The sequence below is a fragment of the Gymnoscopelus braueri genome (genome assembly GCF_963280865.1).
Source record: "Gymnoscopelus braueri genome assembly, chromosome: 6".
Lineage (NCBI taxonomy): Eukaryota > Metazoa > Chordata > Actinopteri > Myctophiformes > Myctophidae > Gymnoscopelus > Gymnoscopelus braueri.
This window is the reverse complement of record NC_137607.1, coordinates 6,024,601-6,096,689: the sequence shown is the minus strand read 5'-3', so window position 1 is coordinate 6,096,689 and position 72,089 is coordinate 6,024,601. Positions and strand designations below refer to the sequence as shown.

The following is a 72,089-nucleotide window of genomic DNA, read 5'->3' as shown; positions in this document are numbered from 1 at the left end:
GCATTTCGACCTATATGGGAGAGTCAGCCAAGGACATTTGTTTCCACAATTTCTAAGCTTTTAAATGACTGCAAACGATGCAGTGAAACGGAGACAGTCGAGAAGTCCAATATCTCCGGTTTATATTCTAACTGTAAGTAGGTGGATACTATCAACAGAGTCACCAGTACCGGTCACTCTCTCTCCCATACAGTATGATGGTCAGAAAGGTGACAAGGGCCAATGCAGTGAGTGACCACCACCTCACCACCACTTCACCTTCTATGTATAAGCCTCCGTTTAGTCAATCGCTCTGGAAAACTTTGAGGTTGGTAGAATGTACCATGTACTGCCATTCCTACACTCCTCTTAACGGCTTTTGGTCCCATGGAGATGATGGCTGGGGTGGTGAAGGATAAGAACCGCCGGTCAACCTCAAACTATTGTGGCTCTGCCCTACCTGACCATCAATACCACGGGAAGGGACTGTAATATTATCCCACTGCCTGCCCAGATACACACACAAGAAATAAAAAGGCACTGATGATTTAACCTCATTCACTAATGAAAAACATGCTGGAATATGAATGCCAGAAAATACTAAATCTAAAGAAAACGACGCTCACAGAATGATTCATTGATCAAAATGGAAAGGCTGTCAGCTTCTGGATTTACATACTTAACTCGAGTTTAAATCCCCTTTTAGTCACAAGGAAATGTCTAGCCATCTTGATTTTTGGCCCCATGTTCCTATATTTAATTAGGCCTATTTCCATCTCCGGCAGTACATCTATGATCTGATTAAATACAGTGGCTGACTTAAATCAATAAACTCACTTCCATCAAATCACTTGTGCATTAAAACAAATGTAACCTCTCTAGTTAACTTAAGACTCAAAGGCAACCCCTCCATCAAAAAAAAGCAGGAAACAGCATGAATTCACTCATCAGTCATTCTCAAAGCCTGCTGACGGAGATGTCATAATGATTCAATGACACTGCCATTGAATCCTTTCAAGACATTCACTCCCTGAGGCCAGACTCATGAGCTGTAACATTGATGCACTAGTAAAAAAATGTACCCCCCGTGTAGGGAAATCTTCAATGCTGCCTTCCTGTACCATCCTGAGACGGATTGACAAATCATAGTGCTCATCAATCCAGATAAATATGCCAACATCCAAAATGTGGAAATCCAACACCCAACACAATTGGTCAGAGACAGATCATGTAAGCCTGGCCGCTTTTTATGACTGCAATTTCGTTCAGGTTTCCATAAATCAGTGGCATTGATGATGAGTCAGGCCATCTTTGCTTCGTGGACCTAGATTACTGGGTGGTGGGCAGGCAGGCAGGGTGGATCACAGGGGCCTCTCCTCTCCTCTCCGCCGGGAGGAACTCACCCGACCCAAATAATAATAATAATGCCTTCTTCCACCGCAGCGAAGTTATATCAGCAAAACGCCTCAATCCTGCGCCGGCAACCCACTCCCAGCCAGGTTTAGAATCCAGATGTGCAACGTGGTGCTGCTGAGCGGCCAGGCCAGGCTGCATCGCCTTTAACACACTTTCGGTTTGCGCCGATTCGCCATCACATACACACACACGCTCATTTAGCTCTCATCGCGACCACAGCAGCAGACTGGCTAACCCAGCTAACGCCGTTCGCGATCGGCGTTAGCTGTGTTAGCCCAGTCGCAATGAGAGCTAAATGAGTGTGTGTGTGTGTGTGTGTGTGAGTGTGTGTGTGTGTGTGTCATGGGCATTTTACACCAAAGAAAAATCATGCACAGAACTCATTACATTACAACATCTCCTGGCGTGCCAATAACCCACCTGCAGCCGCCGGGTCCCTTCTTTTATTTGTCCTCTTGTGTCTTCTATTGGCATGGGACAAGAATTCCGTCTGAATTTTGGCCTGGTTTTAGTCGTTTAAACAGTGTGTGTGTGTGTGTGTGTGTGTGTGTGTGTGTGTGTGTGTGTGTGTGTGTGTGTGTGTGTGTGTGTGAGTGTGTCTGGCCGGCGGATTACAAAAGCTGTTGGCTAGCCTGCTAGCCTGGCTCAGGCTAACGATGGTTAGCTCGTTGAGCTCGCGCTGCTGTGTGTGTGTGTGTGCCACACAACCAGCCCAAAAGCTGCTCGTCAGAGTCCTCGTCCCGTTTAGGTTCTTCTCGTTATAACGTCCCTTCAGACCGTTAGTTCCGTCTTGTTTCTTCGTTGAGACGTTGACGGGGGGAATGGGGTACGGGTTTAGTCCCGTCGTTCCTCTTGTCTTGCCTCCTTTCACCCCGTTATTCTTCTCTCTCGTGTGAGACGGTGTCTTTCTGTGTGAGGCCCCCGCTGCTCAGCGCCCAGGCCTGTCTGTCTCACTATCAAAGATGGCAGACTGAGGGTTGCCAGGTTTGTTCGACTGTTATCCACCTTTTTCTGTGACGCCAAATCCCCAATGCGGTTCGGTCTTTTTTTTTATTAATTTTTAATTTGAACGCCTGATTGTTTTTTTTTTGTTTTACGCATCATTATGTTTGTGTTTTTACTTAACATCAGTAGTGGAAAAAGTACTTTTCCCCCCTTTTTTTCTCAAGTAAAAAGTATCAATACTGCAATGTAAATACTATTTTTTACTTGGTAATTTTTCAAATCTTTTGATAATAGCAGATCTACAATGCATCACATCGCCAGTCGCAAAGCATTGTGAGCTTGTAGATCCTATCTTCAAATGGCCAAAATGTATATAGGGCTGAAGTGGTTCTATGTTTTGTAATAATAATCAAAATCTAAAAGTAACTAATAACTAAAGTTTTAGAATATTAGTTGAGTAAAAGTACAATATTTGAGGATGTAGTGGAGTAGAAGTAAAGGTACTGAAAATTGGAACTACTACAGTAAAGTAAAAAGTACCTAAAAATTGTACTTATTAGTACAATACTTGAGTAAATGTACTTAGTTACTTTACACCACTGATTATATTTGTGTTTTTACTTTACATGTTTCTGTCTGGAAAATGGTGACACACAAGCTACGAGAAATTCTGATGACACTATAAATTCCTATAAATTACAGATCAGTGATACATATAAAGACACATTCATGACAATTTTGTCTTACATAGAAAATGCCAGAAAAACTTTATCCATCCATGCAAGCAAACAGTTTGACAGACTGACAAAAACTGTTGCATTGAAAGAAGCCCAAATCTCAAATCACTGAATACCTTTTCAGATTGCTACTATGTTTTAAGTGTTTAGACTATATCGTAACCGAGACGCTAGATTATATTTAATTATAATATTGGATAAATTAATCAAATGTGTTGGTGGCTAAACATAACATAAGCCTTTTAAGTAGTTAAAAATTTCTGGTCTCACTCTCACCACAAAAGCAGAACAATAACGGCCACGCTTATTCATCCAATACATACATTTTTGAATCACATAACATAAACATTTGTAAAACACAAGCGCACTTTGAAAGACCCCAAAACCTGTTTTGCAGGACCTGGCAACCCTACTGCCGACAAGTTATGCGTGGACGATTCCTTTTCCGGGGTCCTTGGGTCCTGCTCAGGGTTGCCATGTCCGCTTATTGTAAGTGACTTTTGGCTTTGTCTGTAAAGTTGCTTGTAATTTGTAAATATTAGCTGCGGGTTGCGATTTTTTTTAGGCTTTTTTCTAAAGTGTCGTTTCACTTATTTGGGCTTGTTTCCAAATTTTGCAATTATTATCAAATATTTTCATGTCATGGACCCCCAAATTAGTAGCCTAGCTATTTGTGTTAGAATGTTTAAAAAAATATTCCACATTTTATTTAAAGATTTTTTTCGCGACGCGTTGTGAGCTTGTAGATCGGCTATTTTCAAATAGCCAATGCATATAGGTTTAAAGTGCTCATGTCATGTCTCTTCTTTTGGGCTTGTTTTCATGGACCTGGTTGCTTGTTTCTCTCGCACAACCTGGCAACACTAGTTCTGCTTTGTGCGGCGGTTCATTTGAAATCAGTTCCACGCTCTCAGCCTCTTGGCCTGATTACCTAACAAACCCATTCATTAATTTAATCAATCAAAAAGAGTTTTCTGAAAAACTCATGTTTTCTATATCAGTGGTGCTCAAACTTTTTCATGTCAAGGACCTCCCAAAATAATGTATTTGGCCACCGACCCCCATCTCAAAATATTTTGTAATAGGGACCCCCCAGAAGCAAAGGTTTGAGTCCAAAATGTTTCCTTAATTTTTTTTGATTTATTTGCACAAAATATTCAAGATTTTTCGAAAATAGCAGATCTACAAGTTGGTAGTGACGCGCTATGAGCTTGTATATCTGCTATTTTTGAATAGCCAAAGTATAAAATATGGATAAAGCGGTCACACAGATGCTTTCCCTGTTTGAATGGGTTAAAAGGAATAGGCCTACAAAGGAATATTAAAGCCTCACTATGTAACTTTTTTTTAATGAATACAATTTAATTTTGTCCAATCTGTATGGTGGAGTATGTTAATACAATATAACTTATACAATTGGGGTGGTTGTATAATGAAAAATACAACTTGTATTTAAAAAAAAAAAAGTAAATAGAAGCAGCAAAATGTTCCTAAGGTATTAAATAAAAATATATATATATTGAGATTGATTGTGACTGATTATACATCAGTGAGCATGTTACTGTTGTAGATGCTTAAGATATGAATCCGTTTGTTTACACTACTGTTTTGGGGTATTTTCTCTCATCTTTGTTTGTGAAATATTGGATTATTTTAACATTTATATTTGTTGGAACAACTCAGACATCTGAAATGTGACCTGTACTACACTGCTTTTTGTACCTGTGTCATAAGACAAAAAAGTTGGAAATGTAGTGGAGTAGAAAGTACAATATTTCCCTCTGAAATGTAAGGGAATGGAAGTATAATGTAGCGTGCAATGGAAATACTCAGGTAATAATAATTAAGTATTGTACAAGACAAGTACCTCAAATTTTTACACACATACTAGAGTAAATGTTAGTTACTTCCACCAAACGTGACAAAAAATCTAACACAATAATAATACACAACAGTAGGCCAGTCATGGAAGAAGTAGCCTGTAGGCTACTCAGATATTTTACTTAAGTAAAAGTAGCAATACTACAAAATACATTGTTATTCCGTTACAATTAAAAGTCCTGTATTACTAATTTGACTTGAGTAAATCAAATGTACAATGGTGTTGGCATAAATATATGCTTACAGTACAAAATGTAAAAGTATAGGACTCATCATGCAGAATGGCCCATTTCAGTAATGCATTCATGTTTTCATCACTTTAATGTTGCAATTGATAAATGTGAGGCTGATTTGAATTACTTAATGTACTGCTGGGTAGCTTAGCCTAAAATAATTGTGACAGCCTTCCTACTCTGCCTGTTTTGGGCTGACACTTTCCCATCAGGAGAATCAAACATCACTTATCCCTTCATTTATGTTTTGATTAATCATCTGAATTGGCAGAGTAACTAGTAACTAAAGTTGTCAAATAATTACAATGTTGTAAAAAGTACAATATTTGCCTGAGATTTAGTGGATATTTGCGATGCGATGCAACTATCCCTTGTGCTATTTCAGGATAAATAGAGAAGACATTAAAAGGAAATCAGATATGATTATTAAATGAAAAACCCCACTTTTTATTTAGTTCCTTCTAAATGTTTTCTAGAACCTGTGATACTAGGGCTGTGGCTGAAAACATCCAGGATTGGCTATATTACAATTCAGGCATTTAGCAGATGCTCAGTGCAACTTACACTTACAAAGTGGAAGATCGGTGTAAATGTAATTAACCCTAGTCAACAAATGACAGGGTATGCTGGATACCTTTGGGACAAGACACCCTGAATATTATTTTTCATATAATTGGTTCTGAATTATATGTGACTATGACCTGTAATGAGGACATTGTCTGCTTAGTGATTTCTTTGTGAATTAATAGTTATATAGTCAATATTGAAATCCGAGTCAAAATGTTGTTTTTTGCCTCTAAATGTCAGATTAGGACAAAAGAAAAATCACAACACAATGTGTCACAACAAACAGAGAATTTAAATTTGCCTTCCATATGACACAGACAGATACACATTTTGTGAACCTAAATTATTTATTGCATATAACATTTTCAATCTGTACGGAGCAAGTTATGCAGAGTTCGATGTCACACAAAACCATACACAAGACGGACGTTCCCCTTAGAATATTTTATTTATTAAGCTAGAAAGTTCACTGTAGCCATATGCTAAACAATGAAGACAAACGCATAAGATACTGTATGCACGCATAGCATCGATCAGACAGCACAGTTGATCCGATCTATGTTTGAATAGGACTCCCCATTACAGATACATTCTTCCCTTAAGTTATTATGTACATTAGCCACTTTTCTTAAATGCTCTTTACTGTACTTCTACTCTCTATTATTCTATCTATCTTTTAACTGCATTAAAGAATTTCACCCATATTACTTGTAATGTGACGTGACAGTAAAGTTTGATTCTGATTCTCTGCAGTTGCCATTAGATGGCGACATTTCCTTATGCATAATGATTTTTACAGCACGTTCAGGCAGATGGGTGTAATGTTAAAGAGAACATAAGTCAGTTAATTATTAAACAAGTTAGAGCTGTCAAGAAGGTGAGCCATGTTAATGATCATCTGGGTTCATCTGAGTCAAGCAGGTTAATTAATTGCAGGTTACTGTCCAGGCAGATAGACCTTTATCCTGTCCAGCAGAGCAGCTGGATCTTGTAGGAAAGTCGGGAGGCTGTTACTGTAGTAATATGCAGCCAGCCCAAGGGCAGTGGCTGACAGAACCAACGGAAGCATAACAGAGCGCTTAGGCTCATGATAGTGATCACTTGGTCTCGTATTCATGGGTTGAGCGACCCTCTCCCACTGAGTAAGGATGGCCTGACGGGCCCCAGCCCACTTTCCTGGCCCTCTGAGTCGGTACTGGTACGGGGTGCAAGCACCCAGCAACATACTCAGGCCCAGCCTGGGATCCATCAGTAGCGACCCAAGAATATTTGGTCGAACCCCTAAGAGGTCTGCTAACTCATCCATGTAGGAGATGTAGTCAACCTGGATGGTGTGCCTGTTACTAGTGAAGTACCTGGAATAAAGTTCAGAGGTAAACCCAGGTTAGACGGGACCATTTGACATCTTTTCAGTCCTAAATAGAAACTGAATTCAGTAAATGCACTGTAGTACCTTTTAGCCATGACCTCCTGCTTGCATTTCACATCCTTAAGCATGGCAGCCATTGAAGGAAGCTTATTGCAGCCTGTGTGTGGTGGAGTCAGAATTTACAGAATTAACTTCCCCATTACCCCTGAAGCATTTTTTGAAGCATAGTGTGATATAAAAGAGGTACATCCTGCATCACCTTTAAAGACACGAGTGGCCAATCTGGCTTGCATCTCAGAGATGGGCATGATGGCTCCCAGCGGCTGTACCAGGCCAATAACAGCCAGTGTAGGGCGATCCAACTCAGGGGCGAATACATACTTGTACAGAGATGCCTTGTTTCCAGACACTGGGAGCACATGTGATTCCAGGAACGGAAAAGAGAAGCTGTAACCTGTGGCAAATACCTGCAAGACAGAAGGTACAGTACATCAATTAACAGCAGTATCACAGGAGGTCGACGTGGTTGTCAGGGAATTGGAAGGTTCCGGTTCAAGTCACGTCAAAGTGTCCTTGAGAAAGACACGGAACGCCTAACTGCCCCCGCTGAACAGGTTGGTACCTTGCATGGCTGTCACTGCCATTGGTGTGTGAATGTAATGAATACATTGTTGTGAGACACACACACACACACACACACACACACACACACACACACACACACACACACACACACACACACACACACACACACACACACACACACACACACACACACACACACACACACACACACACACACACACACACACACACACACACACACACACACACACACACACAGTTGATGTTGCTGCTGTTTGAAGGAGACAGAAAGAGAGAAATTATCTGTGTTTATGATATTATTACACTCACCACCAAGTCAACGTCTTCCACCACACTCCCATCCTCAAATTCCACACTGGATCCCTGAATTTGGCGGATGTTAGGTTTCACCTGAGCAGTTCCAGATAGAATGCGGTTGGGCAGCTCATCGTTCACCGTGGGATGCTGACTGAACAATCTGATATTTGTAGTCAGATGTGTGTTATATAAGATACTGAAGTCTGATCAATGACACATACTCTGAAAACAATTATCTGTGGTACTAAAGCGCTTTGTTTTCACAAGCTTTGTTGTAGTTGTATGCAATACATAAAAGCATGCATAGATTTAAAAAACAAATAAGAAAAACCTGTGTTTCGGCTTCAGGTTGTACAAACTGTGGCAGAATCTTTGGTTGAGTCTGTTCTCTACTATGCTGCAGAAAAAGCCAAAGGGGAGGAGAAGCCTCAAATATTCTGCCAGCCTGGAGAACTGCATATCTAGGGGGATCCCGTAATCTCCCACTCGGTTTAAAATCCAGGCACCCCTCCGAGTGCTCAGGTAAAGCTGGGAAAAGAAGATAAGTGGGGTCAACCAGAATTGTCAAAAATACCTGATTGAATTTAATCAGATTAACATCACATTATTAGTACGCATGCCTGGGGAATCATCTATATTTTATAAACTGACACACCTGCTTGGTAACTCTGCTTAGCTCAACGGCAATGTCTCCTCCAGAGTTTCCAATTCCAATCACCACAACCTTTTGGTGACAGGTAACACAAAGTACAATTCACAATTAGCGACGCTGCTCCAGAGCGACTTACAGTAAGCAATGTAAACACGATGTAATACATCAAATGCATAGAGATAGTAATCTAGGATCATAGGTAAACCAAGAACCTATCATCAGACTTAACAGTATAATACAAAAAGAAAATCTGTACATTGAAACTATGCAAACAATAGGATGCCAGGTCAACAGATGAACCTGGCATCTGTCTACATAACCTTTGCATAAGTCTGCAAGGTCGTCAAGGCTAGGACAAGTGCTTCGGCAAGTGCTACGGACTAAGGTGGAGTCTGAAGAGGTGAGTCTGAAGAGGTGAGTCTTCAGATTACGGCGGAAAGTACATCAAGAAATAGAACACAAGACTCAACAGAAATCTAGGGGGAAACAACCTTTTTATTCCTCCATTCCTCTGAAGTCTTGTAGTCCCGGCTGTGAAAGTACTTCCCTTTGAATGTGTCAATTCCTGAAAGATAAAAGCATAGTTGATATTAAATTTTCATTATTCATTATTAGTATTAGTGTTAGTAGTCATAGTACATTTGTATTAGTATAGTAGCACTGCCCCTCTGCTCCTTTTAAGCTTAATTTATACTCTGTCGTACAACGGTTTCACACAACAAAAATAGCAGATCTACAAGCTCACAACGCTTCAGAAGAGCTCATCGTGTTAGAGTGGAACGAGGGGCATGAGTAAGAGTTGACCTGAATCTGAGAGTTTATCTATCAGAATTATAAGTCAGTTACCACACTTGGATTTCAGTCCTAGGTGGCTGACAAATAATACACCTACTGTAACTACACACTCTCCCCATCCCAAACAAGGAAATCATTGACTATTACAGGGTGAGATTTCACACAGGATCCCAATTGTTAAGTGATTTCATAACAGCCTTGTAGTCTTTCATGTTAGTGTTGTCATGATAAAGGTACACCTATTAGTTAGATAAAGGCACACCTATTAGTTAGATAAAGGTACACATATTAGTTAGATAAAGGCACACCTATTAGTTTCAGCTGATATCGTTTGTATTTAGGTTGTGAACTTGTGACCCACCCCACCCATTCCCCTTACTGCTAATATTACATCACATGGACCCAAACATAGCACACTCAAAACAAATAATAAAAACACATTTTAATTTACCCATTTATGTGTTGAACTATTGAATCGTGTTTTTATATTTTACCTTTCATTTTATGTACATAATGTTTTTCAGCTTTGTAAACCGCTGAGTATGAAATCTACAACAGTGTTGTGTTGAGAATCTTACAAACAGTGACTTACTGTATGTTGATTCCCAAATTATATTTAAGTCTTATATATTTCCCCGGCCTTAGCCAAACAATGATTTGTAGGATAATTCTTGTATGGTGTATGAATGTTGTATGCACATCCCATGAAGCATACCCAGTTTCCATTTGTATGACATGCAGTATACAAACACACTTTGGACTTGATGTTATCAACAAAACTCTGTGTTTGTTTTTTATTTTGAACGGTTTATATCAGTGTTTCCCAAACACTAATTTTATGGGTTGCGAGTAAATATCCCCTTTTTTACGTAAAGAATAATAATGAATACAAATAAATTACAGGAGAAAAAAATGACTTAGAAGCTCACAACGTGTTGCATTGCGACGCGTTGTGAGCTTGTAAATCGGCTATTTTCAGTATTTTTTAAATGGGGCTTAACGTTATTAATTCATAATGTACTTTTCTAAGTGTGGGTTAGTGTGGGAAGTGTGGGTTAGTGTGGGAAGACAACAAAATTATCTTTTGGGTCTCGACTGAAAACGTTTGGGAACTGGTTTATATTGCCAGTGAGTGATACCAGGGAAGTCTTGGAGAGGCATGTTGGGGTGACAGTGGTGTCCAATGCAGACCATCACAGCGTCATAGATGTGCTTCTCCTTCTTTCCATCATGGCTCTCTGTCTCAACGTCCCACTGGCCTGACCGAGAGAAATCAGGTCTCTGCTTCACCTGTAGGACTTTGGTCTGACAACAGAGAGGCAGAATAAAGAACACTCAGACTTTTGCTGGTTATACAACAGTGATTCTCAACCTTTTTCATTTCAAGGACCCCCAGTTCGATATGCATTGAGGGCAGTAGAATAATTTTTTTTGTTGTTGTTGCGTTTTTATATCTGGGAGTCCCAGAGATAAAAATGTAATCAAAATGGGGGTCCCAGACCCCAATCTACACTGTAAAATCTTCAGTGTTAATTTAGGGTCCATTTGGTTCCATTTGTACACTCTCTGAGTTACAGATCCATAATGGTATTAGATTCCTAATAGACCTTTAAGATAAAATATTACACAGGAAAATACAGTATTTGAATCTGTGTAGAATTGCATCTGTTTCTTACACATATTCAGCCATGTTCAACTTGTGCAACATTGTTTAGTTGGTTGCTGTTTTTTTTCTTCTTATGTGAGGTTTGGATATTTGCACACCAAATCCTGCGCTGTGATTGGCCAAGAATGTACCCCCCTAACCCTGCACCGTGATTGGCCAATCACAGTTTATTCAGGACTGTGATTGGCTAGTGTCACATGACACATGTGCATAGCCCTATATAAGAAACCATAACTTTAAAAAAAACCATACATTGTTTTTTTTTAAGTTATGCTTTCTTCACTTCTTCCATCACTGTGATGACCACTGTGACCACACCGCCCACTTCACACTGGGTGTGATTTTTTGTTAAAAAAACACTTTTATACACCTAGATTAAAAGACTATAAGCAGGTGCGTAGGCAAAACAGTGAACATCAACAATAAAAACAAGACCAGGAGACCTGGTTCTGCCAGACCCAGACTTCACATGACGTGTCAGCCTGTGTCTATGCCCATGTATGGACGAAAGGGGGACAGACTTTTATGGCTGGGGCCTAAGGACAAAGTGACCAAAACCAGTTTTTTACCCATGTATGGAGAAAACAGGTACAAAACATGCCCATGTATGGACGAAAGGGGGACAGACTTTTATAGCTGGGGCCTAAGGACAAAGTGACCAAAACCAGTTTTTTGCCCATGTATGGGGAAAAGAGGTACAAAACATGCCCATGTATGGACGAAAGGGGGACAGACTTTTATGGCTGGGGCCTAAGGACAAAGTGACCATGCCCATGTATGGACGAAACAGGTACAAAGCCTCATGTAAGCCGACCCCTTGGGTCTGGCAAAAATCACACCCAGTGTGAAGTGAGCGGTGCCTTTGATGAGTTAATTTCATTGGAGGAACAATGTTAAATCACTGTCCATTCATTTCAAGGCTGCTCAACAGCACCGCTGGGTGGCTGCAGCTGTTGTTCCCGTGCTCATACAGCCGTGCTCATACAGACATAATGGACAAACACATGCGGTCACTTGTTGGCGCGGCTGGCGCCCTAAAAAATGACCTGCATTATACTGCCAGCTTGCACGGTACATGAAGCAATGTATTAGATTAGAAGCAATGTTTTGGTCCCGTACAGGGGTATAACCTGTACACAGAGTAAATGTCCCTTTTATTTGAAAGCAATCAAGTCCAGCCTTCGATGTCTGAGGAAGGTCGTGTGGGACTGAAACGTTGCTTCTAATAAATGTACTGTGCAAGCTGGCAGTGTGCGGGTAATTCTTTTGTTGTTCATACTTCATATCGTACTTTAATCCATTAAGACCGGAGACGCATCTGTGTCATTTTTTAGATTTCTTTGGCTATTCAAAAAGTAGCAGATACACAAGCTCATAAGCTCAAAGCGAACATTTGTAACTCCAATCTTTGCTTCTGGGGGATTCTACAAATGTCTTCTAAATCCTAACTTATGTTGCTATATATCAGTGGTTCTCAAACTTTTTTTTCCATGTCAAGGACCCCCAAAAATGATATGTATTTGTCCGTGGACCCCCCCCCCCCCCTCCCCATCTCAAAATATTTTGTTCCAGGGACCCCCAGAAGCAAAGATTTGTGTCAAGATTTGCACAAATCTTCCACAATTTTTCAAAATAAATTGCAGATGTACAAGCCCATAGTGCAGCACTCTGTGCCGCGCTATAAGCTTGTATATCTCCTATTTTTTAGTAGCCAAAGAAATCTTAAAATGACACAGATGCGTTTCCCGGTCTTAATGGGTCAAAATAAAGCGATCTATATACCGGTACTATTGGAGAAATCAATGCACTGCGTGGCTGCTGGCACCTACAAGTATTTCAAGGGTATAAACATAGCTCTATAGTCAAACTTAATACTGAAAGGTATTCCACGTGGCCTCCTCACCTTAAAGCGTATGTACTTGGTGAGCTGGAAGTGATCGGCGTACATCCGGAAGTAGTCCATGATGAGGGAGTTGTGCATGTAGTTGGGGTAGTGTGCGGGGATGGGATAGTCACTGAAACACATCATCTCCTTGGAGGTGTTGATGATGACAGAGTGGTAGATGCTGGCCCTGTCCGCCTCAGGGTTCTCCTGCAGTAGGACAGAGAGAGGATTCAATTGCAAAGAGAGATCACGGTACAAAAGTCTTCTAATTCCCAACAGTATTCTGAAAAAAAAACGTATGTTTCTATATCAGTGGTGCTCAAACTTTTTCATGTCAAGGACCCCCAAAATTATATGTATTTGGCCGCCGAACCCCATCTCAAAATGTTTTGTTCCAGGGACCCCCAGAAGCAAAGAATAGAGTTACAAATGTTCGCTTTAAAACAATATATATTCAAAGATTTGCACAAATTTTCACGATCTTTCAAAAATAGCAGATCTACAAGCTCATAGCGCGGCACTCTGTGCCGCGCTATGAGCTTGTAGATCTGCTAGTTTTGAATAGCCGAAGAGTAAAATCATGCTTTTTAGCTCAAATCAAAAAAATTACACGGATGCGTTCCAGGTCTTAATGGGTTAACCAATTTAACCCTATACATCGGCTATTTTAAAATAGGCAATCTACATGCTCACAACGCGCCACAATGTGACACGTTGTGAGCATTACCTATTATCAAAAATCTTGAAAACAATATATATTTCTGAAACATTTTAAGAACACACATCTTGTAAGGGGGTCCCTGGCATAAAGTATTTTCTGACTGATGTCATTTTTTGTATTGGCAAATTATAACTGTACGCTATATGATCTTATTAACTGCATACAACATTAATTTACAACCTAAGTGCTGAACTTTAATTGCAGTATCAATTATTTCAAGTAACAGGCCATTACAAATTAAATTAACATGTGGTATAGTGTACATCACTGGTTCTCATCATGGTGTCCAAGGACCCCCAGGGGTTAGTGTACTGTACATAATCATAATAATTATCATCAGTTATCTGGAGGAACAAGAAACATAAGATAAAGTAAGTGGGTCGAGGGTCAAGAGACATTTTCACTATGCCATTGACTAGAACAGTGGTTCTCAAAGGTTCTCAAATGTGAAAATGTGTTAATATAGCGTCAAAATGAGTTTAATCACTTTAACCCTCTACATTGGCTATTTGAAAATACCCAATCTACAAGCTCAAAACACACACACTTGCCATTACAATAAATCTTTTTTGGAAATTTGGAATATTTCTTCTATATTTTAGCTATGTAAAGGAAGTATTTGCACATCCAGTTCATTCGGATGCAGGTGTGTTGGACAATGAAAACTGAAGCGAACATGAAAAAAATATTTTCATGAACAAAAGGTCCCACTGGACCTTCATCAAGAGCGTCTTATGTAAGACACTCTTGATGAAGGTCCAGTGAGACCGAAACGTCTGTCAATTTAAATAAAAGCAGAGGCTGCTGAGCAAGAGCAATGTGCAGGACTTTTTATTCATGAAAATATTTTTTTCATGTTTGCTTCTGAAATATTTCAGCAACACAAATCTTGTATGAGGGTCCCTGGCACAACATATTTTCAGATGGGGGTCATATAAATTTAGGGGATTGAGAACCACTGGACTAGAAACAACCTAAACAGAGGACACTGCATTTTGCAGGGCACTTGTTGTGACTCACCTTAAACCTCCACAGACCACCGATGTCATCACTGCTCTCAAAGCAGACAGGTTCCAATCCCTCATCCAGACATGCCTTGATGCAGGTCAGACCTGAGCTGCCGCCTCCGATTATCGCTACACGCCGGGCCATAGTGGACCTGTTAGGGGTTCAAGCAAGGTGAAGGTGGTCGTACATGAGAGTTTCACCACAAGTCAAACTTTTCTGGTTTTGGACAGCGTTTTGGTATATGGGTTATATCCTTAAAGGAATAGTTCACCCAAAAAATGACTTATTTTCTATCAATTGCCCGCCCCATGAAGCACTGAATTCATGGAGATTTTTTTGTTTTTGTCCCATTCCTGAGCCAATAATTTGATGACCGGCGGGCGGCGGTCTCTCCGGTAGGAGACTCAAAAAGTCTCCTTTGAGTCTCCTACCAGATACATTAACAAATTATTGGCTTAGGAGTGCGACAAAAACAAAAAAATCTCCATGAATTCAGTGCTTCATGGGGTGTGCAATTGATAGAAAATAAGAAATTTTTTGGGTGAACTGCTTCTTTGATTATTTTGAGGCTTTATTTGTATTATCTTTTATTTGACAACAAAATTACTTCGGTCTCTGCATAAGTCCATTGTAGAGTAGTGGGCAGTGGTGTAAAGTAACTAAGTACATTTACTCACGTACTGTAATTAAGTACAATTTTGAGGTATTTTTACTTTACTGGAGTATTTATATGTGTAGATTTGGATTAAGTAACACATTTGAGTACTTCTTCCATCAGTGGTCATTTGACAACAACATAATAGGACCTCTGCAAGTCCATTATTGTAGAGTAGTGGGCGTGGTCAAACTGTGTGGATGTTTACAAATAGGAGAAAGCGCTACCAAACAGACTCATGCTAATAACAACAATCATTTAATAATTAGACACCGATGGCAGGCAGTAGCCTACTCAAGTTGAGTACATGTACTTAGTTACTTAACACCACTGGTGGGTGTGGTCAAACTATGTGGATATTTACAAATAGATAGGAGAAAGCGCTACCAAACAGACAGACTCAAGCGAATAACAACAATCACACTTACTAAAGGAATTGCAAATATCGAGATTGATAACAGGCCTGCTGACAGTTTGATTCGCGATGTATTTTCAAACACGATCGCCCTATATTTGAATGTTTTGTTTTCTAATAGGATCTTGACCGTGTATAACCCAGTAGAGTAACAAAGAGTATTTCCAATTTTCTGTACTTTTACTTCTACTCTAGCTGTAGTATACAACTCTCGTAGACTATGATTCTGACGTTTAAAATCTACGAGAGTTGTAGGGTTCACCCCCCATGGACACAGGGACTTTCAGCACTATACCCCGTAGACACTCCAAACATGTACAAATTGAAAATTAGATGCTTACCCCACGCCCCAAATGTTAACTCTCGCTACGGGGTAGTAGTTTAATGTAATAATCCATATATTTCAATAAAGAAGTGTTTTAATGCCGTCTGTGGCCGATTCTGTCGGAAGTTCCCAATGGGCGGTAGTGACGCGCCCATCTGGTGAAACCCGGAATTACACTCAATGTAAACAGGAAGTAAACGAGGGTGAAAAAATGGCATTCGGCCGCAGACGGCATTAAAACACTTCTTTATTGAAATATATGGATTATTACATTAAACTACTACCCCGTAGCGACAGTTAACATTTGGGGCGTGGGGGTAAGCACCTTTATTTTTAATTTGTACATGATTGGAATGTCTACGGGGTATAGTGCTGAAAGTCCCTGTGTCCATGGGGGGGTGAACCCTACAACTCTCGTAGATTGAAAACGTCAGAATCATAAATACGTCCACGAGAGTTGTATTCTACAGCTACTTCTACTCCACTACATCTCAGAGGCAAATATTATAATTTGACTCCACTACAATTATTTGAAAACTTAAGTTACTAGTTGATTTGTAGATTATGATTATTACAAAACATAACTTGAACCAGTACTTGAAGAACCACATATTTTCGAATCAAATGGCCGAAATGTATATAGGGCTAGCACTATATACATTTCGGCCGTTTGAAAATATAGCCGATCTACAATTGCTCAGCTTGAGCTTGTGGAATGGGGCATTCTGCACAACGACTACTTTCTACTTTTACTCAAGTGCATTTTGAATTCCGGACTTTTACTTGTAAACAGAGTATGTCTTTATTGCATATATATATATAAGTAGGCTATAGGATACTTTTACAAGTAAAAAAAAAGTGAGAGTAATTTTTCCACCAGCTATACGTCGACCGCTCGATGCATATTCTAATCTAATGATAAGAACACAGATCCTACACTGGATCTTTAGCCTAAAGGTGTATTATTCTGCACATAGGTGACACTGAGATAGGACGATATCATTGTCTTAAGTAAAGTTACATACCTGTTGCAACCCGAAGAAAAGTATGTTCCTTCCACACACAGTGTTGTGTCAGTGTTGACAGATGGTGGGCGGAATGAAGGCAAAACTTGGGAGGCTGGACTTATATTGGCTCCACTTTTCCAGTGGGGGAAAAAGTACTCACATTTTTTAATATAGCTTAGGTCAGGGGTCTTCAACAGGGGGTCCGGGACCCCAAAGGGGGTCCTCAGAGTTACAACAGGGGGTCCGCCAAATCTTTGTGTGATATGATTTTTTGTTTTACCTTAACCACTTGAACCCTAGCATCCCTTTTCTGAGGAGAACTTTAGCCAAAAATAGCAGATCTACAAGCTCACAACGCCTCGCACTGCGAGGCCGTGTGAGCTTGTAGATCTGCTATTTTTGGCAAAGAGGTATAGGTGTAGAGGGAAAAAAAGAGCAGACCAAGTAAACAAAAAAGTTGAATCTGAAACACAATTTAATACAATATGGAGGTCCCTGCTTCATCCCTGTCTCAGCTAGGGGGTCCTTGGCCTGAAAACGTTGAAGACCCCTGGCTTAGGTAAAAGTATCAGATACTGCAATAATGTAGAAATACTCTGTTACAAGTAAAGGTCCGGAATTCAAAATGTTATTTGAGTAAAAGTACAAAGATATTTGTATCAACATAGGCCTACTTAAAGTACCATAAGTACAAAGTGCTCATTATGCAGAATGTCCCATTTCACAAGTGTTCAAATGTATAAAAACATATTTTGAAAATAGCCGATCTACAAGCTCACAATGCATTGCATTGTGACACGCATTGTGAGCTTGTTGTAGATCGGCTATTTTCAAATGGACGAAATGTAAATAGGGTTGAAGTGGTTAATGTATGTTTTGTAATAATACTCAAAATCTACAAAATAACTAGTAACTAAAGTTTTCTAATAGTAGTGGAGTAAAAGTACAATATTTGCCTCTGAGATGTAGTGGAGTAGAAGTAAAAGTATTACAAAATTGGAAATACTCAAGTGAAGTAAAACAATATCTCAAAAGTACTTGAGTACATACTTCGTTACTTTCCACCACTGCTATTCGGCTGTGACAGTCAACACAATCACGTTCATATCAAGTGACGTCCCAGTAATTAGTTACTCATCTACGAACAGCGTCTCACCAGGTCAGACGTATTACATTTTGTAGGGAGGGAGTCTCTGTGACAAGAACACATCCGAAGACAGCAGCCAAACGTGTACATTTACTTAAGTACAGTACTTGAGTACTTAAGTATCTGTACATCTGCTATTTTCAAACATTTCAGTACTTTTACTTTTGGTACTTTAAGTATATTTTGATGCCAATACTTTTGTACTTTTAGTCAAGTAACATTTTTGAACATGTATGCCTTTTATTTGTAACAGCGTATTTTTATATTGTGGTGCTGCTACTTTTGCTTAAGTAAAAAATATATCTGAGTACTTCTTCCACCATGCACTGACGCGTGATTTGGGAACGTACGGGAGTCGGGACCTGTTGGCAAACCCCGCCCCCGACGGTCTCCACTGGTTGAATCGCGTTATGCCACGCCCACGCAGTTAGTGACAGGAGCAAGCCCCCAGAACCCAGTGGTTTCATTGAAGCCAATTGAACATGCTGGCCATTTGAGGTATTGCAGGTGTGGCCAATGTATGTGAACGAGGCCATGGGGCTTCGAGAATCTTCAGTGACGCGTTCGAGGCCCCAAATAGGCCTCGCCCATCACATTTTCCAATACGTTTCCAACCCGGAAGAAGGGTTCAAATAGGCACATGCGCTGGGCATAGAGCACCGAAGTCCTGACGTGACTCGTTCATCCCCAGGTTTGCGGAAGTAATTTCTCTATGGAGAATAACATTGGGTCATCTTAGAATCGTCTCATATAAGAATTGTGGTCCAAAAATAAACACCGCGTGTCGGCGTTATTGTCAGGGAGGGGGTTCTGTATCGTTTATGATAGTCAGTCACTTATATTTGATACAGTCTGTTTCTGGCGAAAATGTAACTAATTCGGCGGAAGTAACATTAGCGTTTTCTCACCGTCAGTTGATGCTTCATATCCATAAGAGTCAACACGCCGGGGTCATTTGTTTATTTTTGGAACACAGTTCTTATTTGACGCGATATTAAATACGTCTATGGGATTCAGAACGGGGGTGGAAAACTGCGAACCAGGTAGACAAACAAAGGATGTGTAAATGACGTCAGACTTCGGCGGTCTATAGAGGTATAATATAACTAGAGGGCGGATTGCCCCGCCCCCAGCTATCATTTCAATGAATGTGCTCAGTGGCGTTTTGAAGCACCCGGAAACCTGCCGGAAGTAGAATTATTGGTTTGATTTTGTACCCCCATAGAGTTATGAGCATGCGCACTAGTATCCTTTTTGCGTTCTACGGCAGCCCGTGTGTCAAGGATTGAACGCGATATATTTATTAAATACACTCGAGATGCCTATGTATAACTAAATGCATATGTGTTTATGTATAATATGTTTACATATTTATATCTATATATATAAATATCTCTCATCATGTTTTGCGCGTGCATGTATTTCTCCCCGCCTGCAGTTCCAGCTTTGGCCACTGGGGTGGCAGCTTCAATGTTTCTCATCAACTCTGGGGGCTTGGAGCAACTCAATGCAAGTGGATGGGAGGCGATATCCGGTGCCCTCTCTATTATTTTAAACTCTATGGACAGGAGTCACAGGACATTGTTACTAAAAAACACAATATAAAAAACAGCTTTTGTGCAGTGCAATAGGACAGTGGTTCTCAAACTTTTTCATGTGAAGGACCCCCAAATTGACACTTATTAGCCCGCGGACCCCCATTTGAAAAATGTATGCCAGGGACCCCCATAAGAGAAGATTTTTTACAGCTCTAGCAGTGATTCTCAACCATTTTAATTTCAAGGACCCCCAGTTTGACATGCATTAGGCTACGCCTACGGACCCCCATTTAATGGCATTTCTATCCCTGGGACCCCAATTTACATTCTAAAATCAATGTTAATTTAACTCTGAGAGTGAACAAATGGAACCAAATGGACCCGTTCCATTTGTACACTCTCAGAGTTACAGACCCATAAGGGTCCATTTGGTCCTAGTCTACCCATCATTTAGCTGGCCTGGGGACCCCCTGGAACCCCCTCAAGTACCCCTGGGGGTCCCCGGACCCCACTTTGAGAACCAATGTGTTATGCCACGAAGTTATAGTGACAGGAGAGGACACTGTTACTAAAAAAAACACAATATAAAAGACAGCTTTTGTGCATTTGTGCAGTAGGAGAGGCGTTCTCACATGCCCTATTTTCCTGTACAGTTTGTACCGTTCTAATTTTTGGCGGAATAGTCGAGTACAGTACTAATTGCTAACTCACGTGAGATATATGACAGTACAAACTACTGAGACAAGGCATTTGGTGATGAGAATTATCAATTTAGCATCCGTGACCGTGATCCATCTATCCATCTACACTCACTGACAGCAGCAAACACTGCACTGTTAGGTCAATGTCCAAAACTCTACACACAATATAGACGATGTCCTGCACGACAGCGACATCTTGAGGCCGTACAAACAACAACAGGAGTTGCCGAGTTGGCCTAAAGTGCTTTCCAATCGAGGATGGCCAACAGCAACATAGCAGTGGTGTAAAGTAACGAAGTACATTTACTCAAGTACTGTACTTAAGTACAATTTTGAGGTATTTTTACTTTACTGGAGTATTTCCATTTTTCAATACTTTTGCTTCTACTCCACTCCACTACATCTCAGTGGCAAATATTGTACTTTAACTCCACTACAATTATTTGAAAACGTTAATTTACTGGTCACTTTGCAGATATAAATTATTATCGTTGCTGTCCGGCAGAAACCAGGTAACTCAATTTTGATGCTTTTGCATTCCCCCCCCCCCCCCATAATCAGTGCTATTGAACACCCTTTACGTCTGTGTGTTGGTAAAAAAAAATATTGAACCACTGAAAAAAGCATTAACCTTTTTTAATGACTCCAGGCTCCACCCCCTTTTGACCTCCAACCTCATTGTGAGTGTAAGCTATATATCTATGAGTGTAAGCCCCTTATTTTTAACTCTATGGTGTAAGCACACGCACCTTCCTGTATCTTTTATGTTATTGTCGCACAATCGAGACGCATTGTGAGCTTGTAGATGGCTATTTTCAAAATATTTCTGTACATTTGAAAACTTGTTAAATGGGACATGCTACATAATGAGTACTTTCTACTTTTGACGCCAATACTTTTGTACTTTTACTCAACCAAATTTTGAATTTACTTGTATTGGAGTATTTCTACATTGCAGTATTGACTTTTACTTAAGAAAATGAAAATGTGAGTACTGTTTCCACCACTGATTAATGGACCACTAGCGTAGCCAGATAAAAAACAGAAACTGGGTATGCTTCATGATCTAATGTTGTCCACAACAGGACAGGGGTTCCCAAAGTTGGGGTATAATAATATAATAATCATTTTGTGACCCCACCGTCAGTGTCCCACGACCCCACTTGGGGTCGCGCGACACTGACGGTGGGGTCACAAATTATTATTATTATTATTATTATTATTATTATTATTATTATTATTATTATTATTATTATTATTATTATTCTGTGATAGACATCATGGATTTAGTGTGCCTTGAGATGTTCGGATAAAGGAAATGATGACTTCAAATTGATTGATATTTCTTCACTAGACATAAACTTGTACATTTACTCTGTCTAAAAGGTGTTTGTGTCAAGTGTCAGCATTGATTCTCTCTACTGACCTAAAGACAAAGAATATCAGACAATGTAAAAGATGCATCTTGTTAAAGGTCTTCTTTCACTGAGAATGTCTGTTTCTTCAATAATCCAGATAGTTTTCTTACAAAACTGAATATTATGTGAAACAGTGTTGTTTTTCTCATATACTGCATGTGCCATATATGGACAAAACACATCACTCACCCTCTAGATGTATTACAGTCGCTAAAATAATCTGTAAAACATACAATAGACTGACAACAGTGCTTTTGAATATGTGTTTATTGACGGGATGAATATGAGCCATATGGAGGCCAACAAACACTCATCTCTATAATGTAATGGTACCAGTGTTACATAGTATAGAGCAGAAAACCACTGAATATCATGTGGTTGTCTGAGTTATCAAAGAGCCTGTTCCCACTAGGTAAACGCATGTAAACTACGTCTCCCACCTCCAGCTCTATGATCATTCCATTAGACATATATTCATAACCCCCAGCATTGTATCCAACGTTATGAAAGAGTTTCTGCTCATTTTTATACATATCAATACGGAAAAACTCTGATGAAGCAATATTAAATGCAGTGAATCTGAAGAGATAGGCTCCTTTCTTTGGTGATGTGAAGATACCTGCATGTGAGAGAACACGCATGCACGCACACACACACACACACACACACACACACACACACACACACACACACACACACACACACACACACACACACACACACACACACACACACACACACACACACACACACACACACACACACACACACACTATATTGTGGAAAACAAGACGGTGCTTTTCACTTTTAAAACAGTGGTTCTCAATGTGGGGTCTGGGGACCCCTAACGGTCCTTGAGGGGGTTCCAGGGTCCCCAGAAAAATGTGTTAATATAGCGTCAAAATCAGTTTAACCACCGTAACCCTATTTTATACTTAGGCTATGAGGAATAGCACATCTACAAGCTCACAACACATTGTGATGATGAGACACTTTGTGAGCTTGTAGATCTGCTATTTTAAAAATCTAAAAAAAAATCTTGAAGAATTGTTTAACATTTTGAATGATCTTCAGATCCACGGTCCACGGTCAATTTGGAGGTCCTTGACATGAAAATGATTGAGAACCATTGTTTTATAACATTGTTAATTAAAACCTAAACTTTTCTCATCTCATCCTGTCTATTGGTTTAAATAGGAAACACACCTTGAAGTTGTACATGTACTGTAATATTTATTTTAATGTCTGGTAGTCTGGTATATGTACAGTAAGTTGTGGAAACAAATAGATTTTTTAAAGTTAATTCACATGAAATAATCACCACCTACCTGTAACTGGATTGTAAGCGTTGCCGATGTTAGTGAAGACCTTGGTGTAGACCAGAGTGGTGTCAACATTAAATGGTCCAACTGTTCCAGAATCAGTCAAACCAACAGAGAAGGCCACCTTTGGTTTGTCTGTAACACAGGAGCATTATCATATTGTTTATAATATTATAACATATATACTATTAAGCAAATATAACAATCAAATGTATTAAAACTGTTGTCTTACACTATAGCAGCTTACATCCAACTAGCAATTTCAACAAGACAAAGTAGTCAAATGAAACAGTTGCTACAGTACTCAATAGAACATTATTGTTTCTAGTTGTATTCTTGTGAGTTTGTGAATAAGTCTACAGTAGGATCTTAGTTGACTAAGTTCAGTAAGAGTGTGACTGCTAGGCATTCTGAGATACAGGAGGGGGCTAGAACATTCAAAGCTGCATTGAAGTAGGAGGTCTTTGAATATTTTTTTGTTTAAATAAAAAGGAAGCCAGTGTAGTGTTAAAAGAGGGATCTGATCTCTCTTTCTTTCTAAAGGTCTAACTGCAACAACTCAAAGTCATTATCTCTCAACTGTCATTATAGGAAGATCAGTATACAGATCATTGTATCCCTTGATACCTTGAAAAAAACAAAACATACATTTTACTTTCAATGTGTTTAGCCTCTACTCCCTCCTGTTGTGACTAAATGAAAATGTGACTGAGTTCTTGTTATCCTATAGTCCAGTCTTCTTGTTTTTCTCTTTCTTCGGACTGCGCCCCAGGCCAGTGGAGTAACTGGACGGGGGCGCACTACAAATACAGAACCTATACTACCTACCTACCTACCTACCTACCTACCTACCTACCTACCTACCTACCTACCTACCTACCTACCTACCTACCTACCTACCTACCTACCTACCTACCTACCTACCTACCTACCTACCTACCGACCTACCTAATAAAACATCAGGTGCTTTCATTCACCTACATTAATTGGTCAGACCCTCATTTTAATAGTGTAGTAAGGTAAAGTCACTACTTTGGTTCAGACCAGCTAAGTGCAATATACCGTGAGAGTGACAGTATCATTAATAGCCACTATACTGTTTGGGTTTGCTATGCTAGTAATTCCCTCTACAACAAATCTCTTTGCCAAAAATAGCAGAACTGCAAGCTCACAACATGTCACATTGAGGCGCGTTGTGAGCTTGTAGATCTGCTATTGTTTGTCAGAGAATTGGGATGCTAAGGTTCTGTTTAACTATGGACACTTAAATTCACTAGATTTGTAGTTTCAAATATAAATATGTCTTCTATGCATTTTTGTGGAATAACATTTTCAGTATTCAGTCTTCATTGTAGAACATAATGTTTGTATATACTTACTCCACAGTTCCTCTACTTGGCTCTCAGTTGCAGTTAGCTCTGTTGTTATGGTAGACAGCTGAGCACCATGGGCTGAAATCAACACAATATTAGTATTAGTCAATCATAAATACTCATGCCGTAACATTTGAGTGGATAAACTTTCCCATGTGGATTATATGGATCAAATATACAGTAAATGACATGATCAAAACATGTAACAACATTTGTAACATCATGTTTCAACACTGCCTGCTTCTATACCCATGCTCCCACTGTTCAAATTACCTTCACTTTCCTTCTTCAAGTCCAACACCTGGTCTACCAAGTCCAACACCTGGTCTACCAAGTCCAACACCTGGCCCTCACTGACTCCCAGTCTTGTCGTAAGGGCTTCCACCTTGCTTTCACTGGCACCCAATTTCACAGCCATTTCTGAAACATATCACAGATAAATGTATGTTAAACATTCTAAACACATTTCAGCCTGGACCTCTACAACTCCTTCAAGCTCCATTTATAAATCACATTTTGCATAACAAGCATATATTGCCTCTTAACCATCCTAACCTGCATTTTCTTTTGCCATTCCTTCCATCTCCTTTTTGGTGACACTCAGCTCCACCCGAAGATCGGTCACCAAGTTCCTCTGCTCGTTGGCTTCTCCCTCGCTGGCTGCCACCCTGGCCTCCATGCTCCTCAGCTTCTCACTCTGTTCGACCACGGTAGCGTCCAGACGATGCACCATGTCTCTCTGCTCGTTGGCTTCTTCCTCGCTGGCTGCCACCCTGGCCTCCATGTTCCTCAGCTTCTCTCTCTGTTCAACCACGGTGGCTCCCAGGCTATGCACCATGTCTCTCTGCTCGTTGGCTTCTCCCTCCATGCTCCTCAGCTTCTCTCTCTGTTCGACCACGGTGGCTCCCAGGCTATGCACCATGTCTCTCACCGCTTTCAGCTCAGCCCAGAGGTCCGGTTGCAAGAGGGTACCTGGTTCAACATGGCTCTCTATCTCCTTGACCCATCCACTCTCTCCCTGAGCCCCAGCCTCAGACAGGCAGAACAGTAAAACAAGCACAGCCCCACAGCCCTTCATTCTGAAACAGAGTCTCTCAGAATATTGGTCAAATTCATGTCCTTATATACCCACAAACCTGATAAACCAACATTGGTTTACCCAGTGGAAAGTTAATGTACAAGCGGGACATTAAATAAAGTCAAGGACCATCTGAGAGTTTCAACATGTGGTACAAGATAAGATGACCTGGTTCTGAAAAGAGCGGGTGTGAATTTATTTAATGTAATCAGCTGCTGACCCTTATGGGTCCATTTGGTTCCATTTAGTTCACTCACAGAGTTATGGGGGGTCCTTGAAATTAAAACGTTTAAGAACTACTGTCCTAGTGGGAGGTAGTGAAGCAGCATCTCTAAGTTTGCTGTCACCTTATGATTTGAGTCAGTGATGGAGGACAGATGGTTTTACCCTAAAATAAAATAAAAATACTTGATACAGTATTTTAACATAATCACCTCCATAACGTTTATTTTCATTGGATGAGAATAATTCTCAAATTAAATTAAAACCTAATCCAGTGAGATTTCCCACAATACTAAAATATGCAAATGACTTAGGGACAACTGCCTCTCCTGTCAAATTGTACCTTTGGATCACACACACACACACACACACACACACACGCACGCACACACACACGCACACACACACACACACACACACACACACACACACACACACACACACACACACACACACACACACACACACACACACACACACACACACACACACACACACACACACACACACACACGCACAATCAGAGCTTTGGATCTCGTCGGACATTTGTAGTGGTGTAAAGTAACTAAGTACATTTACGTAAGTACTGTACTTTACTGGAGAGTATTTCCCATTTTCAATACTTTTACTTCTACTCCATTACATCTCAGAGGCAAATATTGTACGTTTACTCCACTACAATTATTTGAAAACTTTAGTTACTTTGCAGATTTAGATTATTATCAGAAAACATACATTAACCACTTCAGCCATTATATTTCGGCCATTTGAAAATATGTATTGTGAGCTTGTAGATCTGCTATTTTCAAAAGATATTTATACAACTTTGAACTTGTGAAATGGGACATTCTGCACAATGAGTACTTTTACTTTTGATGCTTCAAGTGCATTTTGATACCAATACTTTTGTACTTTTACTGAAGTAAATTTTGAATACTTGAATACTTTTACTTGTAACTGAGTATTTCTACACTGCAGTATTGATACTTTTACTTAAGTAAAAAAATGTGAGTACTTTTCCACAAGATGAAGATGTCACGGTCAAGTCATGTTGTGACCATGATGACTGATGTCACCTTAGCTCTTCTGTGTGTGTTGAGCTTCATGCTGCACTTTGACTGTTTTGTATTGTGATATAATATTATAGATCTAATGTATAACATTCAAGAGATAATTGCCAGGACTAACAGTAATGCTAGAATGATACAGGACTGGTGCATGAATATTGACTTGTACAATGGCTACTATAAGTCTAGTTTATTTTGAAGCACATTGAGTCTGCTGGCTGTTGTATGAAATGTGCTTCATAAATAAACTTAAAGCTGTACTATGCAACTTTCCTCTTCTACCCCGGATTTGAACCCGGTTCCCTGTGCAAGTGCTGACATTTTTATAACATTGAGCTAATAGAGCCTGCCTGCTTGCTCAGGGGATAAATTGAATCTTAACCATCAGATCAAAATCTGTGTCAGATCCTGTGTCTACGTGAGACATGACCTTTGACACGATCTAAATGTCTCAATAGATGAGCAGGGAGATAAAACAGCATTAACCCCAATTGTATAAGTTATATTGTATTAACACATTGGGTGCCAGAGGTCTATTAAAATATTATACTTTGAGTGCCAGCATTTTTTTTAAATTTTGAACCTTTTTCAAGTAGTCACAAAATATTTTCAGTGATCACCGTCCTCACGGTGATCCCCTCATTACACACATACAGGTCTCGTACAATCGGGGGAATTTTTTTTAAAACATTCGGTAATCCGTTCCATAGTTGCAGCCAGTTCAAAATAGTTAAATTAACATTGTAAAAAAAAAAAGTACACAGGAGCCGAGATACAGGTTTTTGAAGTCATAAGTTAACCAGGAGGTGGATTGGAGTCTAAATCTTGTAGGAGTGATATCTCATGTTGCTGTGAAGGAAAAAATAAATAAATAAAAAAATAAAAAAATAATTTTTTATTATTTTTTTCAAAAAACGTATATATACGGTTTTGGCACTCAACGTTAGTATGGGCAAAACCGTATATATACGGTTTTGGTAACATACTCTACCATACAGATTGCACAACATTACTTTTTATTCATAAAAAAAAGGTTTAACTTACTGTATAAAGCCAGTAGTGTGGTCAATATAGTGCTTATCTCTGCCAGGAGGCAACATAGATATTCAGTGAAAGTTCTACATGCAGTAAGGAGAGGTTAATGATTAATCAAGGGAAAGAGAACCAAACGATTATTTTTATTTATTATTTATTCTTATCTTTATTTTATGTTTAGGAGCTATTATAATAAGATTATATACATATTGCCAACTAAATTAAAAACTAAACTACAACCATGAAAGTAGTGCAGCACGTGATTATGAGTTATAATAATAATAATAATTATTATAATACATCAGACTTATATAGCACTTAGTACCCAAAGTCGCTTTACAAAACAGCTTAAAAACTATTTTATTAGGAGCAAAAAAAGAAAAACGTTAAAAGGCTAAAAACAATAAGCTAAGACTAAGAAGAAGAGAGGGAGATTTGGTTTGGGTTAGGCAGGGAAAGCAAGTCTTAAAACAAGTTCTTCATCTCTATTGTCATCTCTGCATTCATTATCTACCTTCCTCCATCTTTCTCTCAGATTCCTGTCATTAAACTTGCTCAGTAACCCACATATTGTGATTGTTGATTCCTTGTGTCCCTCGTGTTTGTATCACCATTCACCAGTCAATCACTGGTTGCAGTTTAAAATGTAAGAGTCAGGTTTTCTCTACCCCACAGGACACGTGTGTCCTCTGGGAGAGGACGGTAAGTATGTGATAGGTCCTACTATCCAGATAAAAACTCTCCTACCGGATCAACACCGTCAAGAGAAGGCGTGTTCTACTCCAGGGGAGTCTTGAGGATTAGTTTATAGTTTAACTGGGTGCAGATTCTTGAGGATACATACAATGAAAGGATTATCCACACTCTCTCTTCTCTTTTGGTTTTTCCCACATAGCAGAAACCACAGGGGCACTTTAAAAGATAAACTGCAAATTTTGTCTTGCATGTAATTCTCCCTTTTACTTAGATGTATTTTTTACCATGAGGGTGTATGACAGAGTCTCCAGTAATCATGGCATTACAATTAAAATTCCCTGAAGGTAAGGTAGATAAAAAGTGTTGTGGTTATAAACGTCATTTTGTACTAGTTTGTCAGTTGCCATTTATATTGTTTGCTCTCTTGTTTGCAAAAATAGGGGGGGCGGGGGTAGGCTACCTGATAAGAGCTGCAAGGTTGAATGTTCTGGCTCTGAAAAGAGTGGATGCGAATATATTTAATGTAATCAGCTGTTGTCATTTAAAATAAATGTAGTAAGGTTGTTTTTCTGTTGTGATCATGTTCCTAACTGAGTTGGTGTTCAGTTGGTGTTCAGAAAAAGGAAATGGTCACTTAATATTTCTTCAATAAACTTAAACCACAAATGTTTTCCGTTTATACATATTCTCTCTCTAAAAGGTGTGTGTGTGTGTGTGTCAGCATTATTCTCTTCACTGATCTAAGCACAAAGAATATTGTTAAAGGTCTTTCTTTTACCACTTAGTCAACAGACATCCATGCTCTCTTTCTGCTGCTAGCTTTCTACTCAAGTACTGTACTTAAGTACAGTTTTGAGATACTTTTACTTTACTGGAGTATTTTCAATTTTCAATACTTTTACTTCTAATTAATACATGTACAGTATCACTTATAAACATATAACCCATGTGTCAGGCCAGCTAAAACACTTTGAAAAAACAGCTTGATTGAACTTCATTGTCACATCACAGGTTAACTGGTGTAAAAAAAAAGAAGTAAAAATATAGCTGCAAACAGCGATAATACGGGGCCAGCTATTGCAGAGAGAAGAAAGAAAAAAGCAATGATAAGTAATATGCACAATAAGCCATAGAAACATAGAAGACTGAACTTGAGAGAAAGAAGACCATGCAGTTAACATGAGCATTTTAAACCCTCACTAACCCTAACCTCAGTAAAACTACCCCTAACCTCAAGAAACACTACGCGTAAGCCTACGAATGACAAATCATGATCACCTCAACACATCGTCGGGGACAGGGATCGAACTAGTGACCTCCGGACTCATAGGCTGCCTTTCTTCTCATTGAGCTAGAGATATGATAGCCCTGGTAGTGTCTGTTGATATATATAAGTCTTTCCGTCCCTGATGGACCAAGCCTCTGTTTTGCTAACTACTAGGTCCATTCAGCTGTTCTTATCAATGATGAACAAAACCTCCTAACTCCACTTTTTTTTCCATTTCCTGAAAAATGAACATTTTGGAGTTAGCTGGTTTCTGCCGGACAGCAGAGATGTTATAAAACATACATTAACCCCTTTATAGACAAAAATTGAATGTCACATAACTAAAATAGCCCATCTACAAGCTCACAGCTTGACCCACCTCCCATTAGCCTATTGTAATATAGAATGTACCCAGAGTAGGGACACCACGGTTTATGTGGTTAATAAACACCTAGATTTTTGTACACGGATGTCAAATAGGTTCTGAAAAATCGACCTCAATTTCCGGAAGTTTGAGTCTGGAAAAAGTATGGAATTTTGAAATGGAATAACAAATCCTTTTCTTTTTTTCTACTATTTATATACTTAAGTTATCACTTAAGATAATTGTGAAAAACATATCTAACAGTTATAAAATTAATGTGCTATTCACTGTACATTATCTATGGCTAATGTGTCTATAATAACAAAGCAAAAATATTTGTACACATTCTTTTCCCTTTTTTGGTCTTGTTTTTAATACATTTTCTTTAAAATGTCTTCTGTGAACGGACATGCAATCCTCGAACTGCATCTGTTGCCCTCCAATGGACACTAATCCACCACTACCTCCAGGTAAAACCTCAACATAAGAGTGTAGCAGAATGTTTCTGTTGTTGCTATTAAAGTCCAAATAATCATGTGTGTTCCAATTGATCAATGGATAGTTATTATTTAGTCTGAAGGTCTTGTTAATACTTTTCATTTGGTTCAATATTTATAATATGTTAGAATGCATTCTAACAATGTTTTTTTTTGGGGCCTTTTCTGCCTTTATTGACAGGAAAGTGGGAGAGAGAGAGACGGGGAGAGACACGCAGCAAAGGTCATCGGGACTGCTGTACGAGTAGCTTGAGTCTATATAGATGGGTTTCCTGTTTGTAAACATGAGAGGATGATGCGCGCGCAGTGGCGGGATGAGCCTGTAGAGGGCGCTATTACCCGCAGCAGCTCTGGCCATTGTACATTCAAAAAATAAATGGTCTTCACCAGGTTTAATGAAAGTAGATTAAATGATGCAGTTTGTAATATCTTCTTTACTCAATAAAAATGATTTGTCGGAAGTTGGATCTGTTTGTATATAATAGCAGCATTATGCCTATTATGCCTATAATAGCAGCATTATGCCTATCTAAATCCCGAAAATAACAATAGAGTGAATGGCGCTTCCGGTTCGTTCTCCCCCGCGCATGCGCAGATTGCGCACTCTGCTCTGTGATGACGTCGCGCGGAAACCCATCTATAGTGATCCTCTGGAAGGGGAGGATGAGGAAGGAGGTGAAAGTGGCGTAACAGAGGGGTCGCAAGCGATTAGGTGCGGGGGGGCCACCAGCAGGGGGGCCCCCGCCTGTGCTGATACAAACATTTTTACAGCAAAAAAAAAGAAAAAAGTTGATTTATATTGGTCAAATAGAACCGAATTAGACCCGAATTAGACCCGAATTAGACCCGAAATTTTTCGGTTCCCACGGGGAGGCCCCGCGATTCTGCGTTACGCCACTGAAGGACAGACCTTTGACTCAAGCCTGGTTCTCCAACGCAGCCACGACGTCACAAAATGCCTGGTTTCCCTGTCTGGACAAAACACAGAAAGGATCAGAGGAGACCTGAGGCCGATTCTACAAATGCCTTCTAAATCAGTGGTTCTCAAACTTTTTCATGTCAAGGACCCGATAATTGTTTTTAACTGTGGATCTACATCTGAAAATGTTTTCTGCCAGGGACCCCCAGAAGAGAATATTGTGTTAAATTCAAAATTATTCACATTTGTTCAAATACCACCACATGCTTTTTCACCACCACCACCACATGCTTTTAAAAAAATGTAAAACAATAGCAGATGTACATGCAAGCTCGCAGCACGGCACGAAGTGACATGCTGTGACCTTGTATCTGCTATTTTTTTTAAATCTAAAATGACATGGGTGCTTCCCGGTTTTATTAACGGGAACTGTGAAAGCAGACATATTTTCTCAGGTATTTCTACTCTTTTATGAAGGTTATAGAGATGAGGGAGTACAGTACTGTATGTGTATGTATCCCAAAGCAACAGAAAAGATACAACCTTGTATTATTTTTGCTCCATGCTGTTATCATCCTTTAATTTGATTGTAATCTTTGACTTGCTGTTGCTTTCTCTTTACCTTGAATTGCTGCTGCTGTGTTGACCGATCTTCCCTCTGGGATTAATAAACGCCATTTTACTGAATATTTTAAGTCACAACACTAATGTCCTTCTAGTCTGTTCAAATAACCACAGCATTGTAGAAAGAAACGACAACACACAAATCCCTAGAACCACTGCTTTGCAATGTAATTGTCTGACCACAAGGGGGACACCTCAAATACTACAAGGGCCACCATGTACGTTTATCATGAGCGTACTCCCTCTGAGTTTCACAATGGGTCTGTAATGTTGCTTGGAAGAGGGAGGGGGGTCATTGTCACATCACAGGTTAACTGGTGTAAAAAAAAAGAAGTAAAAATATAGCTGCAAACAGCGATAATACGGGGCCAGCTATTGCAGAGAGAAGAAAGAAAAAAGCAATGATAAGTAATATGCACAATAAGCCATAGAAACATAGAAGACTGAACTTGAGAGAAAGAAGACCATGCAGTTAACATGAGCATTTTAAACCCTCACTAACCCTAACCTCAGTAAAACTACCCCTAACCTCAAGAAACACTACGCGTAAGCCTACGAATGACAAATCATGATCACCTCAACACATCGTCGGGGACAGGGATCGAACTAGTGACCTCCGGACTCATAGGCTGCCTTTCTTCTCATTGAGCTAGAGATATGATAGCCCTGGTAGTGTCTGTTGATATATATAAGTCTTTCCGTCCCTGATGGACCAAGCCTCTGTTTTGCTAACTACTAGGTCCATTCAGCTGTTCTTATCAATGATGAACAAAACCTCCTAACTCCACTTTTTTTTCCATTTCCTGAAAAATGAACATTTTGGAGTTAGCTGGTTTCTGCCGGACAGCAGAGATGTTATAAAACATACATTAACCCCTTTATAGACAAAAATTGAATGTCACATAACTAAAATAGCCCATCTACAAGCTCACAGCTTGACCCACCTCCCATTAGCCTATTGTAATATAGAATGTACCCAGAGTAGGGACACCACGGTTTATGTGGTTAATAAACACCTAGATTTTTGTACACGGATGTCAAATAGGTTCTGAAAAATCGACCTCAATTTCCGGAAGTTTGAGTCTGGAAAAAGTATGGAATTTTGAAATGGAATAACAAATCCTTTTCTTTTTTTCTACTATTTATATACTTAAGTTATCACTTAAGATAATTGTGAAAAACATATCTAACAGTTATAAAATTAATGTGCTATTCACTGTACATTATCTATGGCTAATGTGTCTATAATAACAAAGCAAAAATATTTGTACACATTCTTTTCCCTTTTTTGGTCTTGTTTTTAATACATTTTCTTTAAAATGTCTTCTGTGAACGGACATGCAATCCTCGAACTGCATCTGTTGCCCTCCAATGGACACTAATCCACCACTACCTCCAGGTAAAACCTCAACATAAGAGTGTAGCAGAATGTTTCTGTTGTTGCTATTAAAGTCCAAATAATCATGTGTGTTCCAATTGATCAATGGATAGTTATTATTTAGTCTGAAGGTCTTGTTAATACTTTTCATTTGGTTCAATATTTATAATATGTTAGAATGCATTCTAACAATGTTTTTTTTTGGGGCCTTTTCTGCCTTTATTGACAGGAAAGTGGGAGAGAGAGAGACGGGGAGAGACACGCAGCAAAGGTCATCGGGACTGCTGTACGAGTAGCTTGAGTCTATATAGATGGGTTTCCTGTTTGTAAACATGAGAGGATGATGCGCGCGCAGTGGCGGGATGAGCCTGTAGAGGGCGCTATTACCCGCAGCAGCTCTGGCCATTGTACATTCAAAAAATAAATGGTCTTCACCAGGTTTAATGAAAGTAGATTAAATGATGCAGTTTGTAATATCTTCTTTACTCAATAAAAATGATTTGTCGGAAGTTGGATCTGTTTGTATATAATAGCAGCATTATGCCTATTATGCCTATAATAGCAGCATTATGCCTATCTAAATCCCGAAAATAACAATAGAGTGAATGGCGCTTCCGGTTCGTTCTCCCCCGCGCATGCGCAGATTGCGCACTCTGCTCTGTGATGACGTCGCGCGGAAACCCATCTATAGTGATCCTCTGGAAGGGGAGGATGAGGAAGGAGGTGAAAGTGGCGTAACAGAGGGGTCGCAAGCGATTAGGTGCGGGGGGGCCACCAGCAGGGGGGCCCCCGCCTGTGCTGATACAAACATTTTTACAGCAAAAAAAAAGAAAAAAGTTGATTTATATTGGTCAAATAGAACCGAATTAGACCCGAATTAGACCCGAATTAGACCCGAAATTTTTCGGTTCCCACGGGGAGGCCCCGCGATTCTGCGTTACGCCACTGAAGGACAGACCTTTGACTCAAGCCTGGTTCTCCAACGCAGCCACGACGTCACAAAATGCCTGGTTTCCCTGTCTGGACAAAACACAGAAAGGATCAGAGGAGACCTGAGGCCGATTCTACAAATGCCTTCTAAATCAGTGGTTCTCAAACTTTTTCATGTCAAGGACCCGATAATTGTTTTTAACTGTGGATCTACATCTGAAAATGTTTTCTGCCAGGGACCCCCAGAAGAGAATATTGTGTTAAATTCAAAATTATTCACATTTGTTCAAATACCACCACATGCTTTTTCACCACCACCACCACATGCTTTTAAAAAAATGTAAAACAATAGCAGATGTACATGCAAGCTCGCAGCACGGCACGAAGTGACATGCTGTGACCTTGTATCTGCTATTTTTTTTAAATCTAAAATGACATGGGTGCTTCCCGGTTTTATTAACGGGAACTGTGAAAGCAGACATATTTTCTCAGGTATTTCTACTCTTTTATGAAGGTTATAGAGATGAGGGAGTACAGTACTGTATGTGTATGTATCCCAAAGCAACAGAAAAGATACAACCTTGTATTATTTTTGCTCCATGCTGTTATCATCCTTTAATTTGATTGTAATCTTTGACTTGCTGTTGCTTTCTCTTTACCTTGAATTGCTGCTGCTGTGTTGACCGATCTTCCCTCTGGGATTAATAAACGCCATTTTACTGAATATTTTAAGTCACAACACTAATGTCCTTCTAGTCTGTTCAAATAACCACAGCATTGTAGAAAGAAACGACAACACACAAATCCCTAGAACCACTGCTTTGCAATGTAATTGTCTGACCACAAGGGGGACACCTCAAATACTACAAGGGCCACCATGTACGTTTATCATGAGCGTACTCCCTCTGAGTTTCACAATGGGTCTGTAATGTTGCTTGGAAGAGGGAGGGGGGTCAATCGCCTTTGCTTTGTGATGTGCAGTCTGTAAATAATCTGCACTGGAATGGGCAGCACTGAAAATCTCTTAAGAATACCCCAGTCTTGAGGGAGAAAAAAGGGCTAAATACATATAATACTCCCCCCCTAAGGTAGGAATCAATGCTGTAGCTAACTGGCCATGAAATATAAGTAAGGCAGGCAGTGGCTGTGATATAAGTAAGGCAGGAACTAATGCTGTAGGTAACTGGCCGTGATATAAGTAAGGCAGGGCACTTTAATGTTTTTCAGGCTAAGGATTGCACCTTTGTACACACCGGGATGCGTGGCCATCTGCCATTACCACAGGAGTAGTTTGTAAAACTACTATAACTTTATGTTGCCAGCTGGTGGAGCTATGAGTATAGGGGGGGTTATGCAGTAGCAGAAAATGCAAGGCAAAGGTTTTTCCTTGGCATCTAGGGAGTGCGCATACAAAGTTTTACACAGATCTGTGCAGTTATAGGTAAAAACACCAATCGGCCTGTTATAGCGCCACCATGAGGCTGATTTGAAAAAAATCATGTGGCATTTCTATAAATTGTTTTGTAAGTGAATTGTGACATTGTGTGGGACTACCCCCTTTTTCAACTCTGCCAAGAAAAGAAAAATTAGGAAGCTTTATGTGAGAGCAGTGTGAGGACAACACATTATGACCTCTCATTGAAGTTCTATATAATTATATACATTCCATCAACTAGGAACTATTTGATTGCTGATAAACCAGTTTGATTCCTGATTACCTGTCTAGGGTCCATTTCTTGGAATATAAGAAGGAGGACGCTGTATATTCACAGTGTGAAGAGTTTAAATACAATACTATGATGAAATTTCACTTTTTATTATTTTATTTGTGATGTTTTGGGGGAGCTCTCTGGCATGGGGAACATAGGACCCTGGGAACATATATAGGACCCTACAGTATGTGCCATATAAAGCTGGGGAACATTGCACCCAAGGAACATTTGGCGCCGATGAGTCCAGTGGTTAGCGATATTACACTGTTGTATATGGCTTTTCCCTTCCCTTCCCTTCCATTCTGTAAAAAGTAATCTATCGTCTTCGTCATGGAACATGCATAGGACAAGGAATAAGGAAGTTGGTTAAAGTTCCCATGCTGAAATAATTTAAGAATTTAAGTTTCTATCTCCACTGTCAATCAGTCCAAATACATTTACTGGCAGTGATGACTGATACACGCACGCATGCACACACGCGCACACACACTCACGCACACACTCACGCACACACTCACGCACACACTCACGCACACACTCACTCACGCACGCACGAAGAAGAAAGAAGAAAGAAGAAAGAAGAAGAAAGAAAACCCCCATATGGGGTTTTTAATATGGAGATCTGATTAGTTGTACAATAATTGTCAAACTATAAGAGATGTGTGCCCCTGCAGACCACATAGGACATAGGGAACATAGGACCCGAGGAGAACATTCATGTAGAGCTGGGGAACATAGGACCCTGGGAACATAGGACCCTGGAGACATTGGACCCTTTATATTTCCACTTATAAAGCTGGGAAACACAGGACCATGTGACCATGGGGCCCTGGGAACATAGGACCCGTTGCTATATATGTTCCCACATACTGTTTAAAGCTGGGGAACATTGGACCATGGGAACTTAGCACCCTAGGAAGTAGGAACATAGGCCCCTGGAAATATATGGCCCTTGCAACATACTGTAAGTTCCTTGGAACCTTCAGTATGTAGGTAGTTATGGAATAGGTATGGAATTCACTGTCAACTGTTTATGTTGTATTATGATATTATTGTAAGCACTGAGTTCTGAACATTTTCAGGGCCATGTTGAGTGCATCATCTACAGATGTATTTGCCCGACGAGAGGCAGACTACAGGGGCCCAGCAGGGGTTCAGTCAGGCCTGTAGTCATGAAGTCCATTAACCCTTGGCTTTTTGGGGACTGGGTGTGGCGGAATCAGTACAGAGTGCCAGTTTATCTGTGCAGTGCTTGAGGGAGGAGGAGAGGGGGACAGCATCAGGCCCCTGAGCCTTCTGGGTTTTTCTATTTCATTTGAGACTCCTGATCTGAAAAGATCGGCACAAAATGTTATGATTGCCAAATCATACCCCATCAACCAAGACAGTTAATAATGGAAAATGATATTATTGAGCATTGAACACACATTTTATTACATTTTTAATATGTCCATAATGATTTCACGTACTATATTCACATATAGAATCTCAGTTTATCCGTTTTTAGAACATCTTATGGGGACAGAGCATAGAGTTAAAAATAAGGGACAGAGCCCTCTATGTCTCGTCCGTCAGACTGCAGATGGACTCTTCAGATATCTTCCCAAATCTCGCGAGAATGTGTCGCTGGGATAGAGAAAGGTCGATAACAAATTTGTGTCTGAAAATCCATTTTAGTATGAAAATCGTGTAAATATTGTGTGTCTTGTGGCGATCGGGTCCAATATTTAGTTCAGTGACCATGGGGCTAAAGAATGGTTCAGAAGCTGTGTTCACGGTCATTCTTCAATTGGAATCAATAGACTTCAACATAGGCTTCGCCCTCCTAAAACGGCCTCCAGCTATACGTCACACAGTTAAGGGAAGTAAACCGGATATGGCATGTCTTGCTATTTCCGTCTTGGGTTTAGAACAGACAGGTCACATATGAGGAAGTGTCACATATCAGGAAGTGAGAGATACAACAACCCAAACAGACACAGCTAGAATCTTTCAAGGGGTGAGTATGGGAAAATGTGTTGTTGTTGATGTGAAGTAAAACAGTACAGTATGCCTATATTTCCTCCTGGGAAAGAGTGAGTGAAGGACGTACATTCCTCATGTGGTATGAAGACTTGTAACATTAACTGTTTATTTTGTGTGTGATAGACAGAGTGATATACACATACAGTGCAGTATGTGTGTCATATGTCATGTATATTTCATGTCTCAAGTACTAAAAAAAGCATGTATGATGCATAATATAAAATACTTTTTTACAATGCTGGAACTGAGAAGAGCTGTGAAAGATAGCAGCAACCGGTTTCTGTTGCCCCCATCTAGGGTGGAAATGTTGATCCTGGTTCAAATGAGGGTTCCTCATTTGACAAGGCAGGACACCAGCAGTCACATATTTTAGTCTTACAGCACTTGTGATCATTTCAGAAGATAGATCATACATGGGCAACTGGCGGCCCGGGGGCCACATGCGGCCCCCACCTTCACTTAAAGGAGAATTTTGGACTAAAGTTTTCTTACCTTTTCTATGACGTTATGATATCTTAGGATGAATGGTACAGTAGAAATTTTTCATAACTCCACCCCTGAGCCGCCACAGCTTAAAAGGTGCGCGGATAGGCCTTAGGTTAGATCACATATTTTAATAGCTTTTTTTTATAATTTTTTTGGTGAGATCTGACGTTCATAGTGACAGAACACTATGCAACCAAAAAAAAAAAAAAAAAAAAAAACAGAAGTCTCGCTAGACGAGATTGAAATCTCGAGATTTCAATCTCGTCTAGCGAGACTTCTGTTTTTTTTTTTTTTTTTTCTTTTTTGGGGACAGTGTTCTGTCACTATGAACGTCAGATCTCACCAAAAAAAAAGGAAAAAAAAGCTATTAAAATATGTGATCTAAACTAAGGCCTATCCGCGCACCTTTTAAGCTGTGGCGGCTCAGGGGTGGAGTTATGACATTTTTCTACTGTACCATTCATCCTAAGATATCATAACGTCATAGAAAAGGTAAGAAAACTTTAGTCCAAAATTCCCCTTTAATGCGGCCCGCAGGTTAATATCGGAATACTGATATATTATGGATTTCAGCTGTTACAATTCCAAACATGCAAACATGACCCGCTTTAATTGCTTCAGTCTATAGCATTACAATTCTAATGTCTTTTGTATGTCTAATGTATTTGTATTTAAATTCATAAAGATACACTTAGAACATACGTATAACTAAATGCATTTGAAATTAGATAAACATGTTACTTTTTAGGATTCCAATAAAAAGATAGCAAAGACAAAATCAGGATTCCAATTCAAAAATAGCAAAAGTAGCCGATCTACAAGCTCAAAACACGTCGCAGTGCGACGTGTTTTGAGCTTGTAGATCTGCTATTTTTGCATTTTTTTTATTGGAATCCTGAATTTTTTATGTGAATAGAACGGCATTAATTTACGGAAAAAGTTAAAATACGGAGATAAGAGGCACGTATATGCAATGTGGCCCCCTGGAGTGAGTGTGGAAATATAGTGGCCCTCTCCATCATCACAGTTGCATCATCCCCTGTGATAGATGATGCTACATGTATGCCATGAATGGGAATTTTAATCTGTGTGTGCACTACTGTATAATGTATCTACTGTATAATAGCAGGCTGTGCAGTGTGGTAGTTTGTGTGTGTCGTTTCTCTGCAGTGGAGAAGGTAACACATCACAGGGGTTTCATTCTTGAAATTAGCGTGTGTATATGAACATACACTAAAGTTGGTAATCTTTTTTTTTGCTACAGCTCAGCATTATGGAGTCCCTTTCCTCCACTCTTCTCTTCCTGCTTGTCCTCTCGTGTGTGTGTGGCGTTTTAGGGAGGTCTGATTTCAAAATCTGTGCCTTCAACCTCCATAGTTTTGGCGAGTCTAAGTCCAACAATGCCAAAGTCATGCACACACTTGTCAGGGTAAGCTCTTAATTGTACTTAATGTCAGATCTTTTCTGTAAGACACTTGTGTTGTTTGTTCTATCACAGCTGCATGATTGATTGGTATGTGTCACTTATTCCAAACGACACAAAACCAGTTTTATTATTTGTAATAAACGTCTAACCTAGCTGTGTGTGTGTGTGTGTGTGTGTGTGTGTGTGTGTGTGTGTGTGTGTGTGTGTGTGTGTGTGTGTGTGTGTGTGTGTGTGTAGATCATAGCCCGCTGTGATTTATGCCTGCTTCAAGAAGTGAGAGACAGCAAACAAAAGGCTTTGCCGCTGCTACTAGCTCAGCTCAACAGGTTACGAACCATGCACACACACACACACACACACACACACACACACACACACACACACACACACACACACACACACACACACACACACACACACACACACACACACACACACACACACACACACACACACACACACAATTTCCACAGTGTCTTTGTTCTTCCTTCATAATACAGCTATTAAACTGTACGCTATATGTTTCTCTCACCTGGTCATCTCAGCTATGACAGTGATCATAACTATGATGCAGTGTCCAGTCAGAGACTGGGCAGATCTCCCACCTACCAGGAGCAGTATGTGTTTGTGTACAGGTGAGCACAACGTGTGTGTGTGTGTGTGTGTGTGTGTGTGTGTGTGTGTGTGTGTGTGTGTGTGTGTGTGTGTGTGTGTGTGTGTGTGTGTGTGTGTGTGTGTGTGTGTGTGTGTGTGTGTGTGTGTGTGTGTGTGTGTGTGTGTGTGTGTGTGTGTGTGTGTGCGCGTGTGTGCGTGTGTGTGATAGATTCCCTATTGTGGGCCTGTCATAATAGGCCAACAATCGATGACCATGTGTCGCAAAGCGAGGCATTGTGAGCTTGTAGATCGGCTATTTCTGGCAAAGACATTTGGTGTAGAGGGGAACAAGGTGGGGACCAAGTATAGCCCCCTGACGACCCCGATCAACTATAAAGGGTTTGAGTGCTAAAGGTTGCACAATATTGAGACAGAAATCATTCCCATACTATTGCAATGATGACATCAATCGAACTTGCATACAAAACGTTTAGGAAACAGTTTCTGTTTTGCCATTATCAAAAAAATTGTCTGGGGAGGGGTGGGGTTAGGGGATGAGGTGCTTAGGACTGGGTGGGGTTAAATTGATTTTATTGTTATGAAAAGAAGTCTAGAATTGGTGTAATTTATTTGCTTTATAGCTCTATAAATCTCTCCATCCTCTGTCCACTCTGGTCCCAAACAATGGCGGCAGAGACTGAATTGTGTTCCTTATCAGGAGGCACTAGATTCACTAGGCTCACTAGGTTGTTTGAAATGCATATATTACAGAAGCTAATACACAAGAATAATACACAGTGTATTGTGCAGTGAATGCGCACACAGTATGTGCACATGTAGCATGTACACAACACGTGCATGTGTTCCTTTATGCGTGTCTGTCTATCTGTACCTGTCATGTCATTGTCCTGCTACCTCTCATTACCAGCCACTCACTGCACATTCTAATCAGTCGACATAAAGATATTTTGCTTGTCTTGTGTACGTATATGTGTGTACAGAACCGGAACAGTGAAGGTGACAGGTCAGTACCAGTACCCAGACACTCGCCCAGGAGACGTCGATGCTTTCGCAAGAGAGCCTTTCTGCATCCGCGTTAAAGCGCCCAAGACAGGTGACCTCACTATTAGAAAGACTTTCATCAGGACCTGCTGAAAATCACTGGGAAAGTGTAGCACCAATTATGTGGCATTACATCCTGCCTCTCTGTCTCTCACTCCTCTTTCTCTGTCTTTTCAACCCTCTGTCTCTTTTCAGCCATAAAGGAGTTTGTCCTGATCCCCCAACACACCTCTCCGTCCAATGCAACCAGAGAGATTGATGCTCTCTATGATGTGTTTCAGGATGTCAGGAGATTGTGGAAAACTGATGTAAGAAAAGAAGCTTTCAGTAAAGGGATACTTGAATTGAATTCATGGAGATTTTTTTTTGCATTCCTATGGCAATAATTTGATGACCGGCGGCGGCTCCGGTAGTTGACTCAAAGTTGAGAGACATTAGCATCTTTCCGCCGGTCATCAAATTATTAGCATAGAAATGCGACCAAAACTAAAAAATCTCCATGAATTCAAGGCTTCATGGAGTGTGTAATTGATAGAAAATAAGTCATCTTTTGAACGAACTATCCCTTTAAAGGTGCTGTAAGTTATATTTTTGGGTTAAAACTAAAAAGTTAAACTCTATATTCTGATAGTAATCATTGTTTGTTCAGTAACAGGGGTCTCCCCATCTCCAGCTTTTTAATAAACAGAAAATAAATTTTCAGGGTGGTTGTCAATTCCATTCAATCTGGAAATAGTACACATTTATGTGCTTTTATGAGCTTTTATAGTAATTCAGTTCAAGTTATGTTTGCTATTTTTTGTTTTTGTTTCATCTCGTCCCATTTCACTTTTCATTTGTTATCCTGTATCCTGAATGAGATCTGTCTCCTGATTTGATACCTACCTCAAAATATATGTTCTGTTTACTAAAGGGCTGGAGAGATGGGGAGAGCCCTGTTACTGAACAAACACTCTATCAATGATTACTATCAGAATAAAGAGCATTTCATAAATAATTAAGTTGAAGGAATACATTATTATCAATATATTATTACTAGTACTTTGAAGATTAATTCTTCTACTCCTAGTCGCCTATTACTGCTAATGCTACCTCAACTATTATAACAACCTTTACTATTACTAGTACAACGACTTCTATTATTGTTAATACTATAATGCCTACCAACAATAATAATAACATTTTCACTGCCCATGATGGGTACAACAACGGGTATCGCAAGGCCGGGTATGGCATGCATTCCCAATTTGCATCCCTATGTTTTTAAGTGTTTCCTAAATGTGTGTGCGTTACGTGCAGAATGTGATGTTCCTCGGTGACTTCAACGCTGCCTGTGGCTACCTGGCCAAGAAGAACAGGAAGGATGTTCGCCTACTTACTGATAGTTCCTTCATCTGGCTGATCTCTGACAAGACAGACACCACGGTCAAAGAGTCTACCAGCTGTGCCTACGACAGGTAGGCACACTCCAGATACAAGTAGTTCCTCATGTCCTTTCTATCGTCTCATCTTTACACAGTAAATCCCAAGTGTTAATTGAACTTTTACCACAATTGAACCCTGGGTTAAATCATTTTACTTTGGGTATTTTACTGTGTACATTCTTATAACCCAATATTTTGGTTCTTTGGTTCTTTATAATGGTTCTTAAAAAACAACAACTTTAATCTATGTATGAAGGGTACCACCATAGAATAAAGAATGTACTACTATTATTGTAATTTTATGACATCCTATAGTTAAATAGACCAATTGTGTCATAAGTTGTATTTGCTATTCTTGTGTATTGTATGATCATTACTTCTGTAAGCTATGTCCTTTTGGCTTAACTATTGGTTATTATTTCAATGCAGGAACATTTGAGCTGCTGCTGTTTGATTGTGATCTCTTTGTCTCAATGTGGTTTGAAAATAATAATAATAATTTCAAAACGCTTTGGACTTGGTAGTAACATTTCTAGTAAACTACAGGTTAGGGTCTTCCAAAAAAGGTTAAGGACAGTCTCTCTAGAGATGAAATAGCACAATACACTGTACAATGTTTTAAGTTGACAGGTGCACCCATGAGGGGTCGTAACAGCACCTGATAGGCTACAGTTTTGAATTTCAAGTTTCAAGTTTATTTTTGTCATTCTTCTCCTTACTGGTTATGGAAAAAGGAAGAATATAATGCCCCCGGGGCAATAGTGCAATACATAAAAACTGTAAATGAAAGCAATAAAAACAGCAATAAGAACAGCAAACCTAAAATCTCACTTAATATGAAATGTAGATCGTCAAAGTCTCCAACAGATTGTTTATTACAGTGTAATAATATAGAAGCATCCAAAAAAATTTCTACAGCATTAAATTAGGTTGTGAAAAGTATGAAATATGATTAATGCAAAGCAACACGTTTAATGTATGCCTCTTTGTTACAGTTTATTACAGCCCCAGTAAATAGTGTTCCGGTCTAAACAGCAGTGAGACAATGACTTTGACTCTGTGTGTTCTAATAGGATCGTCGTGCATGGGGAACCCTTTGCCGAAGCCATTGTGCCTCAGTCAGCCAAAACCTTTGACTTCCAGAAGGAATACCGTCTAACAGAGGAACAGGTAACACATGTGTGTGTGTGTGTGTGTGTGTGTCTGTCTGTCTGTCTGTCTGTCTGTCTGTCTGTCTGTCTGTCTGTCTGTCTGTCTGTCTGTCTGTCTGTCTGTCTGTCTGTCTGTCTGTCTGTCTGTTCTGGTCGTACTTGTGACACAAATATAGCACGTAGTGGCAACTGACCAGTACTTTGGACCAAACATTGTATTTAATTGTATTGTACTTTACTCTCTTGTATCTTTGTCTTTGACTAGTCTAGTCTACACCAGTATGTTTTCTTTTTCTTTTCTTTTTATGTCAGTTCTTTCAGTACTTTGCTCTGATTCTCGACTGGAAAGATCCGTAGTTTGGTATAGGAGGGTTTTTTCATTGGTTAATAACTTGTTATTTTTTGGTGTAAATCTTTTCAGGCTCTGGATGTCAGTGACCACTTCCCTGTGGAGGTTCGGTTAAAGTCACAGGAAAGGCGAGATCCATTTGCGACCTCGACGGAGGTCGTTAAGGTTGCAACCGAGGTCGCTAAAGTCACGACCTCAAAGTCAGGCACATCCACACAACAGGTCTCAATCAACCTACTCCTCTTCCTCCTGACCTTATTGACCTGCAGCTGAACGACCATGCAAGCATAACTGTGTATAGGTGTGTTTACACAAGATGGTACTATGAAAACTCTGTGAATGGATTATTAGTTTGGCACCATTCATTACTATTGCTCTCATGTTACAGGTTAGTTTTGCCCTACTGATGATGAGTTGTTGCAATAGTAATCCCGCTCAGTACGAGAGGAACCGCAGGTTCAGACATTTGGTGCATGTGCTTGACTGAGCTGCCACTGGGGCGACGCTACCATCTGCGGGCTTATGACTGAATGCTTCAGTCAGAATCGCGCCTAGGCTGGCCTTGCATAGCCAGGTGTCTGCCAGGTGTGGAGGGCCTTTGTGACTGGGCGGGGGTGTAAATCTTTCTCTGGCAGCTGGTGTGTAAATAATGTATACATTTTATAGTCAGGGGATATTAAAAACATCTTGGAATAAATTCCTTACCAAAAAAAATCTTCACCAATGTGTTTGTAAAGGTGTCTAGTAACACATCTCACAAAGACTGAAATGCAGTTTCCCTAGGAGAATTTGTGACAGCTGCTGAAAGTTGGGGTACCCACCACAACCTTATGTGGGGGGAAAAAAAATCAAAATTTAATTCTGTTTTAAGTAGCATGTGAGGGGTCAAACTAGGGTGTTTTTATGATTCTGAATCCATTGCAAGCATTTGTTTTGCACCAAAACCACTCCTTGGGCTAAAAACGGCCATAGCCATCCTTTTCCAGGTATACTTTTTGTGTAAAAAGCCCATTGAGATTGGGCCGTTTTTAGCCCAATGAGTGGTTTTGGTGCAAAACAAATGCTTGCAATGGATTCAGAATCATAAAAACACTCTAGTTTGACCCCTCACATGCTACTTAAAACAGAATTAAAATTAGATTTTTTTCCCCACATAAGGTTATGGTGGGTACCCCAACTTTCAGCAGCTGTCAAAAATTCCCCTAGGGAAACTGCATTTCAGTCTTTGTGAGATGTGTTACTAGACACTTTTACAACACATTGGTGAAGATTTGTTTTGGTAAGGAATTTATTCCAAGATTGGAAATCTTTCTGCTAATATCCCCTGACTATTAGGCATTAGGCTCACCGTTGAATAATTTCACTCCTACAACTGCTATTTAAAACCGTATTTAATATTCACAACTTCCATACAGTAGTCTTTTTCTGTGGTGTTGAGTGTATTTGCCAACTATACATGCCTACTCCAGAGCACAGCGCACTTGAATGGTTTGTGGCGCCAAAGTTGAGTTTTTCTCACCTTTAATGCTATGCGTTTTGCTGTCTCTGCGACAGCATCCTGATGCAGTGAGTGGGAAAAGTGTAGACGAGCGTCTACGCTTTTCATAGTTTGCTTTAAATAGTTTGCTTTTAATAGTTTGCACTGAAGCGTGTGTGTATATAGTGTATGCGTGTCTATCTCTGTGTGTGTGTGTGTGTGTGTGTGTGTGTGTGTGTGTGTGTGTGTGTGTGTGTGTGTGTGTGTGTGTGTGTGTGTGTGTGTGTGTGTGTGTGTGTGTGTGTGTAAAATGATAACGTGCACTTTATTTGTTAGAAATTCCTTTTTAAACATTTGTAATATTATACCATTGTAAATGAGGTTCATTCCTCAATGGTTTCTCGAGGTGAAATGAAGGTCGATGATGATGATGTCTTTATCCTTATAGTGTTGACATTTGGCAGTCTTGGACATGTCCACAAACAAATATTGTTTAACTTCAACATGATGTTGTAATAAAATCGACAGCTAATAAGCTTGCCATACTAATTAATTTGTGTATGTTTTTGTCATTGTTTCCTTTCATAGTTTCTACAGTAACTGCAAGTAGTGTGTCTGCACATCAGCGGTAATTTTCATTGTGATGTCTAATAACGTAACTGAGTGGCAACATACGGTATGCAGGACAATAAAGGAGAATCTGCATATACTGTATACTGCAGATTCTGCGCCATAAGCTAATTGAGACAGTTTGCTTCCCCACTTCTTGTACCACCCTGAGTTGCACCCATCTCATGTGCATACTACTGTACGTCTGCAACATGCCAAAACACCTCTTGCACTGAAAGTAGCAATGATACTACCAGTACCTTCACTTTATTACTCTTTTTAGATGTAGAAAGAAAATAGTTTTCATCATATCCTGATTCCTGAATAACTGACTCAATGCCAGCTAAACAACATTGCATGGTTAGTTATTGGTTGACATGAGAGACAAGGTATGGACAAACAAGGTCTCTTTGTCATAGAGACCGTGTGTGTGTGTGTGTGTGTGTGTGTGTGTGTGTGTGTGTGTGTGTGTGTGTGTGTGTGTGTGTGTGTGTGTGTGTGTGTGTGTGTGTGTGTGTGTGTGTGTGTGTGTGTGTGTGTGTGTGTGTGTGTGTGTGTGTGTGTGTGAGTGAGTGAGTGAGTGAGTGAGTGAGTGAGTGAGTGAGTGAGTGAGTGAGTGAGTGAGTGAGTGAGAGAGAGAGAGAGATTGGATGACAGGGAAAAAGATTAACAAAAGAAAACATGCAGGACAGAATGTATCACCACCATCTGTGTTCTTTCCATACAGAAAGAATATTCTACAGTATATTCCATTAATTTATGCCAGGTGCGGCCGTCCATCCAGTGCAACACGGTCGCCTCGGAAAACAACAGGAAGTGTTGATCAAATAGAATACATTTTCGGTTACTGCGTTGTCTATTTCTCGCTTCAAATGTTTTCAAAAACATTCTTGAGAGCAATGTTGAGCTGTAAATGACATTATGTGTTTGTTTACAAGGCTGCCACGTTGGATACGGCACAAAATCAAGCAGCGCAGCAGGTGCTCTGAGTCTTTGATTAGACAGCTCCGTGGTCATTGTTCAGAAATAACACACAGCTGAACTCAGTGATTGACAGAATCAAGCATTCAACCAAGCTGTGTAATAAAGTAAAATAAAGTAGCATAACTGAAAGGGAACATAGTGCCTTTAAAACAGAAAGCAAAATGGACATTTTGGCCTAAAGGTGACATTAGAGGAAAGGTCATGGGGTCACCACAATCAGTCCTCTGCAGAACATGAAGGTGCAGCAATTCCGTGACAAGACAGACATGGTTTTCAAGATATGTTGTTTATTGGACGGATGGACGGACGGACGGACGGACGGACGGACGGACGGACAGACAGACAGTGTAAAACGCAGATAGTCTATCTTTACCTATATTGTCATAATATAAAACAGTAATACCATGGGTTAGGTACCATGGCTGTATGTAATCGTTGAGCTACACAGGCAGGCACAGTTTGACAGAGACAGACAGACAGACATCACATTTCCTCATACCATTTAACAGAGGAATTTGAAAGTGTCAAATCAAAATGTTTAATGTGTGGGTGAGTGTGTGCATGCATGCATGCATGCATGCGTCCGTCCGTCCGTGCGTGCGTGCGCGCGCGTGTGTTTGCGTGCGCGCGCGCGCGCGTGTGTGTGTGTGTGTGTGTAAAACACCATAGTGGATCTTACATTCCCTCAGTAAACCATGAGTCTCTCTTCAATAATAGCAGTCGTGTTGCTGTTGCTCTGTGGAGCCCAGCATGGAGGAGCCCAACAGAACAACTTTTATGGAACTGTCATGACCTTTTACCCAAAGGGGACAAACACAAATGGATCTATGACGGTAGGTACAAGGAAACGTTATTATGGTTAATTAACTTGAACTAGTAACTAATAAAATAAAAAAACACTTTCGGTAACTGAACTAAAAACTAGGCTTTATTAAGAACAAACTAACTGAAACTGTATTATGTGTGGAAAACAATCACTAAAACCAAAATCATAAAATATTGTCCTTTATTTTACTCAAATCATTTAGCTGTGACAGGTTTAAGCTCTGTTAAAGCCCTTTGCCACAAAGCTTCACTGATAGTGAAAATAGCAGATCCACAATCTCACAACGTGTCAAGTCGAAATGTATCGGGAGATTGTAGATGTGATATTTTCACTATTTTTCTGAACATTTTGAATCTTGACCATGATTACCCCATATTGCAATATAAAAAATAAAGTGAATACTAAAATAAATAAAACCAAGCCTTTTCTTAACTATTCCAAATAGCATGACCCTCTTCAAAAATAAAATGAAACGTGCAAGGCTATAGCAGGGTGTAACATATTAAAACGTTTCAAATTACATTGATTAACAATGTAATTTGCAATTCCCCACATCTATCACTCTTGTGAGTGATAGTTCCATGATTTGTGGTTCATGTTCTATTATCTAACTAATTTGCTCTTTTTCATAGTTTTTTACTTCTTCTCAATGACTGAAACATATGACTTTATATTAATTAACTGTTTATTTTATATTTTGTATAATAATAATACAAATAAAAATGATCATCATCATCATCATCATCATCATCATCACTCATTACACGGCTACATTTGATTCAAATTGTTAATATCAAATTCATTTACAAGCTTCTGTGTCCGTATCCACCTACTGTAAAAAGCATCAAAGTCATGTAATGTATAACTTTTATGTCATTATCTCACATTTACAGGTGGTTCTGCGCTACAAGACAGCCTTCACATCATGCTCAGGTTCAGACACATGGCAGTGTTATCCTGGGTATGATTGTGGCAACGAGACCCTACTGGAGGTGAACACAGTGCAGAGCACCACAGAGTGGTGTCAACGAGAAGGAATCATGACTCGACTGGTTCCCAACAACAATAAGTTCTACATGTAGTGAGTGAAGAGGGATTCACTATGACACAACAAAAACTATGATACTTTAAATACAATTTTCATGTTTTAAACAGCAGGTAATTTAATTAGTGTTTAATTCTGCAGTCTAATAATGTAAAAAATGTATTACATTTAATATAATTGTTATACTGTATATGCGCACGCGTGTGTGTGTGTGTGTGTGTGTGTGGCGTGCAGGAATAGTGAGAATAGTAGATCTACAAGCTGATGCGACGGGTTGTGAGCTTGTAGATTGACTTTTCATAATGTTTTAATTAAAAAAACACTTTTTGTCTGTAATCACATGCCCAATATAGGGATAGTTTATTAATTGATTCATTTAATTAGTTTAATTAACTGTTGCACCACTACATGTTTTACGTTACTTTTTTCTATTTTTGTTTCACAATTGCTTCATCTGACCCAGTGAGAGAAATATTATTATGTTAGTATACTATTGTATGTTTTTTAAATGATAATAACAATAATAATCTCATTTCCCACAGTTTACAAGGTGGTAACTGGACACATAACAGAAACAACATTGTGGGCTGGTTTGCTGCAACGTTGGTGAACCTCAGGACCAGATCTGACACTGGGAAAGCCAACAGGTCTCCTCAGACCACCATCATACCTTCACTACGGTAACATAATACATTTCGTTCTTATACTTATTACTAGTATTAACATAATACTAATATACCCTAAATATAATAAGTTATTGGTTATTGTTATTGTATTTTACATCTCAGTTTTAATCTCTCATTAAGCTGAACAGCAGAGTGACAGATGTAGTGATGATGTCATCTAGAGACACATCCTGGAGCTGCTTCATAGAACACTAGGACACACATGATGGTTTTAATAGGACATGACATCACACATGATGGTTTTAATAGGACATGACATCACACATGATGGTTTTAATAGGACATGACATCACACATGGTGGTTTTAATAGGACATGACATCACACATGATGGTTTTAATAGGACATGACATCACACATGGTGGTTTTAATAGGACATGACATCACACATGGTGGTTTTAATGGGACATTTATTGGTTCAGAGGTGTAAGTCCTACATTCAAATAAAACTCATTTGGATGTAATATCTCAAACAAAAATTATCCACAAAGTCAATCACTAACTCAATGTCAACGGACAAACTCTGTTGGTGCTCTTTATGTTCTTAATGCTCTGGTTTCTAGATACAAATGTATATAGATACTAATCTGTATACTATTCAAGATGGAAAAGCACAATGTAAATTCTGTTTTAGGGCGAATATTTCCTTTAACATTTATACTAAAATATAATTATATATCTATACTACTATTATAATACTACTAGTACTAGTACTATGTACCTCTACTAATAAAGAAGTGGAGAAGAAATTAATTATATATAATTAATATATAATCTCATTCCGTCTCTTTCTGTTGTACCTTCCATCTCTCTTTGTCTCTCAGAGTTCCTTCTAACTGTGAGAGAAACTTCAACCTGTTAACATTTGACCCAGATGGAGACCAGGTTAAATGTAATGTTGATGGACTTACTTCTTTTCTCAACATATCAACCGTGAGTTGAATGCTTTTATTTTGTAAATAAGAACATAGATCACATCATACTGATGCTAATACACATTTTATGTTGATTGGATTAAGGCTAACACAATTTTTAATCAACATTGCATTTATGTCGTACTACTGTAATCATGATTACTGCTTTGATTTGTCTGTACTGTTTTTCTATAGCCTCGTCTCCTTAGAAATGTGACCCATTGTTTCTTCAGTTTTTGTTTTTTTTACTCTTCCGGTCCGGTGTCCCTTCTCTCTTCTTTCAGAATTGCATTTTGTCGTTTGCTGCCACCAACAGCAGTAATGAGGGTCCCTACGTTGTCACGTTGACAATGTCTGACCATCCCAACCAGTCTATCACCCTCACAAGACCTAGTGGATCTCAGCAGAGTATAACTACCAGCGACACTATCAGCTATATAAATCTACAATTTGTTGTCAAAGGTACACAGCAAAGCCCTTAGTTCATCTAAAAATGGACCCTTGCCAGATCTATTTTCTTAGGGGTTCCTATAGCAACTCAACCAGTTAATGTGCTAATACATGAAATAGATAATCTAATTAAATCAATAATCTAACATTATTAAAACGTAAAGCCATTAAAATGGTTATATTTCCCCTTTGTGTTCAGTGGATGGAGCAATACCCAGCTGTACAGAGGGACAGTATCTACCCAGGTTCCTGTCTCCCACCCCGGCTAACGCAGCACATCTCTACACCCCTGTTGGTGACACACTGGAAATCACCATCAACACAGAGGCAACAAACTCCACGTGAGTAAAAGACAACAAGACTGAGGCCCGCTAGTGTGAGGGCAGTAAATTGGAGCACTCAGCCCATAACTACACAGAAGTGAGAACAGTGTTTTCAATTCCACTCAAATGTCTCTGTGGGTGTGCATTGTGTTCCTGATGCGGGCATGTCAGCAATATCCCACTGACAACGTGCAGGTTTGACTAATGACAGACATGTCTACCACTTTCTGATCTCATTCAACTGTAGCCTAGTATGCAGTCAAACAGGAATAGCTTAACTACCCAGGACGTGGGAATTAATTTAGTCATTAACTGTCCAGTTTGCCGTAACCAGTGCTTACATACTCAAGTATTAAAATGTACAAATCACAAAATATAGATGCATTGCTGTATTAAATTTAGACAATTTCCAACAAAATGTAAAAAAGGCATAAATGTTTAGAAATTTCCAAAGCGTAAAACATTTTGAAAAAAGCAAACACGGTGTGGGCTTGTAGATTTCCTATTTTGCAAGAGTCCCCTCCTAGAAATGAACTAATGTACATAGATACTGTCCACCACTGGCCTTAACTCAGAATTCCTTCCAGATGGACCGAAGGAAGACATTTGAAGTGTTGTCCTTTGGTGTATGTCTAAAGGGTTTCTGCACATCTGACGGACAAAATGAAGTCATTTAGTTCTTCTGAAGGTCTGGAGATGTAAATTAAGACCTTTCAACCATGTTCTATTCTTTGGTGGTGTTGTAGGGTTTCTGAGCTGTTGTTCAGCGGACCCCACAACATGAACCTGACTGGATCAGCACAGGGACAGTTCATCCTGAGATGGACGCCTTCACAGTCAGAGGATGGAGAACATCACCCTGTCTGCTTTGTTGCTCAGGCCAACAACAGGTCCAGACCATTTAAATGATCTGTCTGTCTGTCTGTCTGTCTGTCTGTCTGTCTGTCTGTCTGTCTGTCCATATAACCTTTTTTGAGTGTATTGTATTAGAGCATTGTATCAGAGTATTATATTACTCAGAATCAGAATCAGTTTTATTGTCACATCACAGGTTTACAAGGTAAAAAAGTGGGTGAAATTCTTTTTTGTACATCGTTCCCATCGCAACGTTAGTTTCCATAGAAAGAAGAGGGGGGGGGGAGAAGAAGAGGGTGGAGGGCAGGTGGGAAGGAGATCAAAACAAGAGAGCAACAGAAGGCCAGACAAGTTATCTACATATTTACAAATTACCTGAGATAATAAAAAAAACTAAAAAAACTAAACTAAGGTGCCTGAGCATAGCAGCAATGTATTGTATACTGTGCATGTTATACTTATACTGTGCATGATAGACAATGGACGTTAAGGTGCTTAGAGGAAAAGGAGCACAATAAAAAAAAGACCCCAAAAAAGTCAGTGCGTTATACAAGGGATTAAGGTGCAAAAGGTCAGTGCGTGTCCACCTAGAGTGGACTGACCCTAGTATAATCCGCAAGTAGCTCCATGAGGGAGTGCAACAAAAAGTCATTTGTACCTGGTGTAGTCCACAGGTGTGTCCGAGGGGGGGGCTAAAGTCCAAGTCATTGTCCCTGGTATAATCCACAGGTGTGTTCAGGAAGAGCCAGAAAAGTCTGTGCCGCCTGCTGTCAGGCTGCTGAACTCATCCAGGCTTATGCCCCATTCAGCATTCTGACAGCAGCTGGATTGAAACTACACCAAAACCTGGTGGTGGAACTCTTGATACTGCGGTAGAGCCCCTTGCCCGGTCGCGGTCGTTGTAGGGGGTTGAACAGTCTGTGACTTGGGTGGTGCTTGTCCTTGATGATGCGCTTGGCTTTGACCACGCACCGCTTTTTGTACAGTTCCTGGAGCGCTGGGAGCTCGATTCCCATTATCCGCTCTGCCGATCGCACTACTCGTTGTAGGCTGATCTTTTCTCGGGCAGTGCAGTTCCCGTACCAGGCCGTGACACAGCCTGTTAGGATGCCTTCAACAGAACTGTTGTAGTACAGCCTGAGGATGCGACGTCCTACTCCGAGCTTCTTCAGGCGGCGGAGCCAGTACAGTCGCTGCTGAGCCTTTTTCCTCACGTGTGTGGAGTGCGTCTCCCATTTGAGGTCCTCCTCGATGTGTACTCCGAGGAACTTGAACTCGCTGACCCTTTCCACTGCAGCACCGTCGATGAGGATGGGCGCATGGTCTCTCCGCGGCCTCCTGAAGTCCACGATCAGTTCTTTGGTCTTGTCGACGTTAAGAGAGAGGTTGTTCTCGCGGCACCAGTGTGCCAGTGATTTGATCTCCTCTCTGTAGTCAGACTCGTCGTTGTTGACGATTCGGCCTATCACTGTCGTGTCGTCCGCGTACTTTATGATGGTGTTGGAGACATGTGTGGCTATGCAGTCATACGTGTACAGGGAGTAGAGGAGAGGGCTCAGCACGCATCCCTGGGGTGCTCCGGTGTTGAGGGTCAGGGGGTCGGATGTGATGCTGCCCATTCTCACCACCTGATGTCGGTTGGACAAGAAGTCCTGTATCCAGTCGCACATGCTTGTGTTTAGCCCTAGGTGTCTGAGCTTTTTGTCAAGTATTGCTGGGACAATGGTGTTGAATGCTGAGCTGTAGTCCACGAACAGCATACGTACATATTTGTCCTTCAGCAGCTTGTTGTCCATGTGCGAGAGGACGGTGTGGAGAGTCATGGCAATAGCGTCGTCGGTGGATCTGTTTTTGCGGTATGCATACTGCCACGGATCCAGCGAGGCAGGTAGCGTGGAGCTGATGTATTCCCTCACCAGTTTCTCGAAACACTTGCTGACGATCGGGGTGAGAGCAACAGGTCTCCAGTCGTTCAGGCATGTCACTTTGGCCTTTTTGGGAATGGGCACAATGGTTGACATTTTGAACCCTGCAGGGACCACAGCCAGGGAGAGGGAGAGGTTAAAGATGTCAGCGAAGACACCCGCCAGCTGGTCTGCACATGTCTTAAGGACCCGGCCTGGAATCCCATCAGGTCCGGCTGCCTTGTGGATGTTGACCCGTGTGAAGGCTGTACGCACTTCTCTCTCCGAGATGGTTAGAGGGTTCTTCTCTGCTGGTGCTGCTGATGGCCCCGCTTGGCTGCCGCGGTTGGAGCTGATCTCAAACCGGCCGTAGAAAGTGTTCAGTTCGTTGGGGAGGGAGGCAGGCGGGTTCACCTCGCTTCTGGTTCTTGTTTTGCAGTCTGTCAAGGTGTGTACTGCCTGCCATGTGCTCCTGATGTCGCCATTGCTGAGTTTGTCTTGCATCTTTTTTGTGTAGGCCTTTTTCGCCTTCCTGATGGCGCTGTTTAGGGCCGCGCGCGTCGTGTTGCGCGTTTCCACGTCGCCAGATTTGAAACCAGCATCCCGTTCATGCAGATGTGCACGTACTCCGCTGTCCATCCATGGTTTCTGATTGGGATAGATCCGAACTGTCTTTTTTGGGACTATGTCATCTATGCACTTGCTGATAAAGCCAGTGACTGAGTCTGAGAGTTCGTTGATGTTATTCCCAGCGGCGTTCTTAAACATCCCCCAGTCAGTCTGGTAGAAGCAGGATTGTAGCATAGCGTCTGTGTCCTCAGACCAGATTCGGATTTCCTTCTCAACGACCGGCTCCCTTTTTAGCCTCTGTTTGTAGGCAGGTAGCAGCTGGATGGCGTCGTGGTCAGAGCTTCCTAGCGGTGGGCGGCGGAGATCTTTGTATCCATCCTTGAAGGGCGTGTAGCAGTGGTCAAGAATATTATCACCACGGGTACTGCAGGCGACATGCTGGTGGAATTTGGGAAAGACCTTTTTTAGGTCTGTCCGGTTGAAGTCGCCTAGGCAGATGACTGCGCAGTCCGGGTGGCGATTTTCTTGTGCACTGATCGCCTGGTGTAATTCCCTCATAGCTGTGTCCTTATTAGCTCCAGGATGAATGTAAACAACGGCTACAATCACAATGCTGAAGTCGCGTGGTAGGTAGAAAGGACGGCAGGCTATGATTAAAAGTTCAAGGTCTGGTGAGCAGTGACTATCTAGGATTTTAACATCTTTGCACCAGTTGTTGTTGATCAAGGCACAAACTCCCCCCCCACGTTGCTTACCGCTCAGTACAGGGTCTCTGTCCTTCCTATACGCGGTGAAGCCAGGAGGAGTGATAGAAGAATCAGATGCTAACTCCGTTAGCCACGTCTCTGTTAGCACAACAATGGACATTACTGTGTCAGAAAGTCAATAACTTTTTTGTATATTGTTTTATCTCAACTGCTGCAACCCCAAACATAATCCATGAATTATCATTAAGGTAAAACAAAAGTCCTGTTCATTAAACATGTTTGTTTTCTCAGTGTGGACACGTATCAGTCGGAGCTTCGCTGTGTCATTGTCAGTGTCTCAAATGGTGGGTGAAATACACCTGTTTACTACTGCACCATAGTTCACATTCCATCAGTGATGATGTGGTTTGAGGAGGCTCAAGTTAAATGTGTCACCTTTATGTTCTCCACCTGCAGAAACTACAACCACGACCCCGACTACAATACAACCAAGTACAACCACCCAGCACACCATGACAACAGCACCTGCTACTACACCCATGACACCACCTCCTACTGAAACTACAACACCACCTACTATTACAAACACACCACCTCCTACTATTGAAACTACAACACCACCTACTATTACAACCACACCACCTCCTACTATTGAAACTACAACACCACCTACTATTACAACCACACCACCACCTACTACTAGTAGTAGGACTAGTGCTAAACCAACTACGACTGTGACATCTCCACCCAGAACAACAGTCACAATCGTACTGCCCACAACATATGTCTCAATTAGCTAAACCCCTGGGTCTCATACTAAGTGTGATGAATGTATGACTATTCTTTTTTTAATCACTGTCATGTTGTAATTTACAGTCCAACAGAACAACTTTTATGGAACTGTCATGACCTATGACACAAAGGACACGTACGCAAATGGATCTATGACGGTAGGTACATGGAAACATTATTATGGTTAATTAACGAAAACTAGTAACTAATCAAATTAAAATAAAAAACACTTTAGGTAACTGAACTAAAAACTAGGCTTTATTAAGAACAAACTAACTGAAACCGTATTATGTGTTGAAAAAAATCACTGAAACCAAAATCATAAAACATTGTCCTTTGTTTTAGACTCAAATCATTTAGCTTTGACAGGTTTAAGCTCTGTTAAAGCCCTGTGCCACAAAGCTTCACTGATAGTGAAAATAGCAGATCTACAATCTCACAACGTGTCACATCGAGATGCATCGGGAGATTGTAGTTGATTGATATTTTCACAATTTTTCTGTACGTTTTGAATCCCGCCCCTGATTACCCCATATTGCAATATAACAAATAAAATGAATACTAAAATAAAGAAAAACTAAAACTAAGCCTTTTCTAAAAATAACAAAGTTCTATTCTAAATAGCATGACCCTTTAAAAACGAATCAAAAATAAAACGAAACGTGCAAAGCTATAATAACCTTGGAACAGGGTGTCTGTTTCAAACTACATTGATTAACATCAAGATAATTTGCAATTCCTCGACCCTCACTCTTGTACCAGTTCCATGATTTGTGGTTCATGTTCTATTATCTAACTAATTTGCTCTTCTTCGCAGTTTTTTACTTCTTCTCAATGGCTGAAACATATGACTTTATATTAATAAACTGTTTATTTTATTTATATATTTTATTTATATTTTTTTACAATAAAAAGAATAATAATTATTATTATCATCATCATCATCATTAACATTACTCATTACACGGCTACATTTGACTCAAATTGTTAATATCAAATTAATTTACAAGCTTCTGTGCCTGTATCCACCTACTGTAAAGAGAGACAGCATCAAAGTCATGTAATGTATAACTTTTATGTCATTATCTCACATTTACAGGTGGTTCTGCGCTACAAGACAGCCTTCACATCATGCTCAGGTTCAGACACATGGCAGTGTTATCCTGATTGTGATTGTGATGATTGTGGCAATGAGACCCTACTGGAGGTGAACACAGTGCAGAGCACCACAGAGTGGTGTCAACGAGAAGGAATCATGACTCGACTGGTTCCCAACAACAATAAGTTCTATATGTAGTGAGTGAAGAGGGATTCACTATGACACAACAAAAACTATGATACTTCAAAGGCATAGTTCACCCAAAACATTACTTATTTTCTATCAATTACACACCCCATGAAGCCTTGAATTCATGGAGATTTGCAGAAAATGCAGAAAATAGATCTATAAGCTCATAACGCATTGTGATCGGGTTGTCAGCTTGTAGATCGGCTATTTTTTTGTTTTTTTTAAACACCTTTTGTCTGTAATCACATGCATAGGGATAGTTTATTAATGTATTAATTTAATTAGTTTCATTAACTGTTGCACCCCTACATGTTTTACATTTACTTTTTTCTATTATGTTTCTCAATTGCTTTGTCTGACACAGTGTGAGAAAAAATTACAGAAATAAACTATGTTAGTGTAATGTTGTCTGTCACTTTTTTTTAAATAATAATAACAATAATAATCTCATCTCCCACAGTTTACAAGGTGGTAACTGGATACATAACAGAAACAACATTGTGGGCTGGTTTGCTGCAACGTTGGTGAACCTCAGGACCAGATCTGACACTGGGAAAGCCAACAGGTCTCCTCACACCACCATCATACCTTCACTACGGTAACACGATACACTTCTCTTTTGTTCTTATACTCATTACTAGCATTAACATGATACTAATCTACCCTAAATATAATGACTTATTAGTCATTTTTTATTATATTTTACATCTCAGTTTTAATCTCTCATTAAGATGAACAGCAGAGTGACAGAACTGTAGTGATGATGTCATCTAGAGACACATCCTGGAGCTGCTTCATAGAATAAACACTATGAGACACATGATGGTTTTAATGGGACATGACATCATACATGATGGTTTTAATAGGACATGACATCACACATGGTGGTTTTAATAGGACATGACATCACACATGGTGGTTTTAATAGGACATGACATCACACATGGTGGTTTTAATAGGACATGACATCACACATGATGGTTTTAATAGGACACGACATCACACATGATGGTTTTAATAGGACATGACATCATACATGGTGGTTTTAATAGGACATGACATCACACATGGTGGTTTTAATAGGACATGACATCATACATGATGGTTTTAATAGGACATGACATCATACATGATGGTTTTAATAGGACATGACATCACACATGGTGGTTTTAATAGGACATGGGGACATTTAATGGTTCAGAGGTGTAAGTCCTACATTAAAATAAAACTCATTTGGATGTAATATCTCAAACAAAAATTATCCACAAAGTCAATCACTAACTCAATGTCAACGGACAAACTCTGTTGGTGCTCTTTATGTTCTTAATGCTCTAATTTCTAGATTATGGATACACTTGTATATATTTAGATACCAATCTGTACACTTTTCAAGATAACTGGAAAAGCACAATGTCAATTCTGTTTTAGGATGAATATTCCCTTTAACATTTATAGTAAAATATAATCATATATTTATGATACTACTTGTACTAGTACTACGTACTTCTACTAATAAAGAAGTGGAGAAGAAACTAATTATATAATCTCATTCTGTCTCTTTCTGTTGTACCTTCCATCTCTCTTTGTCTCTCAGAGTTCCTTCTAACTGTGAGAGAAACTTCAACCTGTTAACATTTGACCCAGATGGAGACCAGGTTAAATGTAATGTTGATGGACTTACTTCTTTTCTCAACATATCAACCGTGAGTTGAATGCTTTTATTTTGTAAATAAGAACATAGATCACATCATACTGATGCTAATACATTCTATAGCGATGCCTTCTTAGAAATGTGACCCATTGTTTCTTCAGTTTTAGTTTTTTTTACTCTTCCGGTCCGGTGTCCCTTCTCTCTTCTTTCAGAATTGTATTTTGTCGTTTGCTGCCACCAACAGCAGTAATGAGGGTCCCTACGTTGTCACGTTGACAATGTCTGACCATCCCAACCAGTCTATCACCCTCACAAGACCTAGTGGATCTCAGCAGAGTATAACTACCAGCGACACTATCAGCTATATAAATCTACAATTTGTTGTCAAAGGTACACAACACAGCCCTTAGTTCATCTAAAAATGGACCCTTGCCAGATCTATTTTCTTAGGGGTTCCTAGCAACTCAACCAGTTAATGTGCTAATACACGAAATAGATAATCTAATTAAATCAATAATCTAACATATTAAAACGTAAAGCCATTCAAATGGTTATATTTCCCCTTTGTGTTCAGTGGATGGAGCAGTACCCAGCTGTACAGAGGGACAGTATCTACCCAGGTTCCTGCCTCCCACCCCGGCTAACAGAGCACAGCTCTACACCCCTGTTGGTCACACACTGGAAATCACCATCAACACAGAGGCAACAAACTCCACGTGAGTAAATGAACAAAATGTAAAAAAAAGAAAAAAGCCAGAAATGTTTAGACATTTACAAAACGTAAAACATTTTGAAAAAAGCAGACACGCTGTGAGCCTTCCTAGAAATTGATTGATTGAAATTGATTGATTGATTGAAATTTTTATTAGGCAAAAGAATGTAAAACAACACAGTTACATTTATAATGCTTTTGTCTAAAAGGTCCGGCCAAAAAAGTCCTTGCGGACTTGTTTCCGTTGGGGTCCTTGAGTTAATTTCATAGACATATATAGTAGCAACCAAACAGTTCAAAAATCAACATGAAAATATAGATAATACAGAAAAAGTACCACTATGTACAAAAAAAAGCATTTAAAAAATATACGTACAAAAAAAAGGGGGGGGGAAGCATGGAAAAATATAAATTATATACAAAAAAAGCATGAGGAAATACAAAATATGTACAAAAAGAGGAGGGGGGGGGGTCGTCTGTCTACAGGGAAACTGGTACTAGCTCCTCTTTCGGCCTCCAGAAAGATGGGTTTTTAGGGCTGTTTTGAATGAGCCCAGCGAACTGCATTTTTTGAGGGATGGGGTTAGACTATTCCATTCCTTGGTGGCTGTGCTATAGAAGGAGAATTTGCCCATGTTTGTTTTATGGGTGGGTGGTACCAGATTGTTGTTTACACTCCCTCTAGTTTCGTGGCTGTGGGTGTCACTAACTTTTTCGAGGTATTTATACAGATAATTATGCGGGTATAGGGGGCATATCGGGCAAATCTGCATTTACAATTTTGAAGACCAGACCCATTTTTAGTTGTTTAACCCTGTCTTCCACCCTGAGCCAGCCTAGGCTGGCAAAGTGAGTGGGAGAGAGGTGGGTCATGGGCCCCAGTCCGAGAAGTAGTCGGATCAGTTTGTTTTGGGAGGTTTGAAGCTTAGTCTGCAGTGACACTGAGGTGTTGGAGTACCAAGAGGAGCTAGCATAGTCAAAAAGGGGCTGAATCAGGGCCCCTGAGAGGGTCCTGAGGGCCTGAGGGTTGACAAAAGAGGAAACTCTGCCCATAAATCTGGTTCTCTGGTTTACTCCTTTGACCACCTTTGTTGCCATGCTTTCACCTGACAGGTATTTGTCCAGAATACATCCCAAATAGGTAATCTCTTCTTTGCTAGTGATGATTGTGTCATCGACTTTGACCTTGAAGTCATTTACCTTCATTTTACTGAGGGAATGTTTGGTCCCAAATAGGATGGATTCAGTTTTCCCAAGGTGTAGAGACAGTTTGTTATCGGTAAGCCAGGTACGGATTTTTGAGAGTTCAGAGCTGAGAGCTTCCTCAACTTGCAACTTGTCCTCACCCGAGATCAGGAGTGCCGAGTCATCAGCGAACAGGAACAGTTTGCAGTTACAGGCAGCATTCATGTCGTTAATGTATAGAAGGAACAGTAACGGCCCTAGAATGCTGCCTTGAGGAACCCCGCAGCTCACCGGGAGGGATGAGGACATGGTTCCGTTGATGTCAACCACTTGTTCTCTACCCTCCAAGTAAGATCTCATCCAATTTAGTGATGTGCAATCAAAACCAATCGCCCTCAGCTTATCAAGTAGAATTGCGTGGTTTACAGTGTCAAACGCCTTTTGGAGGTCCAGCATGACCATGCCACAGTATTTGCCCGAGTCTACCTCACGTTTGATGTAGTCGGTCAAATTTAGTAGGCATGTGTCAGTGGAGTGGGATGTTCTGAAGCCTGATTGGAATTCAAACAACAGTTTACGCTCGCTGAGGTAGCTGTTGATTTGTTCTTGGATTGATCGCTCTATAACCTTTGAGATGGAACAAAGGATGGAAACAGGCCTATAGTTGCCAGGATCTAGTTTGCTTCCTTTTTTAAATAGAGGGATTACTCTTGCCAACTTGAATTCTTGTGGGACGTGACACTGACTGATGGATAAGTTTGTAATGTGGGCTACTATGGGAGCAATGGAGACCGCTGCGTCTCTGAGGAATCTGGTGGGGATTGAACTAATGTACTTAGATACTGTCCACCACTGGACTTAACTCAGAATTCCTTCCAGATGGACCGAAGAAAGACATTTGAAGTGTGTGTTTTTGCCCTGTCTCTTAAAGGAGAATTCGCTTTTCTCACCTTTTATGACATTATGATATCCTAGGACGAGTGGTACAGTAGAGAAAAATCATAACTCCATCCCAAGTAGACAGCAGCTAAAAACCCGAGCCGATGGGACTTACGCTAGATCGCGTATTTTAATAGCTTTTCTTTTTTTTTGGGTGAGATCTAACGTTCTTATGGACAGAAAACCGGGTGACATCTCGGGTGAGACTTCCGGAGAGGCGCATCCAACATAAACACTGTGGAGTGTTTTCTGTCCATAAGAACGTTAGATCTCACCAAAAAAAAAGAGGGGGAAAAAAGCTATTAAGTCCTAAGTCCCATGAGCTAGACAGCACCATTCAAATGGTGTTCTCAAACTTGTTATTTTGATACATGAATAAACACTATAAATACATAAAATCCACTCATGTTATTAACAATCTGGATGAACTACACAAGTAATGATTCCGTCTCAGTACAACCTAAATATCATTACCAATTACCAAAAACACATCATAACCCCCCAGCATTCAATCCAACTTGACAACCACACGTCCCATACTATTGCACTTCTCTATGGCACTCTAAACATTACACTTACTATTGCACTTGCTCATCATGATTCACAAACACCAAACATTTCAACTATAAAATCATGCGCAAAATCTAGCTGTGCAAATGAATAAAGTGCAAATATGCTGTGCAACCTGACTCAATAAATAAGGATTATATCAAATGTGCAAACATATCTAACAGAGAAACTCTGTCTAAAAGGTTTATGCACATCTGGTCTGGAGATGTAAATTAAGACTTTTGAACCATGTTCTATTCTTTGGTGGTGTTGTAGGGTCTCTGAGCTGTTGTTCAGCGGACCCCACAACATGAACCTGACTGGATCAGCACAGGGACAGTTCATCCTGAGATGGACGCCTTCACAGTCAGAGGATGGAGAACATCACCCTGTCTGCTTTGTCGCTCAGGCCAACGGGTCAGCATCCACTTAAAGTGTCTGTCTGTCTGTCTGTCTGTCTGTCTGTCTGTCTGTCTGTCTGTCTGTCTGTCTGTCTGTCTGTCTGTCTGTCCATATAACCTTTTTGAGTGTATTGTATTAGAGAATCGTATCAGAGTATTATATTACTGTAAAGTTTTTTATTTTATTATTTTTATCTATGAGTGTGATCAAACACATTGTATGTATATTGTTTTATCTCAACTGCTGCAACCTCAAACATAATCCATGAATTATCATTAAGGTAAAACAAAAAAGTCCTGTTCATTAAACGTGTTTGTTTTCTCAGTGTGGACACGTATCAGTCGGAGCTTCGCTGTGCAATTGTCAGTGTCTCAAATGGTGGGTGAAACAGAAACTACACCTGTTTACTACTGCACCATAGTTCACATTCCATCAGTGATGATGTGGTTTGAGGAGGCTCAAGTTAAATGTGTTACCTTTATGTTCTCCACCTGCAGAAACTACAACCACGACCCCGACTACAATACAACCAAGTACAACCACCCAGCACACCACCATGACAACAGCACCTGCTACTACACCCATGACACCACCTCCTACTGAAACTACAACACCACCTACTATTACAACCACACTACCACCTACTATTACAACCGCACTACCACCTACTATTACAACAACAACACCACCTACTATTACAACCACACCACCTACTATTACAACCACACTACCACCTACTATTACAACCGCACTACCACCTACTATTACAACCACACTACCACCTACTATTACAACAACACCACCTACTATTACAACCACACCACCTACTATTACAACCACACTACCACCTACTATTACAACCGCACTACCACCTACTATTACAACAACAACACCACCTACTATTACAACAACACCACCTACTATTACAACAACAACACCACCTACTATTACAACAACACCACCTACTACTACAACCGCACTACCACATACTATTACAACCACACTACCACCTACTATTACAACCACACTACCACCTACTACTACTGAAACTACAACACCACTTATTATTACAACCACACTACCACCTACTACTACTGAAACTACAACACCACATACTATTACAACCACACCACCTATTATTACAACCACACTACTACCACCTACTACTACTGAAACTACAACACCACCTACTATTACAACCACACTACCACCTACTACTACAACCACACTACCACCTACTACTACAACCACACCACCTATTATTACAACCACACTACTACCACCTACTACTACTGAAACTACAACACCACCTACTATTACAACCACACTACCACCTACTACTACAACCACACCACCTATTATTACAACCACACTACTACCACCTACTACTACTGAAACTACAACACCACCTACTATTACAACCACACTACCACCTACTATTACAACCACACTACCACCTACTACTACTGAAACTACAACACCACCTACTATTACAACCACACCACCTATTATTACAACCACACTACTACCACCTACTACTACTGAAACTACAACACCACCTACTATTACAACCACACTACCACCTACTATTACAACCACACTACCACCTACTACTACTGAAACTACAACACCACCTACTATTACAACCACACCACCTATTATTACAACCACACTACTACCACCTACTACTACTGAAACTACAACACCACCTACTATTACAACCACACTACCACCTACTATTACAACTACACTACCACCTACTACTACTGAAACTACACTACCACCTACTATTACAACCACACCACCTACTACAACTGAAACTACAACACCACCTACTATTACAACCACACCACCTACTATTACAACCACACTACCACCTACTATTACAACCGCACCACCTACTATTACAACAACAACACCACCTACTATTACAACAACACCACCTACTATTACAACCACACTACCACCTACTATTACAACAACACCACCTACTACAACTGAAACTACAACACCACCTACTATTACAACAACACCACCTACTATTACAACAACACCACCTACTATTACAACAACACCACCTACTATTACAACAACACCACCTACTATTACAACCACACTACCACCTACTATTACAACAACACCACCTACTACAACTGAAACTACAACACCACCTACTATTACAACAACACCACCTACTATTACAACAACACCACCTATTACAACCACACTACCACCTACTACTACTGAAACTACAACACCACTTATTATTACAACCACACTACCACCTACTACTACTGAAACTACAACACCACCTACTATTACAACCACACCACCTATTACTACAACCACACTACTACCACCTACTACTACTGAAACTACAACACCACCTACTATTACAACCACACTACCACCTACTATTACAACCACACTACCACCTACTACTACAACCACACCACCTACTATTACAACCACACTACCACCTACTATTACAACCACACTACCACCTACTGCTACTGAAACTACAACACCACCTACTATTACAACCACACCACCTACTGTTACAACCACACTACCACCTACTACTACTGAAACTACAACACCACCTACTATTACAACAACACCACCTACTATTACAACCACACTACGTACTATTACAACCACACCACCTACTACAACTGAAACTACAACACCACCTACTATTACAACAACAACACCACCTACTATTACAACAACACCACCTACTATTACAACCACACCACCTATTATTACAACCACACTACCACCTACTACTGCTGAAACTACAACACCACCTACTATTATAACCACACCACCTACTATTACAACCACACCACCTACTACTACTGAAACTACTACAACACCACCTACTATTACAACCACACCACCTACTATTACAACCACACTACCACCTACTACTACTGAAACTACAACACCACCTACTATTACAACCACACCACCTACTATTACAACCACACCACCTATTATTACAACCACACTACCACCTACTACTACTGAAACTACAACACCACCTACTATTACAACCACACCACCTATTATTACAACCACACCACCTATTATTACAACCACACTACCACCTACTACTGCTGAAACTACAACACCACCTATTATTACAACCACACCACCTATCATTACAACCACACCACCTATCATTACAACCACACCACCTATTATTACAACCACACCACCTATTATTACAACCACACCACCTACTATTACAACCACACCACCTGCTATTACAACCACACCTACTATTACAACCACACCACCTATTATTACAACCACACCACCTATTATTACAACCACACCACCTACTATTACAACCACACCACCTACTATTACAACCACACCACCTATTATTACAACCACACCACCTATTATTACAACCACACCACCTACTATTACAACCACACCACCTACTATTACAACCACACGACCACCTACAACTGCTGAAACTACAGAACCACCTACTAGTACTAGTCCTAAACCAACTACGACTGTGACATCTCCACCCAGAGCAACAGTCACAATCGTACTGCCCACAGCAGAAGTCTCAATTAGCTACACCCCTGGGTCTGGTAAGTGTGATGAAATTATGATTATTCTTTTCTTAATCACTGCCATGTTGTAACTTACAGTCTCATGTGGAAGTTACCACTACCATGTTAAATGAATCCATTGATGAGTTTTAAATTAGTCCATTGTGTGTAACCAGGGATATCTGAACAAGTAACGGCAGTATACTGTAGGTCAGTGCTTCTAAAACTTTTTAATGTCAACCCCCAAAATGATACAGCTGTGGACCCCCATCTCAATCACATTTTGTGCCAGGGACCTCCATCACCACCCAAGGTTCTACTTAGAACAACTTCACACTGTTTACTGTCAGCATTCTAAAGCTGGGATATGTTTCATGTACTGTAGGTGGCACCATTGGCCTGAGAGTGAGAATCTCCTCAAAGACTCCTTTGACCAAAGAAGACATCAGGACAATAGTGATGCCAAAGGTAATAATCATAATAATAATAATAATAATAATAATAATAATAATTAAAGCTGCAGTGGTGACCGGGACTTTGCACCTTTGTACACATCGGGATGCGTGGCCATCTGCCATTACCACAGGAGTAGTTTGTAAAAGTATAGGGGTATAAGAACATACTGTGTACAGGCAGTGTAACAGGAGAGGGCTCAACACGCATCCCTGAGGGGCTCCTGTGTTGAGGGTCAAGGGGTCAGATGTGATGTTGCCCATTCTCACCACCTGGTGGAGGTTTGTCAGGAAGTCTAATATCCAGTCGCACATGCTGGAACTTCTGACCAATCAAACACAGTGTTCGGCTAGCAGGTATACGTATTCGGCTATTTAGAAAATCTTAAAAGTGCAAGAACTACCTAACAGATGTCGCCATGGCACCGCTGAAGTTATTATGATGTGTCTAAAGCACTGTTGCCAGTACACTTAGTGAGAACCTCTACTTGCTTTTTGAAAGTTCCACGTTCACTCGACTGCCAGGCAGAGCTCCAAACAATACTACGATGTGTTAGCGAATTCTATAGTGAAATAAAACAACAATTCAGCCACATAATTCACCACCCATATACCCACAGTTACACTTAGTATAACATTGGTCAAGTTAAGTGAAGTAGTGTCCGGGTAGCTCAGTCGGTAGATCAGGGGTCTTCAACAGGGGGTCCGGGACCCCTAGGGGGTCCTCAGAGTTACTACAGGGGGTCCGCCAAATCTTTGTGTGATATGATTTCTTTTTTTTACCTTAACCACTTGAACTCTAGCATCCCTTTTTCTGAGGAGAACTTTAGCCAAAAATAGCAGATCTACAAGCTCACAACGCCTCGCGCTGCGAGGCGTTGTGAGCTTTTAGATCGGCTATTTTTGGCAAAGAGGTATAGGTGTAGAGGGAAAAAAAGAGCAGACCAAGTAAACAAAAAAAAAGTGTAATTCTGAAACACAATTTTAATACAATATAGAGGGGATCCCTGCTTCATCTCTCTCTCAGCTAGGGGGTCCTTGGCCTGAAAAGGTTGAAGACCCCTGCGGTAGATGAATCACCTTTGGACCACAAGTTCATGGGTTTGATCCTTTGACACTAAATTAAACATAGCCTTAATTAGTATCATTGGTAACACCTGAAGGAAGTATCATTACACAACTATTTATGTCAACATGGCTCGGCTGCCATGAAAAAAAGGTCTATTGCGTATTCTTTAACCACTTAAACCCCAGCATCCGTATTGTGGGGAAAGCTTTCGCAGAAAATAGCAGATCAATCAAGCAGAAAAATCTTTCCCCACAATAACAGAAAACAGAAAAGACACTGGTATAGAGGCCTGAGGGACCCCGGTTACCCATATGGGGTTTAAGTGGTTAATATTTTTAGCCAAGCTAATCACACAATCAAGAAATGAGCAAACACAGACATGCTAGTATCATAACATGTCTGTCAAACATAATGTAAAACTATTTCTCCAGCTGGACTTACTTCAAAGAAGGCACGTCCTATAACCCGTTATGACGAAACATTGTGTTCTTTCATTTCCAGCTCAAAGAGGAACTGGTCAAACATGGGCTGCCAGCAGACCTCATACTAAAGCTGATAAACGTTCAACAGAAGGAGTAACAAACTACAGCTAAAGCACCATCTGGTGGACCTCTAGTGTTGCCTCTGTAACTTTATACATCAATGGAGCTTTGGAGATAAATGTTTATTTTGGTACAACTTAACATATACATGTATAAATATGTGTGTGTGTGTGTGTGTGTGTGTGTGTGTGTGCGTGTGCGTGTGCGTGTGCGTGCGTGCGTGCGTGTGTGTGTGTGTGTGTGTGTGTGTGTGTGTATTTATATATATATATATATATTTTTTTTTGTTAAGTTGTACCAAAATAAACTTTTATCTCCAAGTTCCATTGATGTATAAAGTTTTCATTTTCAAGTGTGTACACTACAGTATACAAATGTACCCTACGGGTCCATTTTGTTCCATTTGTACACTCTCAGAGTTACAGACCTGTAATGGTCCATTTGGACCACCCTCAAGGAACCCTGAAGGTCCCTCAACCCACTTTGTATACTTAGTAGTATACATTAAGGGCTAGTTCTGTCTCTGGTAATATTTGTATGTCCATGGCAAAAATAGAACTCTGACAAAAATGGCCACCACAAGCCGGCATGGCGATGAACCCTGCTCGGAAAAGGTTGTTTACGCACAGATTGATTTATGTGATGCTTACTTAGATGAGTGATTCACCACATGTACTGTACGTGTACTGGGTCATGCAGATAAAGGTCATAAATCATGACAGTTAGGTGCCTTCACATTAAACTATTGTGACACTGCATTCCATTACAATCCTGGCATGCCCTCATTACTCATCATGTAGGCCTACATATCTTTTTTGTCTCTCAAGTTTCCTTGTTCCAGTCAGTGTTCCATTGGCATTTTATCCTTGACGTTTCCGTGAGAAGCATTTAACATGTAATTATTACGTCTAATAAATCAATTCAAGTGTAGCTTGTAGTGTGTGTCTTTTTTCCATTGTTACATTTGCATTAGCTGCCATGGTTTTGCACCGTATTAGCCATACTGGTGACAGTAGATTAATAGCGTTGTCTCTTGACAATTTGTTGACCTGTAAGTCCAGCCCACCTGCTATTTACAGAGGATACAGGATAGGTGGGCACTAGGGACATCTGGGCACCTTGATGTAAAATTGGCCATTTTGTCCAGAATGTAAAAAATTTAAATGAAAAATGATCTTAAGTAATATAACGTATACATGATGTGAACATGCACAGTACATCATTATCAGACTTAATGTTATCCTTCAACTTCTTGTATAATGTCCAAACAGGACTGGATATACAGGTTTTGTAGCCCCCCCGACCCAACATGACAAAATCTGCCCCCCCCCTCCCCCGACCCGACAGAGGCTAAAATCGCCTGTTCTTTGACATGAAGTAATTGAATACGGCCAAGAAGAGGAACTTCTCAGAAAAGTCAAGTTACCCCACCAATCGTCTCGTGGATTCACACAAAGCTACACAGCAGCACACACGCCTATCATATTTGTGGCATCTGGCATGGTACATGCAATTTGCATACACACGGCACAGACCCGATTCCTGACACAGACACGTCCAATAAGAACAATATAACACAATTATTGATGATATTTTTTTTACCTTACCACCTTTATGGCCCTGGGCACTGTCTGTTTATGTGGGTCTGTGTGGATGGGTGGATATAAGGAAACGTTTCTATGTAAACTGTAAAAAAAAAAAATGAAATAAAATACTTCAGTGATTGTGTTTTCATCAGTAAGGAAAGTAATGAAGTCAATGTAAAAACAATAGAACGAGTCAAATGAAACAATAGTAGTGGTCTTGCTATTTGTAAAACTTTCATCACTCCCAGTTCGTGTTCAGAGACACATGACATATTAAAATAAACAGATCATTATGTGTGGGGAGGAATCAGTTGACATAACTGAATTGGGGAGAAAAAATTGGTAAAAAAGTAGAAGAAAATAATTCTTAACAGTTTACTTGTTGAATTTACAGTAAATGCTAACTAATCCATTACTCATAAATAGTGTAAGACCTAATATTATTTGTCTTTTTTTACGTTTATGTCAAAGATGCCCCAATGAATGTGTTGGCTGAGGACTGGTCAGTGCACCAGACAGTCCAGCAGAGGGCAGCAGTGTGAACTTGACCTGCAGCAGTGCAGGTCAAGCCTCTGACCTGCTGCAGAGGGAGGGCTGCAGAGCCTCTCTATAATAAAATAAAAGTTATCCTATGCATTACTTACAGTACACACACAAAATTGTGTTAATTGAATTTCATAATACATTTCTTTAGAATCTGTACATCAACAGAGCCTCTCTGCAGCCCTCCCACTAGTCTGTGAGCCAGGACCCCAAATATGTGCCATCTGTACCGGGGTTCTCATAGTGATTTTTGGGACAGTGTACACCCCTAGTGCTAGAAAACATGTGATAGCATTGCAGCGGTGGTGGTTTTCTGTGTGTTACCACTCCATTCATAGCCTCGATCTCCAGGCTTTTATTGCTTAGTTTTGCTAAAAAATAAAAGCCTGGCCCAACTATAGCCTGTACTGGGTATGAGGAAGTGTTTCATTTCCCAACCAACCAGAGTGCAGTGGGCGTCGCTCGTAATGTTGTGTTAACGGGGCGGGGGT

General features: G+C 40.2%; 4 protein-coding genes across 16 annotated transcripts in view; 2 read left to right on the top strand and 2 right to left on the bottom strand.

The window, feature by feature from the left end:
* Positions 1-2,336, bottom strand: part of prrc2c (proline-rich coiled-coil 2C) — a 47,374-nt gene extending 45,038 nt beyond the window's left edge. For 10 of the 11 annotated variants that reach the window (XM_080431307.1, XM_080431313.1, XM_080431311.1 and 7 more), the window contains exon 1: positions 1,816-2,336. The gene's annotated coding sequence lies outside the window, so the exon portion shown is untranslated. Of the gene's footprint in view, positions 1-1,811 lie in introns of all 11 variants that reach the window. The other variant, XM_080431310.1, reaches the window with a different exon arrangement.
* A 3,761-nt stretch (positions 2,337-6,097) lies between these two features.
* Positions 6,098-17,275, bottom strand: LOC308087461 (flavin-containing monooxygenase 5-like). The gene is made up of 11 exons (XM_080431336.1): positions 17,178-17,275; positions 14,770-14,908; positions 13,047-13,235; positions 10,617-10,782; positions 9,174-9,247; positions 8,686-8,754; positions 8,362-8,558; positions 8,043-8,190; positions 7,387-7,594; positions 7,212-7,284; positions 6,098-7,113 (listed from the first exon to the last, which is right to left on the bottom strand). Exons 2-11 carry the CDS (start codon positions 14,899-14,901, stop codon positions 6,696-6,698), a joined length of 1,674 nt encoding a protein of 557 aa, XP_080287462.1. The 5' UTR covers positions 14,902-14,908; positions 17,178-17,275; the 3' UTR covers positions 6,098-6,695.
* Positions 17,276-38,390: 21,115 nt separating this feature from the next.
* On the top strand, positions 38,391-45,899 carry LOC308087465 (deoxyribonuclease gamma-like). 2 transcript variants are annotated; one of them, XM_080431342.1, is made up of 9 exons: positions 38,391-38,446; positions 40,223-40,387; positions 40,622-40,710; positions 40,930-41,019; positions 41,980-42,092; positions 42,236-42,348; positions 43,340-43,497; positions 44,538-44,634; positions 45,037-45,899. In XM_080431342.1, the coding sequence occupies exons 2-9, from the start codon at positions 40,232-40,234 to the stop codon at positions 45,235-45,237; spliced, it is 1,017 nt and encodes a 338-aa protein (XP_080287468.1). In that variant the 5' UTR covers positions 38,391-38,446; positions 40,223-40,231; the 3' UTR covers positions 45,238-45,899. The 2 variants fall into 2 exon arrangements, with proteins under 2 accessions (XP_080287468.1, XP_080287469.1); XM_080431343.1 differs by lacking the exons at positions 38,391-38,446; positions 40,622-40,710 and having other exon boundaries at positions 40,230-40,387.
* Positions 45,900-48,736: 2,837 nt separating this feature from the next.
* LOC308087113 (uncharacterized protein) lies at positions 48,737-70,389 on the top strand. 2 transcript variants are annotated; one of them, XM_080430813.1, is made up of 20 exons: positions 48,737-48,867; positions 49,754-49,941; positions 50,448-50,585; positions 51,415-51,523; positions 51,789-51,966; positions 52,154-52,295; positions 53,024-53,167; positions 56,605-56,657; positions 56,770-56,805; positions 57,190-57,263; positions 58,205-58,401; positions 58,854-58,991; positions 59,988-60,096; positions 60,257-60,434; positions 60,619-60,760; positions 63,706-63,846; positions 64,157-64,209; positions 64,329-67,445; positions 67,792-67,874; positions 69,429-70,389. In XM_080430813.1, the coding sequence occupies exons 1-20, from the start codon at positions 48,823-48,825 to the stop codon at positions 69,504-69,506; spliced, it is 5,343 nt and encodes a 1,780-aa protein (XP_080286939.1). In that variant the 5' UTR covers positions 48,737-48,822; the 3' UTR covers positions 69,507-70,389. The 2 variants fall into 2 exon arrangements, with proteins under 2 accessions (XP_080286939.1, XP_080286940.1); XM_080430814.1 differs by lacking the exons at positions 50,448-50,585; positions 51,415-51,523; positions 51,789-51,966; ... (4 more) ...; positions 57,190-57,263; positions 58,205-58,401 and having other exon boundaries at positions 64,329-67,451.
* Positions 70,390-72,089: the final 1,700 nt, after the last annotated feature.

Excerpts from the sequence above, each read along its gene's own strand:
- LOC308087461 (XM_080431336.1), bottom strand. The coding sequence starts at position 14,901 with ATGGCCCGGCGTGTAGCGATAATCGGAGGCGGCAGCTCAGGTCTGACC. Across the intron at positions 13,236-14,769 it reads GTGGTCTGTGGAGGTTTAAG|GAGAACCCTGAGGCGGACAG; the intron begins GTGAGTCACAAC and ends GTCCTACTGCAG. Across the intron at positions 8,755-9,173 it reads AGGAATGGAGGAATAAAAAG|GTTGTGGTGATTGGAATTGG; the intron begins GTTGTTTCCCCC and ends TGTCACCAAAAG.
- LOC308087465 (XM_080431342.1), top strand. The coding sequence starts at position 40,232 with ATGGAGTCCCTTTCCTCCACTCTTCTCTTCCTGCTTGTCCTCTCGTGT. Across the intron at positions 40,711-40,929 it reads CTACTAGCTCAGCTCAACAG|CTATGACAGTGATCATAACT; the intron begins GTTACGAACCAT and ends TGGTCATCTCAG. Across the intron at positions 41,020-41,979 it reads CAGTATGTGTTTGTGTACAG|AACCGGAACAGTGAAGGTGA; the intron begins GTGAGCACAACG and ends ATGTGTGTACAG.
- LOC308087113 (XM_080430813.1), top strand. The coding sequence starts at position 48,823 with ATGACCTTTTACCCAAAGGGGACAAACACAAATGGATCTATGACG. Across the intron at positions 53,168-56,604 it reads GTTGCTCAGGCCAACAACAG|TGTGGACACGTATCAGTCGG; the intron begins GTCCAGACCATT and ends TTGTTTTCTCAG. Across the intron at positions 64,210-64,328 it reads AATTGTCAGTGTCTCAAATG|AAACTACAACCACGACCCCG; the intron begins GTGGGTGAAACA and ends CTCCACCTGCAG.